The sequence below is a fragment of the Castanea sativa genome, chromosome 1 (assembly GCF_040712315.1).
Source record: "Castanea sativa cultivar Marrone di Chiusa Pesio chromosome 1, ASM4071231v1".
Lineage (NCBI taxonomy): Eukaryota > Viridiplantae > Streptophyta > Magnoliopsida > Fagales > Fagaceae > Castanea > Castanea sativa.
Window position 1 is genome coordinate 82,261,595 of NC_134013.1, and position 70,744 is coordinate 82,332,338.

At 36.8% G+C, this 70,744-nt stretch overlaps 6 protein-coding genes across 10 annotated transcripts; 3 read left to right on the forward strand and 3 right to left on the reverse strand.

Annotated features, from left to right (window-relative positions):
• Window positions 1-14,212: 14,212 nt before the first annotated feature.
• LOC142635509 (uncharacterized) lies at window positions 14,213-15,241 on the reverse strand. The gene is made up of 2 exons (XM_075809655.1): window positions 14,741-15,241; window positions 14,213-14,647 (listed from the first exon to the last, which is right to left on the reverse strand). The coding sequence occupies exons 1-2, from the start codon at window positions 15,239-15,241 to the stop codon at window positions 14,213-14,215; spliced, it is 936 nt and encodes a 311-aa protein (XP_075665770.1).
• Window positions 15,242-19,972: 4,731 nt separating this feature from the next.
• LOC142641588 (heat shock 70 kDa protein) lies at window positions 19,973-22,466 on the forward strand. The gene has a single exon (XM_075816039.1). It carries the CDS (start codon window positions 20,288-20,290, stop codon window positions 22,262-22,264), a length of 1,977 nt encoding a protein of 658 aa, XP_075672154.1. The 5' UTR covers window positions 19,973-20,287; the 3' UTR covers window positions 22,265-22,466.
• Window positions 22,467-23,233: 767 nt separating this feature from the next.
• Window positions 23,234-28,814, forward strand: LOC142620980 (translation initiation factor IF3-2, chloroplastic). Its single transcript, XM_075794302.1, has 9 exons — window positions 23,234-23,548; window positions 23,626-23,665; window positions 23,840-23,899; window positions 24,611-24,663; window positions 25,551-25,606; window positions 25,706-25,739; window positions 26,595-26,667; window positions 26,756-26,848; window positions 28,430-28,814. Exons 1-9 carry the CDS (start codon window positions 23,274-23,276, stop codon window positions 28,577-28,579), a joined length of 834 nt encoding a protein of 277 aa, XP_075650417.1. The 5' UTR covers window positions 23,234-23,273; the 3' UTR covers window positions 28,580-28,814.
• Window positions 28,815-32,290: 3,476 nt separating this feature from the next.
• Window positions 32,291-38,403, forward strand: LOC142615602 (cellulose synthase A catalytic subunit 7 [UDP-forming]). Its single transcript, XM_075788344.1, has 13 exons — window positions 32,291-32,497; window positions 32,624-32,819; window positions 33,046-33,245; window positions 33,376-33,475; window positions 33,859-33,976; window positions 34,174-34,440; window positions 35,025-35,370; window positions 35,465-35,728; window positions 35,834-36,046; window positions 36,138-36,348; window positions 36,454-36,650; window positions 36,943-37,296; window positions 37,615-38,403. The coding sequence occupies exons 1-13, from the start codon at window positions 32,423-32,425 to the stop codon at window positions 38,194-38,196; spliced, it is 3,123 nt and encodes a 1,040-aa protein (XP_075644459.1). The 5' UTR covers window positions 32,291-32,422; the 3' UTR covers window positions 38,197-38,403.
• Window positions 35,372-42,287, reverse strand: LOC142615611 (pentatricopeptide repeat-containing protein At4g30700). 3 transcript variants are annotated; one of them, XM_075788364.1, is made up of 6 exons: window positions 39,767-42,287; window positions 38,685-38,762; window positions 36,929-38,235; window positions 36,418-36,584; window positions 35,805-36,054; window positions 35,372-35,684 (listed from the first exon to the last, which is right to left on the reverse strand). In XM_075788364.1, the coding sequence occupies exon 1, from the start codon at window positions 42,160-42,162 to the stop codon at window positions 39,793-39,795; it is 2,370 nt and encodes a 789-aa protein (XP_075644479.1). In that variant the 5' UTR covers window positions 42,163-42,287; the 3' UTR covers window positions 35,372-35,684; window positions 35,805-36,054; window positions 36,418-36,584; window positions 36,929-38,235; window positions 38,685-38,762; window positions 39,767-39,792. The 3 variants fall into 3 exon arrangements, with proteins under 3 accessions (XP_075644479.1, XP_075644474.1, XP_075644467.1); XM_075788359.1 differs by having other exon boundaries at window positions 36,929-37,316; window positions 38,685-38,767; window positions 39,767-42,286; XM_075788352.1 differs by having other exon boundaries at window positions 38,685-38,767; window positions 39,767-42,286.
• Window positions 42,288-43,405: 1,118 nt separating this feature from the next.
• Window positions 43,406-52,449, reverse strand: LOC142615632 (AUGMIN subunit 8). 3 transcript variants are annotated; one of them, XM_075788380.1, is made up of 7 exons: window positions 52,261-52,449; window positions 49,126-50,560; window positions 48,470-48,589; window positions 45,983-46,099; window positions 45,809-45,898; window positions 45,200-45,307; window positions 43,406-43,892 (listed from the first exon to the last, which is right to left on the reverse strand). In XM_075788380.1, exons 2-7 carry the CDS (start codon window positions 50,422-50,424, stop codon window positions 43,827-43,829), a joined length of 1,800 nt encoding a protein of 599 aa, XP_075644495.1. In that variant the 5' UTR covers window positions 50,425-50,560; window positions 52,261-52,449; the 3' UTR covers window positions 43,406-43,826. The 3 variants fall into 3 exon arrangements, with proteins under 3 accessions (XP_075644495.1, XP_075644490.1, XP_075644503.1); XM_075788375.1 differs by having other exon boundaries at window positions 52,251-52,449; XM_075788388.1 differs by lacking the exon at window positions 52,261-52,449 and adding an exon at window positions 50,649-51,536.
• Window positions 52,450-70,744: the final 18,295 nt, after the last annotated feature.

The window sequence follows — 70,744 nt, forward strand, 5'->3', positions numbered from 1 at the left end:
TGTTGACTATTTATTGTTTAAATTTGTTAATATTAATTTTTAAAAATTTTCATTTAATTTTAGTTAATGAAAATCAAACTCACAATAGGCTACTGAAAACAATAAAGCAAGTTGAAGAAAATTATATTTTAAACACAATATGGCGATTTTAAATTGAGACTGTATTTATATAATTGATAAACTAACATTTACACACATTGATGTTTGTGCTCAAAGGCTCTTCTATTTTTTTTTTTTAAATACAAAACTCCGAATTATGATGAATAGAAGATTATATATATACCCTGAAAAAAAAATTGAAAAGCCTTTTATGCATGCAGAGGCTAATCTAAATATACTCAAGTGGTAATCTTCTCACCTCTCTATGTCTTTGACTATGGTCATATAAAAATTCAAAATCCAATTATTAAACTATTGCAAGAATATATTGCATTGATTAGAAATATATTTAGCACAAGTAGCAAGAACTTCTCAGTGCAATTCCTCAAGCAAGATAGTTGGGAAAAAAAAAAAAGAAGAAAAAAAGAAGAAGAAAAGTAGAACAAAATTACCATGGGGCATAATGGATTTGATCACTTGCAATTCCCAAACTTTAATAGCAAGCATGCCAGGGTCAATGCCGTAATTAATAGCTTCACACATTCATAGATTCACTCACGAAATTTTTGTGTTGTTTTGAGTCATGTACTGAGTACCAAGCGGAGAAAGCACGAAATCTAAGCTAGATGTCATCCAATTCCAACCGCATTAATGTAGACATTTATTTAAAAAAAGTCTAGTAATTGTTAATAGGAAAACGCTAATGGATTTAATTAGTGAGACTCACTATTTATTGTGAGAAGAAGGAGTACGCATTTATGGTACTTTGAGAGTACACAATAATTTTCCTTAGTTAACAATCTATTTAAATAAAGTTTTTATAGAAAAAGAAAAATAATAATTAATATTTTGACAGTTATTTTTTTATTTTTTTTTTCCATAAAAGTGGTGTCAAAACTTTCTTAAAATGGATTGTTAACAATTGTCCTAAGGGCACTCTTTAGCATGGCCCTTATTAATAAACCATAATAAGAAAGTTTTTATATATTTTTTTTTATACAAGATAGAAATTCTACTCTAACCTAATTTAAGCGCATATGTGTGCAAAAGCTCCCTCTTAAAGACTTGAATCTTGGCCCTTGTCCCCAACACTCCACAAACACTTATACTTATGGAGTGACTATCACACCAAGAGTGCGCGGTGGGAGGAAAGTTTTGACATTACTTTCATGGAAAATATAAAAAATTATCTATAAATTTAATTGCTTTATCATTTTTCCATAAAATGTTTTTAAAAATAGTTTTTAAACCATGGTTAACATTTCCCATTTAGGAAATAAAAAATTGATTTGTTAGTAAAAGAGAAAATGGGAAACAGAAAAATGTTTTGAAAAGGTGGAGAAGAAGAGACGCAAATATTAGAAAAGCAATTATGAAAAGAAAAATACATAACCAACAAATAATAATTTTAACAATGTTGAATGAAACATACCTCTTTGAAAAGAAACTTTGTGATAAAATAAGAAAAGAGTTGTGGAAACCAAAGCAACCGTAGAAATAAACTGAAAAAGAGACTTGAGAAAGAGATAAAGAAAAAGAGATTAACAAAAATTATGAGATTAGTAAAAAATTATGAAAACAAAAATACCCAAATTAATAAATTAATAATTTCAAAAATGTCAAAGGAAACAAACATTTCTGAAATTGGAGATAATAATGAAGTGAGCAAAAAATTGAGGAAATTAAAGAGCCTATGCAAAGAAACTAAAAAAGAGAAGTGTGATATATATATATATATATATATATATATATATATATATATATATATATATATATATATAAAGAAGAAACAATTTGAAAGAAAGAAAAAAGACGAAGTGAGATTTGGAAGCAGTGAAAGGGGGATGTGGGAAGTGTTTGAAACCATGGACGGAGACAGAACTTGGAGTTGGGGGGGCGGCTCTGCTATTGCTTAGCCACTTAAAGGTTTTTTTGTGTGTAATTAATGCGTGCATTTTCTATTGGGTAACGACAAAATTATTTTATTTAAATTATTTTAAAGGGTCGGATTGTTTGTTTTGGTAGAATTGGTTGATTGAGTTTAATTTATTTTTAGCAATACTATTAGTCATTTTTGTTGTTGGACTAACTTTTTTGAGCTTGTATATTTTGTTTTAGATCTAAGATGTAGTGAATTTTTTTTATGGTCTTTAAAAGTAGGAAAATGTTAGAGTTACAAATTGTTAATGTGGTGAGTGGTTACTGGTAAATAAAAAAGTTGTATAAGTAGTGGGTTAAATGCGGACCAATAATAATTTGCTACCTCAATAGTTTGTAGAAAATTTTGTGGCCATATATTATTATTCTTAAAAGAATTAATGATAATGTTAAGAGGCAAAGTGTAATTTTATAGAATAAAATTGCTAAAACCATTCAGTTTGAATTTGTGGAGTGGGAGAGTAGAAGCTGATCTAAAATTAAGGATTTTAAAGCTAAATACTTGAGTCCTAATTTAAAGGTGAAAAATTTTATGAGTAGAGAGATAGCTGCACTTTAATTGGATTCTAGTTAGGATGGCATGTGCAAGGCACGTGCTACCTATTGAGTGAGAAAATTAAGATAAAATTTCAAATTTGAAGAAGTATGAAACTATATACATAAAAAATGTATGTCATACAATGCTAATCTCATTCATATTAGAATTTTTATCACACACAAAGTTATAGTAGCTATTTAACATATGAATATCTATTTTACTATAATAGTTTATTAATATTTATTTGCTAAAGGCAATATCTACTTACTAAAACTTCTAAGAATGTTTACAAATATTATCCAACAATAACCAACTGATTTTTACTAAGACATGTCACAATATTTAAATTTTTTGTAATGAATGATGTCATATGTTACAATTGAATTCCTTCATCAAATACCTTCAACCATACACAGTGAAAATTTCGTTGTTCATACTTTCTTCTTTATCATTCTACATGAATCTAGCAGCAATGTTTAGTTTACTTAGTTTTTAATGACACCCATTTTAGGTAAGAAAATAAATTTAAAAAAAACAAAAAACAAAAGACACGTGTCATCAAATTTTTCATTAGATAAATTATGAGTTTCAAGTATTTAAACTTAGAAAATCAATGATCTCCGGGTAATAAATAAAACATCTTATACCACTATCTAAAACTCAAAGTATGTGAAGACAATTTTTGGGATGTTTAAATTTAATGGGGGTATTTTAGATATTACACAATAGATTATTTTAAGAATCACAAGCTTTCATTAGGGTTTAACTAAGAGAATAACAATATGACATATTTTTTATTTTCCAAAATATTAAGAGAAAATTTGTTTGATTTTAAAATTTAAGGAGGAATTATAAACTATTCTAAACATAGAGGATGAAAAATGTTTTTATCCTAAGTTTTTTTATTTTTTTTATTTTTTATTTTTACAAATTTTGTGTGTGTGTAAAACTATGTGTTTTTACTTACAATGATGCTTAAAGATAAAAATACAACAAAAAATACAAAGAGTCAACCTAAGAAAACTGTATATGAAACAATGAATTTTGGCTCAATAGAATGGAACAACATTCAAAAAAATAACTTTACAATTTTGTTTTATTTTATTTTGTCTTGTAAAAAATTGACACTTCAGTAGTTATGAATAAATTATGATGACAAGAAGATGTCTTAATATTTTCACAAGAAAAATATTATGTCTAAAATATTTTCACAACAATTCACAAATAATTGGTTGTTATAAATTGTTATTAGTGGGTAAAAAAATAATTTCATTAGTAAGTTTAAATTAGAACCAATAACAATTTACCACCTATGATTTATTATGAAAGTGTTGTGAAAAATGTTGTGGATGTAGCATTTCTTTTTCATAATACCTTTATTTTCAGTCGTGTTAGTACTAGTATGATATTTTATTTTGATTTATAAGGAATTAACACCTCAACAATTGTGACAATTTGTTGTGTTAACTAACAGATCTATATAAAAAAAAATAAAAGAGTTGACTGGGTGATATTATCGAAAAAAATAGAAGGCTAGTAAACAGTGCATATTGAACAAATCAAAAAAAAAAAAAAATGTAGCTACTGCTATAACTTTACACACTCACATGCACTTTTGTTATGAAAGTGTTGTGAAAAATGTTGTAGATGTAACACTTAATTTTTCACAATATTTTTGTTTTTAGTTGTGATTGGTTCTAGAATGATATGTTAATTTGAAATTAATGTCTAACAATTGTGAAAATATTGTGATAATTTATTGTGTTAATAAAAGAATTACCCAAAGAAAAAAAAAGCAGCGAAACAATTCAAAATGTTGAACAAACCAAATTACTATAGTTTCAACGCATTTGCACTTTTTATATATAGAGATGTGTTTAAGACATGGGTAAGAGACTAAGAGTAAGTGAGAAGTTCGAACTCAAAATAATAATTGATGATGCCAAGAAAATCAGTAGGCTGGATGCTTCGGACTTGAAAGGACTACTGGATCTCTCTACGGCCTGAAAAAGAAAGAAAAGCGTATCAAAGGCGACCGGGGCTGCCGGCCAAAAATCCTCCGATGGCAAAGTTAGTTTTTTCTTCTAAGTTATTCGAATTCCAACTTTTTTGGAGTGAAAAACTGAACATACCTTGGGTTTGTCTGAAACAGCCTTTATATAGTGTTATCATAGGCGGTTACCAAAATTGGAACTTCTCCTGGCTTCAAGGAGAGATAGAAATCAAACGTAACTTGCATAACCGTCTGGAAGTTATGCTCTTGTTTCACAACGGATACCTGGCGGTTACGCGTGGGATAAGGGATTATCATATCTCATTTGGAGATTTTTCTAAGTGTGACACCCTCGTCCTTGAGTTCCTCAGTTGGGCGTGCTTTGTTTCACGCGAGGGGGCTGCCTCGTCTAACGGGTGAATGTGCTCAAGACGAGTATGTCGACAATCTGGACGAGTGCATCACTCTGATGGTGCGTACTTCGTCTTGAGCTCTTCTTCCCTGGACGAGGCACTTGTAGGTAAGTTACTGAGGGTGTTTATGGTAGTAGGTGGGCTATGGACGACCTGTATGGACGACTTGGAGATGGGCTATATTATTCCCCTATCAATAATAATAACAATAACAACAACAACAAAAACAACAACAACAACGTGAGAAAAAACTAGTGTTTAGTGAATTTGAAATGTAAACTACTACCACCGTGCAGTGGTCACTCCATAAGTATAAGTGCTTGTGGAGTATGGGGGGAAGGGTCGGGGTTCAAGTCTTTAGGAGGGAGTTCCACACACATACATTTAAATTAAGTTAGAGTAAAAAAATCTATTTTGTATTAAAAAAAAGAAAGAAATGTAAACTACTATTTTCCTTTTTTTTTTTTTTTTAATTTTTACTTTAAGAATAGACAATATATGAGTTATTAATAAGTTTTTAAGGTATCGTGATATCTATGAGATCCTGTGTTAACATTTTGGGAATACCCTCGAGGGATTCTTCCCTGTAATAACTTGATGTGTATGGAATAGGGGCTGTATATGTCCGAGGGAATAGTTAGATACTTAAAAAGATTTGGATGTCCTTATTTATCAATATATATTACCACACATATTAACAACTTAGCATTCTTTCAAAAACCTAAACTATTTAGTGACAAAAAATAAAGTTTGGGATTCCTTTTTACTGTATTATGGTCTTTGATTGTCAAAGTCCTCAATTTTTTCTTTAAATTTTTATTTATAAGAATAATTTTTTATTCGTGATTTGCATTCCACATGTGTTTCGCATCCAACGGAAACTTCTAATGCAAAAACATAGGTCTTAACATAGTGTAAAATTGTCATACTTTAATGTAATAACAATTATTGAAAATTTTGTTTTGTTTTAAGTATTGATTTTTTCATAGAAAAAAAAATTGATAATAAAAATTAAGTAGCTTTGGTGTTTTATAAAGAAAAAGTTGATAAGAACAAATAAATTATTGAAAATAATTTTTTTTTTAATTTATCCATAGGAAAGTGCCTGAATGAGTTCATATTTTTAGGGGGGAGTTAAGCTAGAAACGTGTGTTTTGAAATTTGGTATTTGACGTTGTAGCCCCCATTTTTAAGTGTACTCATTGTGTTTATTGATAAAGATACTGTGGGGAGTAAAAAGACCCAAGTGGGCATATGGGCCTTTGGGCTGTAGCAAGGAGGGCCGACCTGCTCTTAAGCTAAGAATCTGTTAGTACTGCGAATCGGTCCACACGCCGAGGGTCCGAGGACACATCCGAGGGTAAGTTTCTCCTCGGATAGACCCAGGAGAACTCGAAGCTTCACTATGAAGGTCAAGGCAATATTCTGGAAAGACTGTTGGTTGAAGGGGGAAACCCTGAACCTTCGAGGTACACCGGTGCTAGAAAAATATCAAAAGAAAAGGCTGCCACATCCACATTAAAGACTCTGCACCTACCTCCCTGGCCGCATCAATGGGGAAGTGACCCCTAAACAGTAGAACTAAAACTTCTGGTCACTATTTAAAGGCACTAAGAAAAGAAATATCTAGGGGGAAGGGGGTTGGAGCAACACGTGGATAAAGCATCAGGAAAGAAGTATTTAAGGGGGATGAACGCCAAAGAAAGGGGGAGGGGGGTCCAAGAAACAAAAGAAAGAAAAGAAGAATTGTAACCTTTAAGAAAGAAAGAGAAATAATACAGAAGTAGTCCTCGGCTCACGTCCGAGGAGGTCTATTTGCAATTATCGTTTATTATTTACAAGTGTTTGTAACTTTTAGCCTGTTATCAAGTTCTCAGTACTTCTAATCTAGATTTTAAGCCCACACTCTACAAATTTCATTGTTTAAGGCTCATTGGGCCTGAGCCCGTGATTGTCTTTGGGTCCAGGTGCAATTGTGCACTTACAATTGGCGCCGTCTGTGGGGATCTAGTAAAAAAAAGAGCTGGGATACGATGGCAGGCCTAGGTTCTCACCATGCAGAATCACAGGGATCACAACCGGAGGATCATTTTGAGCGTCTTGAGCGTCAAAGGAATCGTGAGGGAAGTGTCCATACAGAATACCCCAGGGCTAGCCATACTCAGGGCAGGGGTAGCACCACCCACGAGGATGGTGCTAAAGCCATGCAGAAGGAGATTGGTCGTTTGAAAAGAAAGCTGCGCCACGCCAGACGTAAGTCTTCACCGTCCTCATCTAATCCTTCTTCAGAGGAAGTCCGGGGAGGTAGTTACAGCTCAAGGTCATGCTCACCCCCAGCACAATGTCCTCTTGTGAGGAGGACGACCAGCCAGCTCGCAGACGCAAGAAGCTTCCTTCTAGGGGCTTAAGGAACGATGCTATGAGTCGGGCGTTGCACCAACTCTCCAAATCTCCATTTTCACGGAGGATTGAGAAAGGGAAGCTTCCTAGAAGATTCACCCAGCCTACCTTCACCATTTACAATGGCCGAGCTGATTCGGTGGAGCACGTGAGTTACTTTAACCAGAGGATGGCGGTGCACTCTCATAACGAGACTCTGATGTGTAAAGTTTTCCCCTCTAGCTTGGGACCTGTTGCTATGAGGTGGTTTAACGGCCTTAAATCGGGGTCTATAGGTTCGTTTGGGGAGCTCACTAGAGCATTCGCTTCGCGGTTCATTACGTGTAGCAGATTACCTCGGCCATTGGACTCGCTGCTATCCATGACCATGAGGGAAGGGGAGACGTTGAAAGCATATTCCGACCGGTACTGGGAAATGTTTAATGAAATAGATGGTGACTTTGATGAGGTGGCGCTCAATACCTTTAAGGTGGGTCTTCCTATTGATCACGACTTGAGAAAGTCTTTGACCAAAAAGCCTGTCCGCAGCGTACGTTGCCTCATGGATCGTATTGACGAGTACAAAAGAATAGAGGAAGACCAGCAGCAAGGAAAGGGTAAGGAGAAGGTTATCCCGCAGGAGAGAAGAGATTTCAGGTCGGACAGATACCACAACAACAAGCCGAGGAGAGACTACATTGGTCGATCCGGCTCGGCAGCAACTCAGGCCGTGAACACTGTGTTCCGAGAACCAGTACACCAATTGCTGGAGAAAGTTCGTAAGGAGCCCTTCTTCAAGTGGCCTAGTAAGATGGCAGGAGGCCCTACGAAGAGGAATCAGAACCTCTTTTGCCAGTACCATCAGGATGTGGGCCACACCACTGAGAACTGTCGGACCCTTTAAAATCACTTGGAGCAGCTTGTCAGTGAAGGAAAACTGAAGCAGCACCTGGGTCAACCCAATCGGCAGGGCAGTCAATCCGGCTCAAACAATCAGAGGAACAATTCATTTAGGCCGGCGTTAGGAACAATTAATGTTATTTTTGCTGTACCTGGCAGGACCGACTCGGGTCCCACCAGGGTGATGGCAGTTTCACATCCTCAGGCCGAGGAGTCAGGCTGCAGGCCGAAAAGGTTGAAGCTGAATTTACCCGTCTTGGGATTTTTCGAGGAGGATAAGTTGGGGACTATCCAACCTCATGACGATGCTCTTGTAGTTACTCTTAGGATAGGGAATTATGATGTAAGGAAGGTGATGATTGATCAGGGCAGTGGTGCAGATATCATGTACCCTGATTTATTTAAGGGGCTGAGGTTGAAGTTGGAGGATTTCACTCCTTATGATTCACCACTCATAAGTTTTGAAGGAAGAGCCGTTGTGCCAAAGGGACAGATTCGCCTACCCGTTCAATCTGGTTCAGAAACGGTTGAGGTGGATTTCATTGTGGTTGACGCGTACTCCCCATATACAACTATCCTCGCCAGGCCATGGCTGCACTCCCTGGGAGCAGTCTCCTCTACCTTACATGTTAAGGTCAAGTTCCCCTCGGGGGAATACGTTGAAGAGATCCTCGGCAGTCAATCGGTGGCCAGGCAGTGCATATCGGCTGCAGTGCTGCACCAGATGGAAGCCGAGTCTTCAGCTTTGATCACCAAAGACTTATAGCAATTAACAGTTCCTTATGCACCTGTAATGGTGACAGGAGAGGAGGCTCATTGTCAGGAGGTAGAGAAGTTTTTGATAGCCGATGATCCAGAGAGGTTCTTCCAAGTCGGCATACGCTTGCCGCACTAGGAGAAGATGGAGTTGTTGGAATTTCTGAAAGACAATATCGATGTTTTTGCGTGGGATCCTTATGAGGCTCCAGGTGTAGATCCGAGCTTCATTTGTCATCGTTTAAATGTCAACCCTGCCATTGTTCCGAGAAGGCAGCCACCTCGGCGTTCTTCCAAAGAACATTCCGAGGCTGTGAAGGAAGAGGTGCTCAAACTCAAGAGGACCGGGGCTATTAAAGAAGTTTTCTACCCCGAGTGGTTGGCACATACGTTTGTGGTTAAAAAGAAGAATGGAACGTGGAGAGTATGTGTGGACTTTACGGATTTGAACAAGGCTTGCCCCAAGGATTCGTTCCCAATGCCGCGTATTGATCAACTGGTGGATGCCACTGTCGGACATCCTCGTATGAGTTTTTTGGATGCCTTCCAGGGTTACCATCAGATTCCATTAGCATTGGAGGATCAGGAGAAGAATGCTTTCATTACTCCAACAGGGAACTACCACTATAAGGTCATGTCATTCGGGTTGAAGAATGCTGGGGCTACCTACCAAAGAATGATGACCAGAATGTTTGAATAGCAGCTAGGGAAGACCATTGAGGTATATGTGGATGATATGGTGGTGAAGAGTAAACAATACCTTCACACGTGAAAGATCTGGCCGACACCTTTCAGGTGCTAAGAAAGTACAAGTTGCGCCTTAACGCCTCAAAATGCTCTTTTGGCGTAGGGTCCGGAAAGTTCTTAGGATACATGATTACTCACAGAGGCATAGAGGTGAACCCAGCACAGGTCAAGGCTATTCAGGATTTGCAGCCGCCTCGGAACCCAAAAGAGATTCAGAAATTGACCGGAATGATTGCTGCATTGAATAGGTTTATCTCTCGGTCAGCTGATCGATGCCGTCCTTTCTTCCAATTGTTGAATAAGTGGAAAGGGTTTCAATGGACCGAGGATTGCGTTTTAGCTTTCCAACAGCTTAAGCAATATCTTTCTCGGCCACCCATTTTGTCTCGCCCCGAGGCGGACAAGATCTTGTTTGATTATCTGGCAGTGGCCGTCCATGCGGTCAGCCTGGTCCTTATAAGGAATGAAAGTGGGGTGCAAAGACCGGTCTACTACGTTAGTAAGTCTTTGAATGAGGCCAAGGTGCGCTATCTGCTCTTGGAGAAAGCACTTCTGGCCATAGTTCACGCCACGCGCAAGCTTCCTCATTATTTCCAGTCTCACACTGTAGTGGTCCTGACCCAATTGCCTCTTAAGGTGGTGTTACGCAGTGCCGATTACTCTGGCAGGGTGGCAAAATGGGGAACCATTTTGGGAGCCTTTGATGTTAAATACAAGCCTCGCACCTCGGTGAAGGGCCAGGTCCTCGCTGACTTAGTGGCAGAGTTTACCGAACCATTGCTAGAAGAAACTTTGAAAGAGGCACACATGGATGAAAAATCAGTTGGTGTGATCACAGCTGCAGTACCTCCGACTTAGAAAGTGTATGTGGATGGGGCAGCTAATCAGAGAGGGTCTAGTGTTGGACTTGTCCTGATGTCCCCTGAGGGAATTGTCTTCGAAAAATCTTTGAGATTGGCGTTCTCGGCTACTAATAATGAGGCCGAGTATGAAGCAGTCTTGGTGGGCATGAAGATGGTACACAGAATGGGGGGAAAGGAAATCCATGTGTTCTCGGACTCTCAGTTAGTGGTTGGACAAGTCACGGGGACCATGGAGGCTAGGGACCCAAGAATGCAAGAATATTTGGCCCAGGTTAAGCGCCAGCAAGCTGAATTTGACTCCTTCGTTTTAGCTCACATTTCTAGGAGTGGAAACACCCATGCAGATTCTTTGGCTACGTTAGCAACGTCTTCGGCTCAAGGCTTGCCCAGGATTATCCTCGTGGAGGATTTACTAGAGCCAACTCTTACTGCTGTCAACACAGTTCGCATTCATCTGATAAGGCCTGGACCTAGTTGGATTGACCCGATTATATCTTTCCTTAAGAATGACATCCTTCCTGAGGACAGGTCTGAAGCAGATAAGATACGTCGAAAGGCGCCACGTTTCTGGTTGTCCGAGGACCAGAAACTGTATAAACGATCATTCTCAGGACCATACTTGTTGTGTGTGCACCCTGAATCAACGGAAGTACTTCTAGAAGAACTCCATGAAGGTATTTGTGGGAGCCATACTGGGGGAAGATCCTTAGCCCACAAAGCTCTGACTCAGGGTTATTGGTGGCCCAATATGCAGAGGGAGGCTCAGGATTATGCTCGAAAATGTGATCAATGCCAGAGTTTCGCCCCTAATATTCATCAACCTGGAGGGGCTCTAAACCCTCTCTCCAGTCCTTGGCCTTTTGCACAGTGGGGATTGGATATAGTGGGGCCATTTCCGAGGGCTGCAGGAAATAAAAGATGGCTTCTCGTGGGGACAGACTATTTCACTAAATGGGTTGAGGTCGGGCCTTTAGCAAATATCAGGGACGTTGATTCCAAGAAATTTGTCTGGAAAAACATCGTCACTAGATTCGGTATATCACACACACTTATCTTAGACAATGGCGTTCAATTCGACAGCAAGGCTTTTAGGAAATACTGTGGTGACATGGGCATCATAAATAGATACTCCACCCCAGCTTATCCTCAGGGAAATGGGCAAGCCGAGGCCGTTAACAAGGTCATAGTTAGTGGGCTCAAGAAAGGTTGGACGATGCGAAAGGCAGATGGGTAGAAGAACTCCCACATGTTTTGTGGACGTATCGGACTACACCGCGCAGGTCCACGGGAGAAACACCATTCTCTATGACTTATGGAGCCGAGGCGGTTATACCTCTGGAATCTGGTTTTCCCACCCTGAAGACGAGTTCTTTTAGCTCGGAGAATAATAATGGACTCCTAGAGAAAGGTCTTGATTTACTAGAGAAAGGTCTTGATTTACTTGAGGAACGACGCGAGGCAGCTATGGTCCAAATGGCTTATTATCAACAGAAGCTAAAACGGGGATATGATGCCCACGTGAAGCTAAGGCCGCTCGCACCTGGTGATCTTGTACTAAGAAAAGTTATGGGCACTTCTAAGAACCCAGCTTGGGATAAGCTAGGACCAAACTGGGAAGGCCCTTATCGCATTGTTTCAGTAGCTGGCATAGGGTCATATCGGCTAGCTGACCTAGATGAAAGAATTGTACCACGCCCATGGAATGTAAATAACCTTAGAAGGTATTATTATTAATAAAATGTGCTTTTGTTAGTTAACATTTCAAAGTTATAAGTACCTCTGGGGCTTGCAGTTACTATTCTTAAGAGTCAAACAGAAACTTGGTTAAGTGTAGTCCTCGGACCACAAACGTTGTGGAAATTGATATCTTATCATTTGTTAAACAGAACCTTAGTTATGCCGGGTCCTCGGACCTCTTACTTTGGGAAAATTAACATTTGAAATTACTATTCTTAAGAGTCAAACAGAAACTTGGTTAAGTGTAGTCCTCGGACCACAAACGTTGTGAAAATTGATATCTTATCATTTGTTAAACAGAACCTTAGTTATGCCGGGTCCTCGGACCTCCTACTTTCGGAAAATTAACATTTGAAATTACTATTCTTAAGAGTTAAACAGAAACTTGGTTAAGTGTAGTCCTCGGACCACAAACCTTGTGGAAATTGATATCTTATCATTTGTTAAACAGAACCTTAGTTATGCCGGGTCCTCGGACCTCCTACTTTGGGAAAATTAACATTTGAAGTTACTATTCTTAAGAGTCAAACAGAAACTTGGTTAAGTGTAGTCCTCAGACCACAAACCTTGTGGAAATTGATATCTTATCATTTGTTAAACAGAACCTTAGTTATGCCGGGTCATCGGACCTCCTACTTTGAAAAAATTAACATTTGAAGTTACTATTCTTAAGAGTCAAACAGAAACTTGGTTAAGTGTAGTTCTCGGACCACAAACCTTGTGGAAATTGATATCTTATCATTTGTTAAATAGAACCTTAGTTATGCCGGGTCCTCGGACCTCCTACTTTGGGAAAATTAACATCTGAAGTTACTATTCTTAAGAGTCAAACAGAAACTTGGTTAAGTGTAGTCCTCAGACCACAAACTTTGTGAAAATTGATATCTTATCATTTGTTAAACAGAACCTTAGTTATGCCGGGTCCTCGGACCTCCTACTTTGGGAAAATTAACAGTTAAAGTTACTATTCTTAATATCTTGTCACTGTTCTTATTCCCATTACACGTTTTGTGGAAATCAGTATCTTATCATTCGTTAATTCGGATATTCAGTTCTATGTCTTTAGGTGTTAAGCAAATTTTTGTAAGGAATGGTCCTCGGACCTTACATCCTACTAAAAGCAATACCACAGATTACGAGGCATTGTTTAAACTAAGGCATTGTTTAACTAAGGCATTGTTTGATATCCAAACTAAGTTACTCTCTGTCAGGTTCTTAAGTATTCTACTTTGCAAAGCAAATATGCGCATGACTATGTGGAGGTTATAATTGTGTAATCCCTGGAGTTAGATTTGTTTGTTCTGACCTTCCTTTAACTATGTATTCATGAGAAGTTTTACGACAAGTCCAAAAATAATAAAGTAAAACAAATATAACATGAAAGAAAGTTGTACAAAAATTGTCTTTCATTAATAATTCTGGCACACATTACATGCTAAGTTCTGATTACAAAGAAAGAGAAGTCCTAGGCTGGTCCCTAAACTCTTGGAGGGGGGTTTTGCTGAGAAGTGCTGGTTGCCTCGGTGTTTCTTAGCTCCAACTCAAAGGAAGACAGAACTTGCTTCCCTTTGTCTGTTGCATTTGTTGGAGGGACATTGGGCTCCACAGTCTGGCTCAAGCCTTTCTCGGCATCCCCACCCCCTTCCATCTCTTTGTTGGAACCTGAAGGTTCTGTAGGATCTGGAACGAGCTTTGGGGCCATAGGAGGAAGAGCAGGAAGAGTTGCCTCAGGGGCAGGAGTAGTAGCAGGAGTCTCTTCTATCTCCTGTATGTCCAGGGGAAGCCAAACGTTCTCGGACTTCCTCGGCTCCGAGGCTGAAGGAACCCCTGCTACATTTAGAGCTTCCCCTCAGACTTGCTGACAGTATTCCCGGCACAAGGCCGCGAAAGCCTCTGTCAGCTGCTCCTCTGTTGCAGCTACCCCTTCCTCATAACTCGCCTGCTTGGCAGCCTCCAGAGAGCGTTTGAATGCGCCGGCTTCCTCCTTCATTCGCGCAAGCTCCTTCTCCAAATCCGAGTGCTCCCTTTGGGCTTGGGCCAGCTCGTCATCTTTTTCACGGAGAAGCTTGCGCTGCCCTTCTATTTGAGTCTTCATAGTCTTCAAGCTGGCCTCGGCACTGTCTCTTTCTCTTTTGAGATCAGCCACCTGAGAGACGAGTTTCTCATTTTCTGCGAGGGCTTGGCCTAGGGACTTCTCAGTCTCCATTCGAATGTCAAGCTCCAGTCTGGCCTTCTTCCGAGAGTCCTCTATAAACTTCTCGGTTACAAAGACTTCTTGAACGGCCTACATAAAGTGTTAGAGAATTAGATATAGCAGGACACTCATTAATAATCCAGTATTATGAAGAAGGGAATATTCATAAAAAATTAAACTTACCAGGGCTAATTCCCTTTTTAAAGACAGGAATAGTTGAGGTTGGCTCATTCTCTCCAAGGTTTCCATGTCCTTGGGCAGCAGAAGAGGGCGCTCCAACGCATCGGCCAGGTGGTGAGCGTGGCCTTGTTGGATTGCCCTGATACTGGACTGGCAGGAGATTGGTGCGCCATCCAGTCTTAAGTCAGGAGACCAGGTAGCCGGTGCTCGGCGCACTTCGACTACGTCTCTGATCTCCCCACTCTCGACTGAATGAGCCCGTCCTTTGCCCTTGTCCAGCTTCTGCTGCTGAGCTGGTTGTGGTTGTTGTCGTGGCTTCTTTTTTTCTTTGCCACCAGTCTCCTCGGCCTCCCCCTTTCTTTTCTTTTTGGGCTCCTCAGTTGGAAGTTTGGGCTCGACTGGAGGAGGGGGAGGCGGCAAAGATGGAAGAGCTTGGGACCCTCCCGCCCTCTTCTGAGCGACTTTCTCGCCTCTCTTGTTTAGAAGGCCTTGAAGCTTGTCCATGTCCTCCTTGGAGTCGTCTTCTGGGTGGGCAACAACTAACCCTGCAATTCCGGAGGCCTCGGTGGGCTCTTCTTCCTCGTCAGAGAGTATGACGAACTGGTTTCCTCGGGATCTGTCGACGTCCTCGAGCTGGAAGTTATCTATTTCGTCGTCTAAGGTGTGTGAAGAGGACACCTGCTCCTCCGGGACAACAGTTGCTTGGGAGTGTATTAAGAGGGGGATCGCCGCAATAGTACGGCTGTACAGAATGGTGTTGGGGTCGTCGGGAAGGTCGTGGTCGGCTAAGAAGTGCGGCCTGGCTACGTGAATCCTTCTTCGCCTCCGGTCACCCGCAATTATTGCGTTCTCGATCTCCTGGAAATCCGAGGAGATAGGTTTATACCCTAGAATCAAATGAGCCGCCCTAAGTTGTAAGTCTTTGCTGACGAACACTTCGGAGCGTAGCACTCGATTCAAATCCGCAACGTTGCAGTGGCTTAAGCGGGGGCGCACGTGTTGCTTATCTGCAAAGAAAGACATCCAAATAAACAAACATGGTCAGATTCGTAGAACATGTAATAAATCAAAGTTAGACGCTCAAGTAAATGCAAATGCACATTCCTAAATGATAGAGGGAGTTATAGGGTGGGAAGTTAAATCCTAAGGTGTCGCACCTGGATCTCCCCACTCAACTGGGCAGTGGGGGCCGTCGTGCCAGTTGCTAGAGACGATGAGGTAGTCATCCTTCATGCCTTTATTAGACTTGGGCAAACAGGAGATTAACCTAACTACGCTGGAACGAGATTTGATGTAATAACCTACATTGGTAAGTTTATGGCACTCGTACATGAAAACAACATCTTGCCAAGTAAGGTTGAGACCCATCTGCTTGTTTAGAGCGTCGACGCTACCCAAAACTCTAAAAACGTTGGGAGCGCATTGATCGGGACACAACCGGTGGTTGCGGAGGTACTCCCTGGTTACGGGTTTCATTGGGAGGGTCATCCCACCTTCTACGAAGGCGACCATTGGGATGATGACCTTTCCGGTTTTCCTAGAACCAGCCACGGCTTCCGCTGGGCAGTATTTTAAACCTACGTCGCTGAGAATGCGATACTTGGCCCTAAAACCTTCCATCCCAGCAGTGGCATCTACTAGACACTTAAACTTTCCCATCAGAAAGAAACGAAAGACTAAGTTCTAAGAGGGGGAACAGTTAGAAGGGGAGCCGAGGACAGGATCCGAGGAGAATGGGTTAAGAAAAAGAAGTAATCACTTACAAATTTGAAGTTGTGCGAATTTCCACGGATTTGTGTAGACAAAAGGTGATTACTGATGTTTTGATGGGATTAGCCTCTGAAGAAATAAATGAAGGCGCAGGTTACCGAAGCGTCATGACGTGCGGGAAGCGGTCTCGAAATTGCATTTGTCCCGCCCAAATTTTCATGGAGTAACAAGGACCGTTGGATGCTCATCTCACCGTTGAACGTGGGGGACAAGGTGTAACTTACGGTAATAAATGCGCGTGTTTTTGAAAATAAAACCGCCAAGTGGCATCCTCTGGAACGCGAAACGGTCTTCACATGCGCGGTTATTTACAAAACGTGTGGGGAAAGTTCTCGTTGGATCAAAACCCTATTTTTCTCCTCGGATGGTGAAAAATAGAGTTTTGAGGGGCTATTGTGGGGAGTAAAAAGACCCAAGTGGGCATATGGGCCTTTGGGCTGTAGCAAGGAGGGCCGACCTGCTCTTAAGCTAAGAATCTGTTAGTACTGCGAATCGGTCCACACGCCGAGGGTCCGAGGACACATCCGAGGGTAAGTTTCTCCTCGGATAGACCCAGGAGAACTCGAAGCTTCACTATGAAGGTCAAGGCAATATTCCGGAAAGACTGTTGGTTGAAGGGGGGAAACCCTGAACCTTCGAGGTAGAAAAATACCAAAAGAAAAGGCTGCCACCTCCACATTAAAGACTCTGCACCTACCTCCCTGGCCGCATTAATGGGGAAGTGACCCCTAAACAGTAGAACTGAAACTTCTGGTCACTATTCAAAGGCACTAAGAAAAGAAATATCTAGGGGGAGGGGGTTGGAGCAACACGTGGATAAAGCATCAGGAAAGAAGTATTTAAGGGGGATGAACGCCAAAGAAAGGGGGAGGGGGGTCCAAGAAACAAAAGAAAGAAAAGAAGAATTGTAACCTTTAAGAAAGAAAGAGAAATAATACAGAAGTAGTCCTCGGCTCACATCCGAGGAGGTCTATTTGCAATTATCGTTTATTATTTACAAGTGTTTGTAACTTTTAGCCTGTTATCAAGTTCTCAGTACTTCTAATCTAGATTTCAAGCCCACACTCTACAAATTTCATTGTTTAAGGGTCATTGGGCCTGAGCCCGTGATTGTTTTTGAGTCCAGGTGCAATTGTGCACTTACAGATACTTTCGAAGTACATAAAAGTCTAATCCAAGAAAAAGAGAATTTAATGGGGAATCCTATGACATTATATATTGACCGTATCCCTAAAACATTTGTAGTAGAAGTCATTGATTACTTGATGTGGTATTTTTAACTTTTAGAAAAAGTCTAGATTAAAGAGGGGAATCCTGTGATTTTATTTACCTTAGTCCTAAAACATTTGTAGGAAAAGTCACTGGTTACTAGATGAAGTATTTTTGACCTTCAGAAAAGTTTAGATCAAAGAGAGGTATCCTGTTTATATATAGTATTAATTTGTATTTGACGTTGTTAACCATATTTTTAAGTGTACTTATTGTGTGACGTTATTGACCATACTCAAGAAAGAGAATTTTATGGGAAATCCTGTGACGTCATTGACCATATTCTTAAAACATATATATAGGAGACGTCATTGGATACTGGATAAGGTATTTTTGACCTTTAGAATAGTCCAAATCAAAGAGAGGAATCTTGTTATATATCGTATAGATAGATTAAACTTATAGTTTAGGAGGTTACAGATCAAACCTTATAATTTTGTTGTTCCTAACAAAAAAAATAAAAAAAATAAAGAGTAATACTACATGCATAAATTATTTTACAATATTTTTACAAATTATTGTTGTGGCCAACTTCTTATTGGTTTCCATTTAGATTCACCACCAATATCACTTTTACATTTACCAATAACCACTTGTCATATTAGCAGTTTGTAAATTTTTTTGTAAAAAAGTTTGTATCTCTAGCATTTTCCAAAATATAAAAAATAGAAGACTTAAAATTTTGTAAGTTATGCATTAATTTATAATTTTATAAGTTACACATTAGCCTATAAACTTTTAAATCCAGTTCAACTCAAATCTTGATCCTAATAGAGAAGACAAGATTTGAATTGAATTGGATTTAAAATGACATGATTTAATTTGTAACTTATATCCGGGCAATTTTTTTGGCTCATTTTTTTTGCATTCACTTTCATATTTTAAAATGTGAACATTTTTCCATCAATTGTGATTAATAATGTAAAATATTAATCCTTCTAAAAAAAAATATTAATGTAAAATAGTGAATACAAACAAGTGCAGGAAAATTTTCCCAATTTATTTTGTCATGTCATGTGAGAGAAGTAGAGAAAATTTAGGATTTTATCTTTTATCACGACGGTAATGTGATAGATTACGAGTGGTAGAGGAAAAAAAGTGATAAATTATTAGTGATAAAGAAAAAATGTTGGATTTATATAAAAGTGACAAATAATCTTTCACAATCTGTAATAAAAAAAAGTTATGGTTCTAGAACTAGGAGTGTGCAACCAACTCACCAATCCGCCAAAACCGACCCGAACCAACCCAACCCGTCAGATTGGGTTTGGGTCATAACAATTACAACCCGCCTAACCTTACCCGATCCACATATATATTTAAATTTTAAATTGTATATATTTAATATAAATTTACAAATATATTTTATAATTAATAATTTTATATTTAATTTTTCCGCCTATTTGGCTCTTCCTACTCCTACTCTCCTACTTCACTCCTATTTATTTATAACTGAGTTAGGATAATAGTTCATGTATATTTTGTTTATAAACTCAGTTGTATATATTTTGTTTATAACTAAATTGAAATATTAGTTTGTGTAAATTTTATTTATTAACTTAAGTGACAGGTGAGTTATATATTTTTTTCTAATCAATTTAATAATAATAGCAATTAAAAAAAAGTCCAACCTATAGGTTCTACTTGAAATCCGATCCATATGGGTTGGGCTGAACCCTGTGATAGGTTGGGTTGAGTTGGATTTTTTATAACCCACTATAGTGAGTTAAACCAAAAAATCTCTTCAACTCGACGCTACCCAACCTATGAACACTCCTATCTAGAACATGTTGAGAGAAAGGGGGTATGAAGGGAACTACCATGAACGTGAGAGATGGTAAGAAAGTATGAACTCGAGAGAGGTATGAACGTGTAAGCCAAAGAAGAACCACGTGTAATCGAACCGCTCACCAGTCTCCCACCTCTTCACTCACACGACTCACTATTCTCTCCCCACGTCTAAATCCCAATTCCTTCCAAAATTCTTTAAACTACCGCCACGAAACTAACCTCATATTCCCAAAATGCCCTCCACTACCCCACCCAACCGACCCTGAACTCACCCCTACCAAAACTCGATGGCACACAAGTAAAATTCCATCAAATTCGGCCCCACTTTTATAAATTAACCTTCCCCCTCGCTTCTGGAATTTTCAAAATCCAAAATTCTCCAGAACACTCCACACTCCACTCTCACATTCCTCTATTTCTCTCTCATCTTTTCCTTCTAGTTTTCACTCGAACTCTCTCAATTTACTTCAAATTCTCACCTTTTCATTCTAGTTTTCACTCGAGCTCTCTCACATTTTCCTTTTAGTTTCCACTTCCCACTCGAACTTTCTCTCAAACTCTCTATAAATTCATTCTCACCTCCTGCTCCAAACCCATCACAGAGTCTCATACATAAAGCAAACTAACCAATTCACAAACACTCTTACCAAACCAAAAAAAAGCCAAAGAACCCAACTTTTTTTTCTTTCTTTCTCTGTATCTGAATTCTGAGTCTTTAACATGGCAGAAACTAGCGGCAAAGCTATTGGGATCGACTTGGGCACGACCTACAGCTGCGTAGGCGTGTGGCAAAACGACCGCGTTGAGATCATCGCAAACGACCAAGGCAACCGAACCACCCCATCCTATGTGGCCTTCACTGACACAGAGAGGCTCATAGGCGATGCGGCCAAGAACCAAGTCGCTATGAACCCACAAAACACTGTGTTCGACGCGAAGCGCCTCATTGGTCGTCGATTCTCTGACCCTACGGTTCAGAGCGACATGAAGCTTTGGCCTTTTAAGGTTATTCCTGGTCCCGGCGACAAGCCAATGATTGTTGTTAGGTACAAAGGCGAAGAGAAACAATTCGCGGCTGAAGAAATATCGTCAATGGTGTTGACGAAGATGAGGGAGATCGCTGAGGCTTTTCTGGGTCAGCCCATTAAGAATGCTGTGATTACTGTTCCGGCTTATTTCAATGACTCGCAGAGACAGGCTACTAAGGATGCTGGAGCTATTGCGGCTCTCAATGTTATGAGAATTATCAATGAGCCCACTGCGGCTGCTATTGCTTATGGGCTCGACAAGAAGGCCTCGAGGAAAGGTGAGCAGAATGTGCTGATTTTCGATCTTGGTGGTGGTACTTTCGATGTGTCTTTGTTGACAATCGAGGAGGGTATTTTCGAAGTTAAGGCCACCGCGGGTGATACTCATCTTGGTGGTGAAGATTTTGATAATCGATTGGTGAATCACTTTGTGGCTGAGTTTAAGAGGAAGCATAAGAAGGATATTGGTGGCAATGCAAGGGCTTTGAGAAGGTTGAGGACTGCGTGTGAGAGAGCGAAGAGGACTCTGTCTTCAACTACTCAGACAACAATCGAGATTGATTCCTTGTATGAAGGAATTGATTTTTATGCGACGCTTACGAGGGCGAGGTTCGAGGAATTGAACATGGATTTGTTCAGGAAGTGCATGGAGCCAGTGGAGAAGTGCTTGCGTGATGCGAAGATTGACAAAAGTCAGGTTGATGAAGTGGTTTTAGTAGGTGGGTCAACGAGGATTCCAAAAGTTCAGTCTCTTTTGCAAGACTTTTTCAATGGGAAAGAGCTTTGCAAGAGTATTAACCCTGATGAAGCTGTGGCTTACGGTGCTGCGGTTCAAGCTGCGATTTTGAGTGGCGAAGGGAACCAGAAAGTGCAAGACTTGTTGTTGCTCGATGTCACGCCTCTTAGTCTTGGGCTCGAGACTGCTGGGGGTGTTATGACTGTTCTAATTCCGAGAAACACTACGATTCCAACGAAGAAAGAGCAAATTTTCTCGACCTATTCGGACAATCAACCTGGGGTTTTGATCCAAGTTTATGAAGGAGAAAGAGCTCGAACCAAGGACAACAATCTTCTCGGGAAATTCGAGCTTACTGGTATTCCTCCAGCGCCAAGAGGGGTTCCTCAAATCAACGTTTGTTTCGACATAGACGCGAATGGGATTTTGAATGTGTCAGCAGAGGATAAAACAGCTGGGGTGAAGAACAAGATTACCATTACTAACGACAAGGGAAGGTTGAGCAAGGAAGAGATTGAGAAAATGGTGAAAGAAGCAGAGAAGTACAAGTCAGAGGATGAGGAAGTGAAGAAGAAAGTGGAGGCAAAGAATGCTCTGGAGAACTATGCATATAACATGAGGAATACTGTGAGGGATGAGAAGGTTGCGGGGAAATTGGACCCAGCTGACAAGGAGAAGATTGAGAAGGCAGTGAGTGATGCTATAGATTGGTTGGAGAAAAACCAGTTGGCTGAGATTGATGAGCTTGAGGACAAGACGAAGGAGTTGGAGGGACTGTGTGGCCCTATTATTGCTAAGATGTATCAAGGTGGTGGGGCTGGAGATATGCCTATGGGGGGTGACATGCCTGGTGGTGCTGGTGGCTATGGTGGTGGGTCCACAAGGTCCACCGGAAATTCTGGACCTGGGCCTAAGATTGAAGAGGTTGATTGAGGAGGTTACTGAAGTTAGGAGTATTGGTTTACTTTGTATTGGTCACTTTTGTTTGGGTGAAGTGTGAGGCTTTTGAAGTTATGATTAGTTAATATGTTTTTCCTACTTTTTGTTTATTAATATGAATATGTAAAGCATGTAACTAGAGGTTTTCATGTTATAAATAAAAATAATTTTCAGTTTTCAGTTGTGGTATCAGAAATTTGTGACGAATGATTTATAAATTTTCCCTGTGAATCCTTTCCATTCTTATGTGATTATCTTCTGACTTGAGTTCCTAAATAAAATCGCTGGAGTTTCATCTTGAGGGCCACCAATAGCAGTATGGCCCCATAAAATGTGTGTTACACATCTAAGGGCTCATCATTATATAACTAATAGTCTAATACTCCAATAGCAGTTTGGCACCAAAAAAGTTACTCACTGTTGTGAGCTACAGTGTGTTATCTAACTAACTACCCTATCCAACCTCAAAACAAAGACACTAAACACTGACTGTTAGCATTCCTGATCCTAACCTATATATATATATATATATATAATTTTTTTTTTCTTTTTCACCAAGAAATAAAAAGGTCAAACACACACTTGATAGGATTTGATGTCTCAAATCTTTTGGATAACCTCGGTTAGAATTTTAAGTTCTTTGATTGGATATCAATGACATGACTTTCATGCTTTGAGGTGACATGATAATAACATGGGAACATCTTTAATTGCTTCACGCAAACAATTGAAAGATGGTGCTTTCTTTAGAAAACTAGCAAATGTTGGTACATTTGGTTAAAATTCTACTCAACTACTCCGATTTTTTACTGTTTTAGCTAAGCTTTCGATTAAATTTTCATCCAAAGGTTCAGCCAGCCCAAAAGCCCATTCTAGCCTGTAAACAACCAATAGGGCCCAATTAGGCCCGGCCCATAAGAGCCCATATATGGCCCACCACCCACAAAAAAGATTGTGGATAAGAAATAAGAACAACTCCATTTTGAATTCAGTACCACTCGCAATGGCTGGGATCACCAGCAGTAGCAGCAGCAGCTTCTGCTTTAAACCTTTCCTAACCAAAACGACACCGTTTTCCACACTCGAATCCAAGCTCTTCCGGCTCCGCTTTTCAAACCCTAATTCCGTAAACTCGAACGCAGTCTCTCTCTCCTCGAGTGTCGCCGCGATCACCGCCCGATACGGCGGCGGGTCCCGCCCCTCCGGTCCCGGAGGTTCGAGGCGGTTTCAGAAGAGCGACTCCGATGACGAACAAGCCCTAGACATCTCCTCCATTAGGTAACTGCTAATTCTCACATTTACATTCGTATTGATATTTGTGAAAGTTTAATTGAAGTGCTTGGTTTTGACAATAGGTCAGCTACGGTGAGGTTAATTGATGCGAAGCAGAATATGGTGAGTAGCTTTTTGTCGTTTTTTGTGTGTATATGTTAGTGTTCGTGTTTGGTGGCTGAGAAAATGGTGGGAAAGAAAATTTGATCTTTTATGAGTTGTTAAGTGCAATGTAATGATATACTGCTTGGTTGAGCTGTAGTTGGGAGATTGAGTTTGTTGTATTTGTATTTGTAGGTAGGAGTGGTTTCCACAAATGAGGCTATTCAAATGGCTGAGAGTGCTGAGCTTGATCTGGTATGCACTTTTTTTAGTCACATTTTTTGTTTTTGGAAGTAGTAATTTACTAATTTTACTAGCTCACAACTATGCTGAAGAATTTATGGGGAATGCTCAATTACAAATTCAAATAGACCTGGTGGAATTAATGCCCAAATTTGAATTTTAGGCCAAAGTACAATGTTGTTGGTCCTGTCTCCTAATATTTAGTCCATGCACGATTTTAGTCTCTGGAGTTTAAAGTGATCGCTTTTAGTTACTAAAAAAATTGAAAGTGATCTCATTTAGTTTCTAACAGTCTTAAAGTGATAGATTTTAGTATCTACGCTTTTAGTCCGTAATGTGTCTAATAAATTGATACTGTGTGTCATTTCTTAATTTGTCCATGTCATATCCTAAATTTTATTTTGTAAAATATTTAAAATTTAAAAGAAGTGGTAAAAATGTAGTGAATTTTACCAACTTTGTGGAATAGAAACTTTTAAGTTGGTCTAGGAATTATGAAGTATGTATTCATATGAAGTATATAATTTTCTGAAGCAACCCATGCTTCTGCTGATGTGTGATCAATATACTGAACATGGCAGTTGAGGAATATGGTTTCAAGTTATATTCAATGTGTTGCTATCTCTATAAATGAATAAAGGTTTTCTTTTTGAGCCTCTTGATGACACTTGGATAATTCTATTAATTTATTCATAAACTTGTTCCTACTCACTTATTTTGCAGGTTATATTATCCCCAGATGCAGATCCTCCTGTTGTCAAAATAATGGATTACAAGTATGATATTTTTCCCCCATAAGAAGAATTGCATTTTGATCTTTTACCTCATTAATTTTTTACTATTAGTAAGTAAAAACTTAATTATGCTGTTATTTATCTTTTACAAAGAATTTTCAGGCTATGATTGTATTAAATTGGAACAATGAAAATTAAGTGGCTGTAAGTTACGCGTGTTTATGATTGGCATGTCTATGGTTCAAAAAGTAATTGGCCAGTATGTACAGCGTCAACCAGTAAACGGAAAATTGGAAGCTTGCTATCTATGTGATGGGTCCCTCAAAAAACCCAAGGGAGCCTCCATTAGTGTAGATATTGAAACATTTCCCTCAGTTGTGCTCTTATCTGTTGAAACATAATATTCCAAAGGACATATAAGCTATGTTGCCTATGGGTGACCCAAAATAAGCACTTCCCTATGTTGTCTCTTAATATTATTTAGGTTGTTGAGTTTAGAATGCAAATACATTCACATATGAAAGGCTTATATGTTTGTTTAGTTTGTGGGACATTTTGTCTTCTCTATCAAGCATAATCAATGCTCTTTTTGCCCTTTCCCCTTTAAAATATAACTCTTTTAGGTGGTGTCTCTGGCTCTGCCCCATTCTTATGGGGCAGGAAATGCCATTTGAGATTTGGGAATTGCAAGGCAAAAAAAAAAAATCAATACAAGAATGGTACAAAGTTAAAAATGGAAGAGTATTGTCACTGTGCTTGATGGCATGTCTTGGTTATCACCCATGAAAAAAATGACTGTTCAAATCAATGTTCTATATGTTTCTTAATTCGACTTTTCCCTTTGTTTTTTATTTATTTTTAAAAAATGTTTGCCTTAAGTGTTATTTGACCTTAACGTCTCTTAATATGTATCTTCTCTCCCTTTTCAGTAAATATAGATATGAACAGCAAAAGAAGAAAAGAGAACAGCAGAAGAAAAGTGCTGGTGAATGTCTTCCCTAATTAGCGTTTGCTGATTTTCTCTGATTTTATGTTTCTCAGATTTCAGAAAAGTTATTGACCAACGTGTGCTCTTAAATGTTAGCCAATCGCATGGATTTGAAGGAGCTCAAAATGGGGTAACATACTTGGTCAAAATTCATTTACAATTCTTCAATTATATGGTTCTTTGATTTCTTTTGTGGTAGTTACTCACTAAGGTCTGACGTTACTCAATCATATTATTGATTTATATAGACCGTTCTGTTTCATGTAAAATTTTAAAAGCATATTTCAGCATGATTATCTGGTTCTTTAATTTTTATTGGAGAACAAAAATGTAATGTTTGAATAATGTCATGCAGCCTGGATTGGGCTTGATTATTTTTGGCAGTAGAAATATCTTTAATTTGAAGTGGTTAGGTAGCAACTTGCTCACAACACTTTCTATATTCCGCTATAACTTTGACTGAATTGGACATATCGCTTTGGGGTAGAGTTTTAGTTCCCTCCCTTATAACTTTGGGGTAGATTTTTGGTTCTCTCCCTTATAACTGTCCAATTGAAGGTGGACTTCTAATGTGCGGGACATTATAAGATTGGACCTTCTAATTGCGTATAGCCTTTTTTACGCTTTCTTAATTGCTTATTGCTTCTCTCTCTCTCTCTCTCTCTCTCTCCTGTGCGTGGACTGGCTTACAAAATGTTAAAGGCTTAAAATTGAAATTACAAGACATTGAACACTTGATTTGGAACCTTAATGTGTGGTTGGTTGGGTTTTGGCTATATGTTGTAGTGTTGACAATGTTAGTGATGAATTCATTGATGGAGGTATTGAGTTTGAGGGGTGTGTGCACTCTTTTGTACTTATATGTTTCAAATTCTATCATTTAATTCAAGGACTTGATCCAAAAGCTGAAGCTTTTGTGCTAGTAAGTATGTGTGTTGTAATTTTTTATTTTTGGGGTAAATGATCTTATTGATTCTCTTTGCAGTTACAATATTGATCAGCATGACTATTCTGTGCGTTTGAAAGCTGCTAGGAAGTTTTTGAACGATGGCGACAAGGTTGTTGAGATTTTCTTATGGTTACATCTTGTGGCTACTTAAATTAAGAGAGTTTATTGTGACCATTTTGAGATCTCAAATCATGCAGGTTAAGATTATAGTGAACCTCAAAGGTCGTGAAAATGATTTCAGGAATATCGCAATTGAGCTTATTAGACGTTTTCAGAATGATGTTGGGGAGGTACTCTTGATATGGGTCTATATTCTTCCCCCTCCCCCCCCTCCCTCCTTCGACACTCTTTTAAGTAGGCTTGTATTCTGCCATGAACAAGCATGTTGGGTACACCATGGTTGTTACCTGAGATCTAAGTCAAATGTTTACCATGTTTAGTTTGAAGATATTTAGTGTCAATCCCTGAAATATAGGCAAGAGGTCTACCCATTTTGGCTGCCTAATTCATGTGGAAACCAAGGCAAGGTTTCTTTTGACTACAGTGCCTTTTGGCTGTGAACTTCTAAATTGACTAAATTGCTGATAAAATTAAGTTCTCATCAATTAAAAGTTTTTGGTTTTGTAGACGGTGTGATGGAGTTCAACTCAAAAAACTTATCGTAAAAGAAGTTATTTAAAAAAAAAAAAAAAATCTGAAATAGAATCAATGATGTCAATTAATATTTAATACTTAACAGTTGGTGATCAGTCAGTTTTTTTGGTTTTGTTTTGTTTTGTTTTTCATTGCTTCATGCTGAAGCAATTTAGCCCTTTATGAAATATGGTTCTGCTCCTGATTCTTGAGTTATTGTAGATTGGCATTAGCTTAGATCATGAGAAAGACTTAGGCACAGTACTTAGGTACTGTTCTTTAGGTTCCTTTCTTAAGATTCTGCCATGTGGCTTTTTTCTCATTGATGGAAGTGTATTTTTTAAGTTAAGTAGCCACATGGCAGAATCTTAAAAGGGGAGCTTAAGGAACAATACTTAATGTACTGTGCATTTTGTCCTTAGATCATATATTGGAATGTTTGGGCATCCCATGGAAGTCAAATCATTCCATTAGTTCCCCCTCCCCTTTTGCTTAAAATTTAAGAATACCCATCTTTGTAATTGAACCATTGCAAAAGCTGATGTGGTGCGGTTGTCGCAAAACGTTTGAAGACTTTGTAATTATTCTTTTCAATGAAATCTTAAAATGTGATTTTTTAATAAAAATGCTTACCCACCAGGTATTATACAAATTTTAGTTGGAAGTGAACTCACTAAAGTGTTTGCAGGAAACCCTTGATGCACTTATTTTCAAATGTGTCAAACTGAATAGTCTTGTTCAGTTTCCAAAGAATGTTCAAATGGTGAAGTGATGGTTAATTAGGGTTTGCTTGGTCTGATTGGTTGGGCACTTTGTCTTGGGATATTCTCTGAAATTAAAATTTGACTATAGAAAGGTTCCAGCTAGCCTGTTTGTAAAATCCCTGTGACATTGTGCTGGAGACCTAGTATTAATGCTAGCTTACATTAGGGTTGGGGGAATTTATGGTTAGCAATAGGTTTTCACCTTTGGACCAATTAAAAATATATTCAACTAATTTTGCGAAAAGGAATGATTAAAGAATTCAATCAATGGCCTTGAGCAGTCTTATTTGGTTTGGACATTTGTGGTTCACTTCTCTTTTGTGATTCTCTTCTAGGTTCAGACATCTTTAATCCATTTTATTTATCTATTTTCCTGTTCACAGTCTATGTATTTAAATTTTTGTTATAGCTGTAAACTTGTAATTTCTTTATTCTGTGTCTTTAACCTTTCTTTAACCCCCTCTTGACATGCAGCTTGCAACTGAGGAGGCCAAAAACTTTCGTGACCGGAACATATTTATAATTTTGGTTCCAAATAAGGCTCTTCAACAAAAAGTTCAAGAACAACCACCAAAGAAAAAAGATAAGTCAGTTGTAAATGAAGTCTCAGCTAGTAGTGTCTGAGTGTGCTTGAAAATTTCATGTTGGTTTTGAAGTTAGAACAGTTACAGGGCGTCTTCATTTTTATTCTTCAGCTAGTTTTGGGAACTTGGAAGTCATGTATAGCATTTAGTGTAACATATGCATGAGAATATGTTTACTAGATTTTTAATGATATTAGAAGTTACCTTTTCGGTTATAATAAATGTAGAGTTTTGGAAGGGAACTAATTTTTAATGATACTTTTTAAGTTTTAATATTTGGATGTCTGGCTATGTGAGGTTAATGACTAATTTTGACTCAACGTTTTAATGGAGGCTAGTTATCAACCTGTTATTTTCATGTCTGTCCCAGCACTTTGTCTATTCACACGGACAACTAATCTAAAGTAGTCTTTTTTTGTGACGAGTCTTTCAAAGTCAAGAGTAGGCCAAGTACACAAGAAGTTGTACATCACCCACTGGATATGAACTGTAGAGAATGATCCAAGGGTCTAACCACAAATTAAGTATGAAAGTTAAGGCAGAATTTGGACACAAGTAAAATACCTGAAATTTTCCTATTATGGCACTCCTCTTGATTTTAAGATATAAACAATCTGCAGTGATGTTATATTTTGATAATCATTGTGGCAATGAATTCGGCTTGAATGGTATTTTTCTCCTCCAGAAGTGCAAGTGTAGATTGTTGAGGAGTGAATCGGACACACGTCTTCTAAAGTTATCCTCTACTACAAAGTATAAAGTCCATCAACGTGTTACGTTGTGTTAATAGTATTTTGGTCTTGTATTCTTCTGTCTCTACTTACTGCTTTTATAGTTCTTTGAAGGTTATAGGTTTTTCATATCAACGAGTTGCTACTGTTTTGGTTATGATCTTATTGGGTATTGAGTTGCACCTCTTCCCCGCTTCCCTCTCTCGTCCTTCCTGATTTTTTTGTTTTGTTTTCTCTCTGGGGAAAATGGAAGAAGAGAGGAAATTTGTTAACGGATATAGTCTACTCTATGTTCTTCTTTAGATGCCTTGTTTCACTCTGATAGTATTACTGCATATAAGATGCTTTGAACAGTTATCAGTTCTGCACTTGGCTACCCAGTGTTTATTGTGGGCACTAGTGGAACTATTTCATATCCTAAGCCATATGGTAGCATCAATTCACCATCAACTTGTTTTGACATGAATGGTAGAATATCAGACCTGACTTGTGTGTTAAATGGATGATCATTCTTTTGAGTAAACGCAGCAATCACTCCCCATTCTCTACAGTGCCTATGGGCTATGGCATCCTCGTTTGATTGGACTGAATTAGCTTCTTTACCTTATTCCAGGAAAGAAATTTTTTTCAACAGGTATATGCCCCTGAAATTTGTCAATTCCAACTCCATAGAAAATGCAAGGCCAACTCTGTTCGCATGTGCATGTCCTAGGTTCTAAGCTTTAAGATTATATATGAAGTAATGCACGTATACATGTACAAGTAGGAGAGGCTTGTCTTTCTAAGATAGAGAGACTTTATCTCGCATACCTAACGATGTGACTTGGCTTCATTTCTAAGTTCTTACATCCCAAGCATGGTAGTATCTCACATTCTTCTCGCGTATACACAGTAGCTAAGCTCATGAAGTTTTGAAAGCAAGGAACCTATACTATTTTTAAAGTATTTTCGCTGGCAGAGGGTAAACTGTCAACTATTAAAACATTAGGCGTCCGATTCTTCTTATTCTTTGCACTCCAATCCAATGGGTCCTATGCTAGGTGGAACAAACATTGGAATTGTAATTCCTGGAAAACGTTTTAGTTTCCAAATATTTATATACAATTACGTTATCCTAAATCAATTAAAATTTGGTTGACAGTTTAAGGTGTCACAATTAAGGTAAGAAACGACCATTGAAAACCCAATGATTCTTCTCGTCAACCATCCTATAGTGTACCATCCCAAAAATAAAAACTGAATAAATTTGTACGAGAATGCAATATTTAAATGATTGTAATAAAAATCTGTCACCTGTAGAGTGTAGAGCATAAGTTACAATGATATATCATAAGGTGTGGGATGTGACCTCAGCAGAATTAACCTCGGTCCAAGGAAGAGTAATTGCTGTTTGAGCGATTGAAATTGTGGTTACACACTGTTTTCAATTGATGTGAAACCAACAAAAATCTCGTTATCTTGAAAACAACTAGAGATAAAATTTGAAAGAAATTTAATAATTTGTCCTTTGAACCTGAAGAATTACTGTAAAAGATAATTAAACTAATCAGCTTGTGGTAACTCAGATTCATATTTGTTTGCAATTACAATTAATTACTGTGTGTGATGATAATTAAATAATTGGGAGGGAGAATTTGAATATGAGACACCTTGGTTGGAAATATATAATAGAAAGTATTAGTTGGACTATATGTTTCTTCGCATTGGAACTGGCTTGAGTCTAGTGTTCTTGTACATTGAATCTGTTAAGATTTAGACACGTATCAAATAATTGTCACGTGTCCACATCTTAACGAATCCAGTGTACATAAGTATTGAACCCAATCTTGTCTGTAGGCATTTGATGATATTCAAAATACAATAGTGTAGGATTTCATGGAATGTTTTCTTCAAAAATTTGGAAAAACAAATTTTTCATTATGTTTCTTTGGAGGTGTATTTGGGCCAAGCAACTTGAGACAATTTTGTTCCCTCTTTTTTTTTTTAAATATTTTTTTAACCTTCTTTCTTAGGTATACTCAACACAGATATAGTTTTTATTTTTGACTACAAAATACTTTATCATTGAATTGTTGACATCCTAATTAATTATATTATTTGTACAACAAATTTAGCATTCATAACAAAAATTGCAATTTTGGCCATACAAATTCTCCTCTTTTCATTTGTCATTTTTTTAAAAATTTTTTCCGTTAGATCTCTGATGACATTGAGTTACGACAAGGGTGGAGACGCCACTATTTCTATTTTTTTGATAATATATATTATACTGTTATTTTAAATAATTAAAGTTTACACTACTCCTACACCCTCGTTCAATGGAGTTATCCGGCTTTTTTCTTAATGTTTCCTTGTATCATAAACTACTTGATTAAATTTCAATCATGTGGTATTGTATTAATTAATAGGTTATATGATTGAATTTAATTATCTTTGAAAAATAACATTATTTATTTTTATTTTTATATTGATCAATACAATTATATAACTAAATTCGATTGAAAAACCTAAAATACAACACATAAGCAAGTGTACCTAAAATTTGTTCACATAAACTAGTTTTTGGTCATAAGCAAAAATAGTAGTTATTTTTAAACTTTAATGGAAGAGATGAAAGTAATTAAGGAGAGAAAAAAAATTAGAAAGATGATTAAAAAAATTATTTTCGCTTTGGATTATGAAAGTATTATATTAATAAGTAATAACATTATTCTAAAGTTCATTTATTTATTTGAAAAGATAATTGTTGATTAAGGATTGTTTTAGAAGTATTTGATAATAGAGTTGATTATTCGAAAACTATCCGAAAAAATTCTTAATTAATGAAACATTAAAAAAAATTTAACAGTAAAAAATAATAATTAAGTTTTTCTTTAATATAAACAAAATGAACAACTAAGTGGTCGTTGGAGAAAATAAAAAAAAGGAAAAAAAAGAAAAGCCTGGAGGGAAGGCTTGGATGGTAGTTGAAAAATAGAGGAAGCTTAACTTCAAGGCAATGGAGACCCTGCAACCAACAACACATTAGGTGAGAAGGAACTAAGCTCTTATGACCTACCTTCTTCATTCATAATATAGAAAGGAGCACCCTCACCATCTCACCCTCACCTCTCTCTCATTCTCACTTTTCTCACAGTACTGCACACCCCATCATGGAAGCCAGTGCCGGTCTAGTCGCCGGGTCTCACAACCGCAATGAGCTTGTTGTCATTCATGGCCATGAAGAGGTACATCACGATACAAGAATAACCAAACAAGAAACTAAAACCAAGTTATAGTTTGTGCATTTGAATTTGTGTATGTATGTTTGTGTTGGGCTAATATATATGTTTGTATTTTTGGTTTTGGTGCAGCACAAGCCTTTGAGGAACTTGGATGGTCAGTTCTGTGAGATTTGTGGCGACCAAGTGGGACTAACAGTGGATGGAGATTTGTTTGTGGCCTGTAATGAGTGTGGTTTTCCTGTTTGCCGACCTTGCTATGAGTATGAGAGAAGAGAAGGAAGCCAACTTTGCCCTCAGTGCAAAACCAGATACAAGCGCCTCAAAGGTAATCAATAAAACACAAAAAAACATGCATATCTTTGACGGGACAGATCAAGTTACGCCTAGTATAGTCTTTACGATGTTACACCATTTATAGCTTTTTATTAGGATATAGTTTTGAAAACTCTATTATTAAATTACACATTTTCTTTGTTTTTTGATTCATAAACTCATAATTTACAATGAATGGCAAAGAAGTACGCTGATTTTCTTTGGTAAATATTGCGAAGGGAGCCCAAGGGTGGAGGGAGATGAAGATGAAGAGGATGTGGATGATATTGAGCATGAATTCAACATGGATGATGAGAGGAACAAACATAAATATCAGGCAGAAGCGATGCTTCATGGTAAGATGAGCTATGGAAGAGGCCCAGAAGACGTCGAAGAAAACTCCCAATTCCCACCAGTTATCTCTGGTAGATCTCGACCGGTAAGGGAATTGAAAAAGCTCATGTTTATAGTTAATCTACTTCATACATATGAATTTTAGATTGTTGCTAGCTCTTTAGCATTCAAACAGTTCCTCAAGTAAAACAATATATTTGCATGTGTGCATGCAGGTGAGTGGTGAATTTCCAATATCATCTCATGCTCATGGAGACCAGATGCTATCTTCTTCATTGCATAAAAGGGTGCATCCCTATCCAGTTTCTGAACCAGGTTTGTATAATTATACATAATTTCAAATGAAAATACATTATTAATAATCAATATGAATTATGAAACTATCCATTTCAAATGAAGAGATAATTTTTCATGCAACTCTCTCTATTTAGTATATATTTACAAAATATAGTATAGAGATTTATGTATATACTTTCTATTAGCAAAACCAATTGGTTTGACTTGCACCACAGTTTTCTATTCAAGTTTCTGAGGTCTAGGCTTCAGAAAACTTTATACTAATAATTATCCTCCATTTCAGTTTCTGAGTTTTACTATCTAGAAACAGCAAATATTTTCAATATTTTTGATGCTAATTCATGTAACACAATTGATGAAATATGGTTCCTTATGATACCTATCGTGCTTGCACAACGCAGGAAGTGCAAGGTGGGATGAAAAGAAAGAAGAAGGTTGGAAGGAGAGGATGGATGACTGGAAATTGCAGCAAGGCAACCTGGGGCTTGAACAGGATGACCAAGACGCTGACATGGCCATGTGTGTAATAAAATCTTTCAACTTCATTTAGGACTTAATTAATTGCTCGTACAATTCAATGCCAAAGTTTGAAAGATCATTTTTCACTATGGCGTATCCCAACTTAACATTTAATAATATGTTGATCTGTTAATTAAGGGTCTATAGCCAACTTCAAAATTTGGGATTAAGACTATTGTTGTTGTTAATCTATGCAGGTTAGATGAAGCTAGGCAACCACTTTCGAGAAAAGTACCAATTGCATCTAGCAAAATCAATCCTTATCGGATGGTGATTATTGCTCGGCTTGTTATTTTGTGCTTCTTCCTCCGATATAGAATCATGAACCCGGTGCATGATGCGTTTGGCCTCTGGTTAACATCTGTTACATGTGAAATTTGGTTTGCAATTTCATGGATCCTTGATCAGTTCCCTAAATGGTTCCCAATTGATCGCGAGACCTACCTTGATCGTCTTTCACTCAGGTACATCAATATACTTGCAACTTGAGCACCGTTTTTCACATTTAAGTATTGTGTTTTGGAAATAGTAGAATTAGAAAATGAATTTGTAGTTAAACATGTTTTGAGTATTCTCTAGAGTTAAAAATTTTCACTACTGTCAAGGTAACAAGTTGTTGCGTCTGTGCATTTCTCATATCAGTGTCCAAGTATTCCCTGTTATTGAAGAAAGAGTTGGTGATAGCTTCTATGAGATTTATTAAAAAGGGTAAGGGCAGAAAAAGATTTAAAAAAAAACGCAAAAGAATATGGAATTTGACAAAGAACTATTGAAGTGTTGGAGCAATTGTTAAACACCAAAATGATTAAACTCAATATTCTTCTTAGTTTTTGATTTTTGATTTTAGGATAAGTCATAATTTACTATAATGTCAAAAACATGTACTCAAAGTTGAAAATCGTACCTAACAAAAGCATATCGTTCTTTTGGGCTTAGGAATTAAATTTTACAACTTCCAAGAGGTTCAAGACAAAAATTCGGCAGCCAAATGTCTCTGAGAATTTTTATTCCAAGATTCAATGGTGACAATTATAAATTTGTAATGCAGGTATGAGCGGGAGGGCGAACCGAATCAGCTGTGTCCAGTGGATGTCTTTGTCAGTACTGTGGATCCCATGAAGGAACCTCCTCTTGTTACAGCAAATACAATTCTTTCGATCTTGGCCATGGACTACCCAGTTGATAAGATCTCATGCTACATTTCTGATGATGGTGCTTCCATGCTCACATTTGAAGCATTGTCTGAAACTGCAGAGTTTGCAAGGAAATGGGTACCTTTCTGTAAGAAATTTGCCATAGAGCCTCGAGCCCCTGAGATGTACTTCAGTGAGAAGATTGATTATCTCAAGGACAAAGTCCAACCTACTTTTGTTAAGGAACGTCGAGCTATGAAGGTTTGTACTAAAACCATTAATGCCATTCATTCTGTAGTACTTAAAAAATATGTTTAATAAACATGTTTTATCAATGTTTTTGGTGTTTTGACAGAGAGAATATGAAGAATTCAAAGTTAGAGTAAATGCACTTGTGGCCAAAGCCTTGAAAGTTCCTCCAGAAGGGTGGATTATGCAAGATGGGACGCCATGGCCAGGAAACAATACTAAGGATCACCCTGGTATGATTCAGGTCTTCCTTGGTCACAGTGGAGGCCATGATACTGAAGGAAATGAGCTTCCTCGTCTTGTCTATGTTTCCCGTGAGAAAAGACCTGGTTTTCAACATCACAAGAAAGCTGGTGCCATGAATGCCCTGGTAAAGATTTCCAAGCACTTACTACCTTCTATTTAATCAAAACGTCACCTTTATAAACTTCATATTTTTATCATACCTTCTATTAATACTTTTGAGAATTTTCAGGTTCGCGTCTCTGCAGTGCTTACCAATGCTCCTTTCATGCTGAACTTGGATTGTGATCACTACATTAACAACAGCAAAGCTGCGAGGGAGGCCATGTGTTTCTTGATGGATCCCCAGGTAGGAAAGAAGGTTTGCTATGTCCAATTCCCTCAAAGATTCGATGGCATTGATAGGAATGATCGTTACGCCAACAGAAACACGGTCTTCTTTGATGTAAGTCACTGAAAAAAGCTCACTGTTAAAATGATATTTATTTCTTAAATAAGAGAAAAAATATAATGTTCCTTCTCCTTTGCTAATGCAGATTAACATGAAAGGTCTAGATGGACTTCAAGGTCCTGTATATGTCGGTACAGGATGTGTTTTCAGAAGGCAAGCTTTATATGGCTATAACCCTCCAAAAGGTCCTAAGCGCCCAAAGATGGTAAGCTGTGACTGCTGCCCATGTTTTGGACGCCGCAAGAAGCAAAAACTTGCAAAGCTTGGAGCAACTGAAGAGGGTGTAAACCTACAAGGTTTTAGAGATCTTTACCTTGTTAATTATACTTATCACATGAATTCTGTCCTTTAGTACATATACACACCTTTTATTCAACTAACTTCTAATCATATTCAAGCAGGAATGGATGATGACAAGGAGCTAATGATGTCCCAGATGAATTTTGAAAAGAAGTTTGGGCAGTCCGCAATTTTTGTGACTTCAACCTTGATGGAACAGGGTGGTGTGCCTCCTTCCTCAAGTCCAGCTGCCCTGCTCAAAGAAGCCATTCATGTTATTAGTTGTGGATATGAAGACAAAACTGAATGGGGTCTTGAGGTATAATGTCAGCAACTCTATTCTTTGTGCCTAAAGATATATTCAGATTTTGTCAAATATCTCAAGTATCATTTCTTAATTCACAATGGAATGCAACCCATCTTTTGAACTATTCCTGAAAAGAATTTCATTACCAAATCATATTAACATTTGCTTTCCTCAGAATACGTGATAACATGAACTTTTTATTTTCTTAAATGAAATCAATGATTATACATTCACACTGCATTTTACAAATGACCTTCCAATATGGAAATTTTCAACTGAAAATTTGTCACCTTTTCATGTGCAGCTTGGTTGGATTTACGGATCTATCACAGAGGATATCCTCACAGGTTTCAAAATGCATTGCCGTGGTTGGAGGTCCATATACTGTATGCCACGCAGACCTGCATTTAAGGGTACAGCTCCCATCAACCTGTCAGATAGGCTTAACCAGGTGCTTCGGTGGGCCCTTGGTTCCATTGAGATCTTTTTCAGTCGCCACTGTCCTTGTTGGTATGGCTACAAGGAAAAGAAGCTCAAGTGGCTAGAGAGATTTGCCTATGCCAACACAACTATCTATCCCTTCACCTCGTTACCTCTCCTCGCCTATTGTACCCTTCCTGCCATCTGCTTGCTCACCGACAAATTCATCATGCCACCGGTAATAATCTAATCAATAACCTTTATATGGAAATATAGGAGATGATTAATTAAAACATATTTGACACGACGATAAGGAAATCATTCTATTTAATGGCATTTAAGGTCACAGAACATTACATGAATTGCAAAAATCTCATATAAGAGTTGAGTTCCATACACCCTAAGCATGCAATACGTACAAAGAAACTAATTCATTCCTAACTAGATGGAAAGTTTTGAAGCATGGAAAATCTGAGTTCATGCATCACCCAGAATGCCTTCCAACTGTTTTCGTTTGTCTACTAATAGAACTATTCTCAATTTCATCATGATCCAGATAAGCACTTTTGCAAGTCTCTACTTCATTGCCCTGTTCATTTCGATCTATGCCACGGGTATTCTTGAGCTCAGATGGAGTGGAGTTAGCATTGAAGAATGGTGGAGAAATGAGCAATTCTGGGTCATTGGTGGTATATCGGCACATCTCTTTGCTGTTGTGCAAGGTCTCCTGAAGGTTTTGGCTGGAATTGACACCAACTTCACAGTCACATCCAAGTCAGCAGACGATGAAGACTTTGGAGAGTTATACGCCTTTAAATGGACAACCCTTTTAATCCCTCCAACCACAGTCTTAATCATCAACCTTGTTGGAGTTGTTGCTGGGATCTCAGATGCCATAAACAATGGATACCAATCATGGGGACCTCTATTTGGGAAGCTCTTCTTTGCCTTCTGGGTGATTGTCCATCTCTACCCATTCCTTAAAGGTCTGATGGGGAGGCAGAACCGGACACCAACAATCGTTGTCATATGGTCAATCCTTTTGGCTTCTATCTTCTCCTTGCTTTGGGTCCGAATTGATCCATTTGTGTTAAAAACCAAGGGACCTGACACTAAGAATTGTGGAATTAATTGCTAGAGTATGTGTTTTCCCTCTTGTCCTCTTTGCTCTCCGCATCTATGGAAGATACATATACATTCTTGTTATCATGAGGTGTAAGAACCAACAAAGGGGAAGTGCACAAGAATGAATAAAGAAAGAGTGAAATTTTGTGTGTAGCAAATGCAATGTAAACAGTTTTGTAATTGAATTGAAACAAATGTTGCTTATGATTCTTTTGATCTACCTGCTGAAACATTTGCACATCAATTCACAGTTTATGCACCTGAAACTTATCTCATGAAACCAAACACAAGTACAGAAACAGGAAAATTATAGTAGTTACAGTCATAAGGCTAAGAGAAAGACCAAAAAAAGAAAAGAAAAGAAAGAGCAGATAAATATGGCGAAGAGTAGAAAATAGGATAGAAAGAGTAACATGCTAAAACCTTCCCAGCTCATTTTCAAAGCAAAAGTTTTTAGAAATTCATCATGTCAAATTGAGTGAAGTTTAAAGTGACATGTACCTCCTATAATTTGCTTTCTTTGCTTCCCAAAGAACAAACTGTTCCCTCTTCATTGCCCTCAGATGCAATGCTAACCTCCTTCACTATTATCAACAAAAATGTCCAAAAAGGATATCATCATCTGCCCAATGATTTCTGATGACTCTAGTTCTAAATCTATTTATTAAAAAAAGAAAAGAAAGAAACTATCTGGTTAGAAAGGAAAAGGACGATAGAAGATTTACTAGGGAACCATCTAAGGGAAAACTGAAGAAGATTAAGGGCAACAGACAATGTTCCTATGTCCTTGAGAAAATACAACATGCAAATCTAAAGAATACTTTGCCCAATGGTTTGACATATGTTTTACTTTTGAATCTGGCCAATGCCTTTGTGCAAGATATTAAGAGGATTCAACCTATTTCAATTTGAAAGGTTAAAAAAGAGAATGTAGCTTAAGATTCATATTGAACAGTCAGAAGAATCCAAATATAAGGATTAAAAAAAAAAGCTGAAAAGACCTTGCCAAGTATGTCAAAATTTGAAAGATAATTGAACATAAAGAGAAGATGAGAAAGAAAAAATTAAAGAGATTAACAAGTTTCGGTCACTGAGACCTACGTCCACAACATCAAAAGCCAAAGGGGTGCATCTTTCATTCACTTGATTGATAATACATTACAATGGAACCTCATATTTCTAATGAGATTTATAGAATTTGAAAAATAAGTCAACTATAATTTATTACTTTGATTGATTGCTCCAATCTCGTGATTTACTCCAAGCAATCAATTCCTTGATTTCTTCTTCGAGATGTGAAAAGTGAATGATACTTTCTAACAGAGTATAATTAAGTCAAAGAGTTGGCCTGAGTAACATTGGATTTCATTATGTTTTGCTGTAAGACAATTACACAGACTTTTAACTTATATGCTTTTGAGTATCCTAGTTAACAAATGGGTGTGAAATGCCATGCGTGATGCAGCTTAGTACGGTGGGTCCAGTTTCATTTTTTGAAAGAGTATGAAACTCTTCCACACACACACACACACACAAAAGATTATGAAACTGGACAGTTAGATGCTTGTTCCACACCTACATACCTTGGCTGGTGTAGAAAACAAAAAATTCACCAATAGTCTCCACAAGAACAGACACCATCCTTAAAATGATGAAATCTATTAGCATCTCTAACCACAATAACTCTCTCTGTAATCTTGGATATAAATTTAGTTGCATTATGGCAATCTAAACAAACCCTGAGATTCTTAATGATTCGGATTTCAGTTCCAGGTTCAGTAGCAATGAGGCCAAAACAAATGGCCAACTTCTCACTGTGAACCTTGACCATTAGCTCCTTCTCTTCCTCCTCTACGTCATGCAAAGCAGTGACAGTCTCTGATTGAAATCCAGCCTCCCTCATCTTTCCAGTCAACTTCTCTAGCATTTTGTAGATTGCTGTTGCTTGAGGATGGGACCAATCACCAGATGTAAAGACATGTGGCGTCTCACCAACCTCAATTAGAGTGCACCCAGGAGTCTTTGACAGCTTTCTTTTCTTGACAACTTGTCGTACTGAAGCGGCCTTAAGAAAATTCCTATCAGCTGAGTAAATATTTGAGAGTAAGACATGGTATCCAACATTTTCTGGGTCCAGTTCAAATAGCCTTTCAGAAGCCATGCGGGCCAGGTTTGTGTCTTTGTGAATCATGCAAGCACCAAGTAATGCACCCCATACAGCAGGACCTGCCTCACCTGGCATTTTCTCTATAAATTTCAAGGCTTCATTTAGTTTTCCTGCTCGGCCAAGGATGTCAACCATGCAGGCATAATGCTCAGGTAATGGCTGAAACCCATAATCATGGACCATAGAATGGAAAATTTCATTTCCTTTCCTCACCAAACCAGCATGACTACAAGCATACAAGACAGAAAGAAAAGTAACGTTGGATGGCGGAAGCCCAGAATGCAACATCTCATTAAAAAGCTTTAGTGCTTCATTCCCATGTCCGTGGAGGCCATAAGCCGAAATCATGGCATTCCAAGTGACTACATTTTTATCTGTCATCAAGTCAAATAATTGCCGAGCCTCCACAATACTCCCACACTTTGCATACATGTCAATTAGAGCAGTTGAGACATATATATTAGACTCAAGATTCTCACTCTTAATCAAGCCATGAACCCATTTTCCAAGACTTAAAGCCCCAAGCTGAGCACAAGCCGAAAGAATACTTGTAATTGTGACAGGATTTGGACGGACTTCAAAAATCATTTCCCGGAAAAGAGAAATTGCCATCTCTGTAAACCCATTTTGAGTATAACCAGATATCATAGCATTCCAAGAAGCCAAACTTTTCTCTGGAGCTTCATCAAAAAGCAGCCGTGCTGATTCAATTTCATTTAGTCTACTATAAACTGTAGTTAATGCAGTTGAAACAGAAGCATGTGAAAAACCACCACATTTCACACAGAAACCATGAATACAGCAAGTAAGCTGCAGATGCCCGAATGGCGAAAAGACAGGAATCAACCCTACCAATGTGCTTGAATTGGCTTCCTGCCCAGAAGCAAGCAGTTCACCGAATAGCCTCACGGAAGACTCGGTCTCACCATTGCAAGTATACCCAGAAATCATTGCATTACAAGCTATCAAATCCGGCTGATCAATCTGCCTAAATAACCATCTTGCCGTGTCAATCTCCCCACATTTTGAATACAACGAAACCAAACCCGTTGTCACATACTCATCACAATCATATCCCAGTTTCAAAGCCAAGCACTGAATCCCCATTCCCACTCCCAAATCCTGCAACTCTGCTGCAGCCGGAAGCACAGTTGCCAAAGTTGTAGAATCAAACTTCACCCCACCTTTTACCATATCCTGAAAGACCTCTATAGAATCACCAAAACAACAGTTCCTCACCAACCCAGAAACCATAGTATTCCACAAAACCGTGTCTCTCTCAGGCATTAAATCAAACACCTTCCTCGCCATCTCAATACGTGAAAACTTGAAGTACAAATCCACCACCGCAGACCCAACAAACAAACTGAATCCAAACCCATCAACAACCGCATTAGCGTGCAACAAAAGACCAAACTTTTCCGACTCAAAACCCGAGGCTGCCGATATAGCAAACGCGTAAGTAAAGTTATCAGGCTTAAGATTAGTCCTTGTTCTCAAATGGGTGTAGAGTGAAACAGCAGATGAAGGTGAGTGATTGGTGGAGAACCCTTTGATGAGGACATTGAAGAGGAAAAGGTCAGGTTTTTGGGTAGAGAGGAAGAGTAGACGTGCATGGTGAATGGCTTTGAAGTCAGATAGTTTGTGAGTGAGTTTTGTGAGGGTGGAGAGGTCGTGGTGAAGGCCATGGAGGATGATTTGGGCGTGGGTTTGGTAGAGTTGGGAGAGAGTTGTGGCCTTGTTCAAGAGGTCTAGGAAGAAGTTGCGGCCTCGTGGTGTGTAACAAGCTGTGCCTATGTTTGTACAAATCATTATCTACTTGTGGGCTCTGCTTAGTGTTTGATAGTTTTTGAGTTGTGATGGTTTTGGTCTATTTTGTTTCTTCACATATTAATGGAAGTGTGTCATACAAAATTGGGCGGGAAACTCACCCTTTCTCTTGTTTTTGTTTGTTCTTTTTCTTTTCTTCAAAGAAAGAAACTTACATTTATTAAACCCAGGATAAGATTACAATAAACACGAGGTTACAAGGCATTATTCATTTCACCTGCTCTGTTAGTATGTTTTGTTTTGTTTTGTTTTTGTGTTTTTTTGTTTGTTTTTTTTTTTTTTTTTCTGGTGATAGTTAAACATAGTGTATACAAGACACACTGCTAAAATTGTGCTTTGAAAACTTGATTTCAGACTTTAATTATAATCGTGAAATCTGTTTCACAAATGGAGTGTGTATGATAGTGTATAATTCAGCGTGTACAACAATAATTAGTAATTTGGTTATAATAAAGGTGACAAAAAAAAAAAAAAAAAAATTGAATATATCCATTTATTTATACCAGAGGCTAATTTTGCTGTCCAAAATATTGCAAGATGGACCATTTTGTGCAATGGTGTGGGAACGAGTCCCTTCTAAAGACAACTGGAAAATAAAGAAATAGGGCATGACCATCTAAAGATACATAGAAAGTAGAAGAAAGAGGCCATGATTCATTTCTGACTTCAATATCATATGGCTTGGCTAGGATAGTGATATCCTCGCATGAGGAAATTTTTATTTTATATTACACAGACATACACCATCCCACTCAAGTAGGGGTAAATCTTATAAATGTGAGATCCACCTCTAAGTGAGTTGGGTGTTATATATATATATATATCCATATCCATATGATAGTTCCAATCTCTTCTCCCTATTTGTAATAATTGAATTATATATATATAATTTCCTCTATTTTTCACGGGGAGATCCTAAGAATTACCACTTCTTAGCTTAAAAAGATTAGGCAATTAGCAAGGGTGAATTTGAAATTTCCAGTTGTAGCCCATGGAGGTCTGAGATGATACTTGAGCTCGGATTATGAAAATCATACAAGGTTAGGACTGATTCAACTATTATATACTTCATTATTCTTAAGAGACACCTGGAAAACCCCCAATTACAAAAGCTTAAGAACTAGAAACCACATTTCTTTTTTATTCCATCATGATACCCGTTTTGCAGTTCATGAATGCTGAGATAGTGAGATATGCAACTATCTGTCGATAATGTTGTACATGGTGGTAGAGAACACTAATCTATATCTGAAATATGTAAACCGGTATAAATGAATACACAAGAAAATATGTGCTTCTACAACAAATTCTTTTCTACTTTTCCCCCTTATAACTTCTAACAGTGAATTTCCCTCTCTTTTGCTTCCTTTGCATTCTCTTTCATTTTCATGATACAAAAATTACAAGTGGAAGGATGGAACCAATAGCTCTTTTGTCGAGGAAAGAAGAAGGAAAAAAAGAGATAAAACATGATAAAATTCTCACCAAAGATTAATATAAGAGAAAAAAAAAAACCTAAAAAATCAATTTACATTCACAATAAACCGAGCAGACATAATTTGTATCTGCTGAAGTGACAATGCGGTGAGTTGTGTTAGCTTAGCAGCTGGTCAGGGTCATGGAGGTGTCCTGATTGCCAAGATTGGCTATTCACCCTTCTCCAAAGATTGTTTCCTTTGTATGAGATGTGTCCTAAGGCTGTGTTCCTCTACCTGCTTCAAGCTAAAAGTATTCAGAAATTGTCCAATACAAGCATTATTGGGAAACGAGTACATGTATTTAAACAAACAGTAATATTTCAAGCTACAAATTATATTACTATCCAGAGGGCACGCAGAAAGATATTTTCAGAGAGTTACGCCAAGAAATCAAAGGAGACTATCTATGCCAGTCAACTTAAAATAATACACTCAAACTTGTTTATGAGACTTCAACTGAGACATGACAAAATTTTACTGGGCACATCATAAGGCGACGATAATGAGTCTACCTTATCAGCTACCATAATACATAACAGATTCGCAGGAATTTCTTATACCATTTTTTTATTGGTAATTACACAGGCATCCAATAAGTCTGGGACCCACAACCTTAACCTCCATCCATTTTTATTGAAGGAAATGCAATTTGACCTAAAGCTCTGCAGGGATAAAACTCTCTTCTATGCCTGTGCTTGCCTATTGTTAGTCTCTTTCCCTTTATTTATTAAAAACAAAAATTGAATAGGGAGAGGAATTTTCCCAGGGGGTTTACATATCTATCAAGTAACTTAATGACTTTTTTTTTGTAAGTAGAAAAAAAGTTGCATGTTACTTAGAACATGAATTCATTACATCCAGATTACTTTCAAATGCGTGCAGTCCAGCACCACGATGCAATTAGTTGACAATTTGACATACAATCCTTGGCCTAGGTTGAGGTGGTACAGAGGTCAGGTGGAATTGATTTTGGTCTTCAGATTAGAATATTGTTCTTCTTTGAAGTGGAGGAAAAGGCTGTACATCCCTCCCCTCCCCCCGACCACCCCAAAGATGTAAATTTTTTTTGACTTTCACAAGTGAAAGCAACCAAAAGCAAAAACGGAGGTAAAATGAAATGAGGGATTAATGAGAACAAAACTCTACTCACTTGCGAGTAGGAAAAATACGTCATAAGCAAGATATCATTCCCATAATCCCCAAAGAAATTAAAAGTCTGGTTTTTAAATAATTTTTTTAATGTAAAACTGACTCGGGTGTGACTTCAAAATGAGATATTACAATACCACATATTTATTTATTTATTTTATTGAAATTTTAATGTGATATGAGGTTTCAAATATATATATTTTTTGATAATTCAATATGAGGTTTCAATTTTAAACAACCTTGACGCACAAAATTACTAATGCAACTAAACAGTAGTTGCAATGATTTCCTACTTACATTTGGTTCACTAACAAGATACTATGTCCTTAAAGAAGAAAGCTTGCATTTTTGTTAGTAAATTCAAGTTCTGCAATCGTGTACTACTGTCTCACCTGCATAGCTGTTGTGGAAGCCAAGAGTGCTTCACATTCGTCAAGCATAGCTTTCTCCTGTGCTGCTACGACTGCAAGTTCGGAAACCAGACTATTCATACCCTCCACCTGAGGCACAAGAATATACAAGTAGTGTTCAGCATCAAGAATTAAGCAATAGATGAGCAAATGGTTATCAGCAAACACGTCTCAATGTTATAGACTTATAGTCAGGACTTTGTGTGAACACTGGAGCATCATAAGCCTTGCCAATTAGATTTGGCTCAAGTGGTCAAAGGATGGGGTGCTGTTGGCATAAGTCTCATGTTTAAATCTTACTTAAAAAAGGGAGGGAAAAAAAGAATCTGGAATAGCACAGTCCCAAAACACAGACTGGTAATAAAAAAGCTTAAATGGAAGTAGATGAATGTGCTTTCATAGTGATAATTTACAAAAAAAAAACTTGAAAGTGCTGAATTATGGAGTGAGAACTGCATGTCCCACACCATATAGGACAAACAAGTACTTGATTGAAAAGATATTGAGTGATGAATACAAGCAGAGAAAAGTTGAATTTATATCATGCTTTACAATATATGTGAAATAAAGCCTCATCAAGACAAATCTCACCCCTGAGAGCAAAGACCATATAGAGGATCCCATAGCCTGCATCACATCAACAGCCGAGCAAATAGCAGCCTTTAAAGATTCAATATCTGCCTGCAAAAGTTAAAATTCAAGAATGAGGCAAAAAAATTCTCTTTCCAGAAATCAAATCCAATGACCATTTACAACCTAACATACCCGCGCTCCTGCAGTTACCGGAAGACGGATAGTGCTTGCCTCTAAATCTTCTACAGCCCCAGATAAAGACTCAATATGATCTCTTTCAAGTAAAGCCCAATCATCAAAATAGACCATCTGAATCAATCATTGTACACATAAGCGCATATAAAGGGCATCACTTAATAACTGAAACTAACAAAATAGTAAGCAAAAAACTGCATTCAGACATATATAGGATATGAACATAAAGCCACAAGTTCAAAGAACTAAAAAGCTTCCAAACTAAGAAATGTATGCCGGAAATCATGTATGTTTTACATGAAAAACTTTCTTAGGAAAATGGTGAGATATCTGTAGCTGGGTTAAACACAACTAAGATACAGTACCGAAAAAATTGTGTTGGTGATGCAGAAGCACAAGAAACAGTTTAATTTAATTTAGTTTTATTTCTTTTTGAACAAAAAATTTATTCTTATTTTAGGTCCTAGTATTTAATTGGGTTAATTAGTATTTTTTAAATATTTATAGTATAGGGTATTTTTGTTAGTATTCCTATATAAGCTAAGTGTTGTACTCCAAACAGAGGGACAAAATTTTGATGAATAAAAATTACAATTGGTTTTATGATCTAATGCTGATACCAGCCAACCCTAGGTGCCAACTCCAAGTGGGTTTTTCATCAATTAATGCTAACTCCAAGCAAGTCTAGGTGCTGACTCATAGGTTCTATCTTTTATTTTCCTGTTGTTTAATTCTTGTTGTAAAGTTCTGGTTTATCCTATGTCAGTTGGGATTTGGCATCATCCCAACTTCCTCCGCTTCTTGAACATCTGGGTTGCTGTACTAGTTCAGTGTTTCTGGATAAGAAAGATCGGCTTGAGACTCTCTAAATCTTTCACATTTGCAAGGAAAAACCTAGTTTCATCAAAGGCATCCCACATGCATTGTGTACTGACTAGATGATAATTTAAGAAAAATTTTTAGGAAAAAGATTTTTTGTTAACCAAAAAGAAAAAAAAACATATTTCTCCAAGAGTGCACAATGCACTTTAAAAACGTCATATTCAAAGCTGTATTTTGACACAGATGTAAGTTTCCAACACAATTTGGTATTCCATATCAACCCAGAGAAAACATTCCATATCCTAATAGTTACTACTAAACTCTTTTATTTATTCAAGAACTCTCATAGGCATAGTCCTAATTCAAGGACTGATGAATTAAAAGAAACATTAACTTCCATATACTTAATAAGAATAGATCCTAACTCCTCAGTACTATTGGGCCTGTTCTGATACCAGCATAAAATAAAATCTTTTTGGGCGGCATAAAATAGATTTGATACATTAAACACAGTATCATTATGGTATCTGGTTTAATCTTACATCCTGAATTCTTTATGAGAGAAATTAGCATCATTTGGTGAAAAAGGTTCTTTTAGAATCAATTTCAAACCATCTACTAGAGGTTGTAACAATCTGAACAATCCCACTACATTAGGGCCCTTTCAATGTTGCCCAAAAGCCATTACTTTACGTTCAGCTAGCACTAAAAAGGCTACTCCTGGTAGGGGTGGTAGAATTATTCCAGTTAATTCAGCTGTCCTTATAGAATCTTTATTAAAAAAAAAGGGTTTAAAAAACTAGTGTCCTTTGACAATAGCCACTCATCCACTTACACTTGATGCGACTGAAATGTCCTGAATGTAGTAAAAGGCCTTCAAGCATAATAGCAAGGTAGATTGTAAGCAGCATCCCTTAACAAACTGCCACTTGTCCAATCTTAATCTTCCTAAGTGTTTTAAATGTAGTAAGGCTTTCCACACGATGGTGGTAGATAACGGTGTCCCTAGAAAAACTGCCACTTAGTCCAGTCTTAATCTTCCTGAATGTCTTGAATGTGGTAAGTGTTTCCATGTTCATTGATATGTCACAATAGCCTGGGCCTAAAGCTGATTTGGAATCAGACCCCAAGCAGATCAGGTATTTAATCTTGTATGTTCAAACAAGTGGCAAGCAAGATTTAATCCAACCCAACCAGAATTAAATAGAACTTGGAAAAGGTTGACTGTGTGGTCAGCAGAAGGTTAAGCCTTCTTTTCTTCTGATGGAACCAAATTTTGGTCTAGCTGCAATTCCATAAGATCTGTACTAAAAGGATGAATCTTAGGACTTTTTATTTGCTTTTTATTTGATATGATCTGAGTCTTGACACATAAATTCATTTAGATAGTCTATTGGATAATTAGGATCTGACTCTCCTTTTTTCACCATGATCATGACATCTGCGTAGCATCTTAATATTTCCAATCTCAAAAAGATGGCTGGAATTTGGGCTTGAGCTCAGGTCTCCTTATATAAAGGAAAGCAGGCTATGCCACTAAGAAACAAGGCTCTAGGCAACATTAGTTTTAACTTTGAACTAAAACGTATAAAATACTTACCAAAAAACAAATTGAAAACAAAATAATAAAATTGTACAGAGCAAGAGGCAGTGAGGCATTACTTGATTATTCAAAATTGAGTTCAGCTTAAGCTCTAGCTTCAGCTGTTGAAGATTGATCCTCTTACTGATTACTGAATCCCACAGATCCAGTGTAGCATTCCAAACGTTAAATAAAGTTCTCTGCACCAGCAAAAAGATTTTAGATAAAATTTAAAATACAATGTAAAAGAAAATTTCTAGTCTAACACTAACATCACTGCTTAACAAGTAAAGACAAGTATGGTAATACACACTGAATATTTAAACCACAGATCACGAAATATTAACTTCACTTCCTGATAAGTAGAACATATTTGATAAAACAACCCAAAAGCATTTTAGTCTTCCTTACAAGACTCATCCACTTAACTTATAACAATAATTCAGTTTGTCTTTTATTTTCCAAACTTCAATACCACTACCATGCACAACATACAACCATGCTCAAGAAAATTAATGGTTATGGACTGCAAGTCAATGACTAGACAATCTCAAGTAAATGGGCATGTGCATTTGCGATTATGCACAAGTGCACCTGTGTTAAATTAGCTTCACTGAACATAAATATGATACTATAAAACTGGATAAGAAATTAATATAGGGATAAAACATATGGCAAAATTAGAATGCCAACATTATCAGAAAGTTTTCTAATTCCACTGAGATCAAAGTTGTACCTCTGCTGTTACTTTCTGAATGTAAAGTACAGCCTCTGCCCGGGCATTTGCAAAGCGCCATTGCAAAAATCTATTGTATAGCAGCCGCAGATGATGAGCATCTTCTATGTAGCTTGCACCCTTTTTTCCTTTCTTAACATCTGCAATGAAACTAAGTACAGAAGTTGTACTGTTGGATTGAGCGGAGGACTGGGATGGCCGAACCCGAGATGGACTAACCCCTCGAGGAGGAGGAGTTGAAGGTCTCATCCGAGAAGGACTGACACCTCTACTAGCAGCGGATGACAATGCTGAGGTCTTACTAGGTGATGATAGCCGTGACCCAGGGGAAGGTAAAGACATAGATCTAGATGGAGGTATTATTAACGGTGTTCTGCTTGTAGAAACAGACTTGCGAGTACCAAGTACCTGTACCGGATTATCGTCAATTGAATTAGCCACATTTCCTACTCTAGCACTTACATCAAGTGATAATTGCCTTTCAGCATCACTAGAAGACTTCTGTAATGGTTTACCCATTGCATCAGATACAGGCATTCTCCTCAAGGAAGGAACTGGACTACTAAAAGCCCTGACCATCCTGTCACTGAGATCAATACTTTTAGTCAATGCATTCCCAGCCGGTCTACTTGGCCATCGATGCTGATCTATCAGTCGGGTATTTAAACCATCAACTGGTCTAGAGTTCTCTGACTGATCAGGTGCATTCTTTCCTTTAAGAGGACTCCTCTTCCTCTCCGGTGTAGGCTTTCGTGGAAGGGTAGGTGTTTCAACTTGCTTATGTGCCACATTTGATGATGGCCGCAAAGTGCGGTCTGAAGGAGCATTAGGAACCGGTTTTTCCTTCTTACTGATAGGAATTGATATGGAATCAGATTGAAATGAAACACTCAAACTACGCATTGTGGAAGGCCATAAACTCTCCAGAGATCGGCCATTTCCTATCTTTCTGGATGACAAATGAATATCTACAGCTGAATCATGGACTGGTGTGGACGGCCTTGATGTAGATGGTGGGGAAGGGGGTGTTGAGGGCCGCTTCCTCTCTACAGATTGGGATCTCTTTGGTACCAATTTGGGGGTTGTAGGGGATGCAGACAATGATCTTGTGAGGTTTGGAGAAGGGCAACGCCGGGGACTCGCTGCCGGAGAAGGTGACTTGTACCTAGAACTAACTTCCCTTGTCCGAGGACGGCGGCTGGTGACTGCATTATTCTTTTCAGCCGGAACCAACGGTGGTCTTGGGGTCTCCACTGACTTATGCTTCCGCAATACTTGCTCTGATTCATATACATCCATCCAAACTATCCAAATTAGACCACATTGACACAATTTTTCACATAACTAAACCACATTTGACAGCCTTGGTGCATTCATGTACCCTAGGAATAACGGCAACTGCTCAAAAAGAAAGATCCTTTTCTCTGTAATAAATCTGCCACAAATGTACAACCAAAAGTAAGCCAGACACTAAAGCAAAGAATAACAACCCATCAAAAGATAAAGAAGCTTGAAAAGAATACATCTTTACAGCGACCCAGATCTGACTGAGAATGAATTATAGAATCAATACTAGTAGACGCAACTGGGTCTTGTTTTTTCATCAACATAAGCCCAAATCCAAGCAGATCAGGGCATGACAAAGCGGTTGGAGAGTAAGAAAACAACATCAGGCACAAATGGGGGGGTCACAGAAATTTGCGGACAGTGCTACAACGTGAACTAAACAGTTATCATTAGCAATGGGGGAGGGGTCCCCCTTGGAAATTGAGGAGACTAGGAGAGTGGGACTGGGGAGGTGAAGGAGGGTGTAGGATAAGAGAAGAGAGTGGTGCGCAGGATAAGGAAGTGGGTGAATGTACTGTGTATTTGTGTGTGTGAAAGACTCAAAATTTATTATAGTTTTTCCCTTTTGTCTCTCTCACGAGAGTGCCATGGTCGGCTGGGCTGGAAATTGAGTATTTTTACTCACAAACAACACAGCACAACCCAACCCCACTCTACTGTAACTGGCCTATTCCTTTGCTCTCTCACAACCCAACTCCTTTTCATGAAAATGAATTCAAGGAAAATGATTTCCACCCAAAAAAAAATTAATATAAAACTTTTGAAAAGAAACATCAAACACAACAACAATCTGGAATCAACTGTAACTCTCATAGATGAATTACTACACAATTACTTTACTATAGAACTGTTAATGGGTCCTTAAAAAACACTACCTTTTTTCACAAGTAATAAAATAATGAAAGAAAAATCCGTGAATAATGTATTTTGTTTGTATATGAAATGAATATTAAAGTTTCTTTGATTAATATTACAAATTAAAAGAACATGCAGGTGCTAATATTCTTTAAGTAAATGGAGGCCCACGTGGGATGGGAGATCATTGTCTAATCCCCATGAAAATTTAGTAATTTACTTACATTGGAAACAATAAATAAAGACACAGAATTGCTTTGCAAATTAAGGAAAAAAAATAAAAAAAACCCACAAAAGACTAACAACATTAAAAAAATATACTACTATTACTAAGAGACATCATTAAAAACAAAAGTTAGCATTTTGACCATATGAGATTAATTAGGAACAGAAATCGATGAAAGCCAAGTAAAAGGTTTTTTCAGCAGCAGTGTCTGTTTTTGTTGACAGACTCTTTTGTCTCTGCTATTGAAGACATGCTCATTGAATCTCTTTGATAAGTTTCAGATATATATTCCTAAAATAGGCAAACAGAATTAATTTAATATATTTATTTTAATAAATCGAATCCAAAAATTTTTCAAATTTATCAATGAAAATAGCAGTTTTTCTTAATTTAATACAAAACAAGTTCCCAAAAAAAAAAAAAAAAAGTGAAATTTTGAAACAACACCGACAAATTCAAATCTTTGATTTTAGATTCATTGATCATCGTTTAAATTCACAATCTTCATCGAAAGCATAGCAAACTCCATTAAAGAAAAAAAAAAAAACTATTACTCATCTTTAACAAATTTTCTTCCAATCAGAAAAAGAAAAAAGAACCTCGGAAACTGAAACTTTACTCATCCAAAAATAGAAACAAAAACCTTAAAAACCCTAATACAAAAAATAAAAAAAAATTTCAATTTAATTTAAATTACCGAGAATTACTTCGATCTCTTGGCAATTTCGGATCGAAACGACTTGCTGAGAAATCAAAGGGATCACCGGAGGTGGCGGCGTCGGCGGCGAAAGAATCGGCTGGGCGGCGATGGGAGAGTCAAATTTCAGGCGGAGAAATATGTATTTATAAATTTGTTTGGGAAGCAGAGAGAGAGAGAGAGAGAGAGGGGAAGGGTTTTTAGGCAATGGAATTTAGAAAGAGAAATATATAAATATAAATATAAATATAAATATAAAAGTAAAAGTAGTTAATAAGAAATAAATATTATTAAAAAAAAAAAAAACGGTTTGATTCAGTTGGGACTTTGGGAGGGAAGTGAGTCAAAAGGGACCATGCCTGTTATTTTCGCGCCACCTACTTTTGTTAACGCAAACTTATGCACTCATTTTAATTAAAAACAAAAAAACAAAATACAAAAACAAAAAAAGCACTCTTTATTATTTACTATATATATATAAACCTCAGACTTTTTTCACGCATTCATTTTTAGAAATGTTAGCGTTACAAAATAATTCATAATTTTTATCACAATTTATCAGGTAGAGTTTTTCGTATAACACTAGCATTTCTCATTCATTTTTGTGAATTATTTTGTGACACTAACATTTTTCATCTATGTTTTATGTAGAGTTTTTTTTTCCCACATTTATATTCATGTTTTAAACTAGGACATTACAATTTTCCCTCTTTTATATTCTATACATGATAAATCAAGGCATCAACTAATATTGTGTAAAAATAGTTGGTGTAAAGTGAGTATAAGAGAATATTTTCTTTATTTCTTTTCCTCTCTTTGATTCCAACTTCTTACTAGTGTTATAGTTTTATTATTATTATTATTATTATTATTAACTAATCAAGGTTTTTGTTATTGTTGTTATTGATGTTGATAATTTGATAGTTATACTAGGGAATAGTGGATCTGAACTTTGAAGGTCTTTATTAAAAATATAATGAGGTGTCAATTAAGTTATAAACCTCTTATCAACTAATTAAGGTTTAATTCTTGGAAAATATTGTATGTTTGTTTAGCATGTAGATTGTAGACGGTATTGGATGACTTTTCACTTTCCACTCTTAAATCTTCCTAAATTCTCAAAAAAAAAAAAAAGGCTCTTTAATCTTCATAACAAGGTAATATTTGAGATTTAATGACAAGTGTTGTGAAGCTCCACAATACAACAATAACCGTCAATAACTATCAAGACTCATTACTTCTCAAAGCAAGGCACACATTCGAGACACAATCTATTCGTAATTTTATTTGTCAAGCTTTAGTTTAGGATTTAAAGTAAGGTGTTAAATTTAAGTAAGTGGTTTAATTAATCATAGTTGACTAGTTGTTACTCTTTTATATATATTGTACTGTTAGTAATTTGGATCGATTTATAAATTTTTTATTTCCTTAGTTATCTTGTAGCAGTTAGCTGCCTGCCATTGATTTAGTAATTACTCTTTTCCTTTTTTTGATCTACGATCCAATCAAACGTAACTCAAATATAGGTGTAGTTTCTACTTGTTTATGTTTTAAGGTTTGGGGTTTGGTCTAATAATTAATTTTGGATGTAGATTGTAGAAAAAAGTGACGTCTACACTACTACTAATAAATAATACACTCTGGATCAAATTGCCTGATTGGATCTTGTAAGACCGTTGTAGGTTTAGGTCATAAGTTATTATGTTACTAAGATGGGGATTGATTTGCAGTTTGAACTCGATCTTGTCTTCTTTGTTCAAAAAGACCAAAAGAAAGTGAAATGAATAGGTTAACCTTACCTAAATCATAGATTTACAAATAGCCAAAAAGAAAAGAAAAGAAAAGAAAAACTCATTCCAAATACAACTCAATTTTAAAATCTTCTTTGGCACTTCCAATTCCAAAATTATCTTTATTAAATTTTGTTAATCTTCGTTTTCTTGGTCTTTGGCATGTAATTAAGCAAAAAAAAAAAAAAAAAGGAATAATTTTAGATTATTGCCGGCAAGGAGACAAAACAGCTTATATGTCATTAATAAGCAGTTCATTTTCAGGTGATAGTTAATAATTAAGGAGGTGAGAGTAAAGTTAGTTGATAGTACATGAATTGAGTGGAAGTCAAGATTAAAATTTGGAAACCTTAAGGGGGATTAGATGTCACTATTTTATGAACTTATCACCACCACCATTATTTATAATTTCTAATATAATTATAATTATGATGATGGTGGTGTTTAATTATAAAGGGTCCTCAAAACTATGACAATTTGGTGGGAGTTCAATGAAACTACAATTAAGACTAATTACTTTAGAATTCTGAAGGATCATATGTATAGGTAGGATGTGCAGTTGCATTAATTGACATGTGAGGAATTCGTACATGGAGATAGTTAGCCCATGAAAGTTTAACTGTTTAAGTGTCTCAATAAGTGTTTATTTATTTAGCTAATCCATATGGTATGAAAGGGACAAACAAATTTTCTACAAGAATTAGCTTAATCCAAAAAGCTACCTAACCCTAAGTCCATAACCCTATTTCTTTGCTAAAAAATTTATTAGGTTAAATTGGCCCTGGCCATGTCAAAAGCTCCTAACCTTACTTTTGCCAATAAAATTACACCCCCCCCCCCCAACATCTTATACCCATCTTAAAATTGTGTTTACATATTTACTTATTTATTTATTATTTTTTTATGTAGTTCAACTAGCACAATGTGTTTGTTGTGTCTTCAATTGAAACGTTTAGGATATGTTTGGTTGAAGGTGGAATAGGGAGGATGCAAAATAAATGAGAGAAAATAAGAGTGGGTTTAAACCTCTTTCCTCTCATTGTTACTATCAAATTTCATTTAAGGTTGTTGAAACACCAAATATGGTGTATGGCATACTTGCTTGTAAATTTGATTATGATAAAAGCAATCATTTTTGCTTATAACAAGTAGTGGAATGTTCATTAAAAAGAGAGAGAGTAGGAATGGAGATTTGAACCCATAACAAGTAGGAATATGGGAATTTGAATGCCACATAGTTACAAGGCACCAAAAGAGAATGGACAATTGCACCGAATCATAATAAGTCTCTTGGATTGTATACAACAATATCAAATCAATGTATTTACTTTTTATTATATTTAATTAAAGTTTTAGCTTTAGAAAACATGTAGATATTGATTTGATTCTTATATAACATTTTTGAAAATGAATCCATGTCTTTGCTCACGGTGGCATGAATCCTGTGAAGGTGGTGAATATTGTTTGAGATAGGTATGTTAGAATTATCTTTGTAGTGTCTTATTTATAGACACATATCTACCCTTTCATGAAAGGCCACACCCTAGTAATAGTCACAACATTTTTCAAAGTTTGTAACCTTTCAATTCTTTGGAAGGTTGTATCTTTGTTTTCAAGGTTTGCAAGTTGGAACACCCTCCTAATTAATGGGCGTACTACCCCCGATTTGTAGATTTTCATTGTCATTGGCGGTTGTAGGAAACCAATGGATACAACTCTTGGTCATGGATATAAGATTAGGCATAGTCTTTGTGGGCATACTCATTGGGTTGGTCTAAAGTAAAGTCTAACATTTGTAACAACTAGAGAAAATCTAAGCCTAACCACTAGGGTTTAAGGAATATCTTTCTACTCATCATTTGGTGATTCAAATGATCATCCTCCACATGCATTTTTTTTTAGATGATTAATTTAATTAATTTAAACAATCCACATCCAATAGCCTTATAATATAGTGATATTGTTTGCTTTCCTTTATGAGAAGGGCCATAATTTAAATTCCCCAACATCCCTTATTGTTGCAACTATCAAAATATAAATAAAATGAGTCATATGATAATTAAATAATTAATGTAACTATATGTACATTTAAATATTTATATGACTTGCCAATACAACCGGGTTAAAAAAATATATTGCTAAACAATTCTTTTTTTTAGATAAGTAGATAGTGAGAGAAGGGGAATTAGAGTTTGAATCATATACACATGAAACACAAAAAAAGAAAAAAAAAATGTCATTATAGATATAGCATTCTTGAAATTGACCTGGTTGTATTGCCAATTCAATCCAACTTGAAATTGACGGATTTATTTGATCCGTTATGAGATAGGGGATCCGGGGTAGGTTTTGCCCCAAACCGAAGTTACTTGGATTGGGAACAAGTAATACTCGAGCCCAACCTATATAATAAACTAAAAAAAAAAAGGAAAAAATTGAAATCTCAAACCTCTCTCTCACCTGCCATTTGTCGATTTGTGGGAAGGAAAATTCCAAATAAAAAAAAAAATTCTTTTGAGGTAAACTCGAACACTCAAGTTGTTTATGCCATATCTATTTGTTAGAAGAAAATACTCACCGAAGCTATGGTCGATTTGTTGTCCACCGAAGCTTCTCATTGCCATAACCGTCCACCAAACCTTCTCAAGCTTTCCATCACCATCATCTCTGTTTCTCAGCTGCACTATCAATCCAGCATAGCCATGATAGTGCCATTTTGGCACTATGGCTATGGTGGTTTGACAGTGCAAAAGGCAATATTATGGCCTTGGTTTTGTCATTCTTGAATCTTGACCCATTGAAGAAACCCAGTAAATTTTGCATTTACCATCTGTCAATTTCATCAGATGAAAATTCTCTTACATGCTGGAAGCAATTCCTTTTGCCTTGTCTAGTCTCTCTTTTACACTCTGAAAGACTTTAACCATCTAGACTTTCAATCATTTCAATGACGTATAGCTATAATTAATGGTAAAGAAAATCATAAAAACAAATCATATAATACAAGGTAAAGAAAGGAGTTGGGGTATGTCATGAGTGAAGATCATTACCTTGTTCCCACAAAAAAAAAAAAAAGAAAAAAAAAAAAAAGTAAACAGACCAATTGCCCTTGTTGCGTTCACTATTAGTACTACTTTGACCTTTTTTTTTTTGGTAAAATTCGAAAACCATTGACATTGAGTATTATCTATATAATATATTATAATGAAATTTCAATAAATCATCCAAATTATCTAAAATCTTAATATAAATCTCAACCTGTTTGATTGATATGATAGAAAAGGTGGAAAATATTAGGACAGAAAAATTAGAGGACCAAGAAGATATGAGTTTGACGTCATATGGGCTTGATTGAAGGTATGGAAAAGTGTAATGATAGAAAAAGTACAAATTGCTTTTATTTAATTAAGAAGAAGAGTGGAAAGAAAGAAATTGTAATTTGTATCAATTTCTTGTTTTGCACTTGTCATATTATTTGTATCAATAAATAAATATTAGTATATTAATTTAAGGCTAAAATGCACTTGTCATTTTAGAATTCATTTCAGTTCTTTAACTTTGTTTTTATTCATTTCAATCCTCGAAGTTTTACATTTAATTAATTAAGGAATTTTTGTTAAAAAGTTTTGAAAAAAAAAATTCTGAAAAATATTTTTCAATCATTAAATTTTTTTAATTAAAAAATTTTGAAGAAAAATTTAAAAAATTGGAAAATTAACTACAACATATATTAAAAGTTGATGAAAATTCCTTAATTGAATATAAATTTAAAAGTTAGAAAACTGAATTGAACGAAAATAAAATTAAAGGATTGAAATGAATTATTGTGAAACATAAATGCTGGGTTTCACATTTTAGCCTTAATTTAATTAAGTAGAATTGAGGATATGATTTAAAGTCGACCGTAATGAAATCATAATTAATTATAATTTAATTAATTTGATTAAAAAAAATCTAGCGAGTAGTGTAATTGTCTAAATATTTAAACCAAATTAAAGCAAACCCAACTCCATACGGTGTGCTTGCAAAGGTTCCTACTTCATATTCACATATGACCATTTTTCCATAAAATAAACTAAAAAACGCATGAACAGAACACAATTAAAAAGAAAAAAAGAAAAAAAGAAAAAAAGGAAAAACAAAAAAAAGAACAAAGAAAAAACAGATTTTGGACTTGACTGAGAGTTTTTGTTGGATGTAGCCATATATGTAGGTGACCCAATAATTATTGACCACATTAAGGAAGTCAATAGAATTAATAGTGTGAACAATATGAAGTTCACCATAGTGAAGTGTAGCAAAGTACAAAAATGTATGTATCTATCCAATTATTACACGTTCAACAAGGTGTTCAACTAGCTAGGTAGGTAGCTACAGATATTGGAACATTCTGAACAATTCACAGAAAGAAAAAGTCAAGGTTGGACGTTTTTCTGGATTTGACATTTGGGTTTTCTTCACGGTTTGCGTACTCAAGGTTTTCTGGGTTGACCAAAGACAGGTAATAGTGCAAGCTAGTAATATTTAGGGTATTTAAGAGGGTTGTCACTTGTCATCCCTGTAGTGCTCATTAAATTGTCAAATGGCTGCTGGTTAATTAAGACTCAGTTTTGTGGAAATCTGTGCAGACATGCATGCAAGCAAATCCAGCAAGCATTAACTGCTAGTTCATTTTATACATGTAAGTATATATATTTTTTCATTTTTCATCGACTAAAATATTGCTGCTATATAGACTTTCAATCAAATGATGGATTAATTATAACATATTTTAATAATTTTTAGGATAACTATACTATATAAATTTCTCAAATGATAAGGATAAATTAACACATTATATTCTTTGTTGTTTAGGTCAATTTTGACATGTTAACTTATCTACTTTATTTAATATTTTTTAATTAACCTCAAATTATAAAAACTAAGAATACTAAACATTTTGAATATATTAAATTTATTACGGTTGAATTTTAAGTGAATAAAGTATAATTTTATAATTTACATATTAACAAGCCGAATTCAGCCCAAGCCACAAGGCTCAAGTTGATAAAATATCATTTTCTCAGTCGATAGAGTTGAATTTCAAGTGAATAAAGAATAATTTTGTAAATTACATATTAATAAAAGTCATATTCAACCCAAGTCACAAGTTGATAAATAAAATTCTCTCAATTCAATGGTTGGGCTGGTGTGACTACCTCCATTCTGATTATAAAAGTGAATATTTGTTATTAGGTTAAGCTTTTTGAGTAAACTTTTGGTTATTATAGTAATCAAAAGAGGCAATACAATAGGCTCTTATTAATCTTTGTAAAACTAGTAAACTTTTCTCAACAAATACAGTTGAATTTCAAGTGATAAAGTATAATATTGTAAATTACATATTAACAAGTCATATTCAACCAAAGTCACAAGTTGATAAAATATAATTCTCTCAATTCAATGGTTGAGCTGGTGTGACTACCTCCATTCTGATTATAAAAGTGAATATTTGTTATTAGGTTAAGCTTTTTGAGTAAACTTTTGGTTATTATAGTATCAAAAGAGGCAATACAATAGGCTCTTATTAATCTTTGTACAACTAGTAAACTTTTCTCAACAAATACAGTTGAATTTCAAGTGATAAAGTATAATATTGTAAATTACATATTAAGTTATTAACAAGTCATATTCAACCCAAGTCACAAGTTGATAAAATATAATTCTCTCAATTCAATGGTTGAGCTGGTGTGACTACCTCCTTTCTGATTATAAAAGTGAATATTTGTTATTAGGATAAACTTTTTGAGTAAACTTTTGGTTATTATAGTAATCAAAAGAGGCAATTCAATAAGCTCTTTATTAATCTTTGTACAACTAGTAATTCAAAAGGAGAAGCGAGGTTTGAGGTTTGAAAATGAAAAGAAAGTTTTGAGTAGTTGTCATGAGCCACACCACTTTAGCCGAAAGGTGTAAGTACCATTTTTATTTTACAGCTACTGTGTGCACATTCTCAGTGAACTTTGGGTCCACAAAAAATGATTATAAATTAAAGTTTCTAATCCTATGATGAACAGTAAGTAGGCCAGTTTTCTGTGATTTCAATTTCACAAAGTTAATTGGTTCAAACCCAGCCCATAAACACATCAGGATCTTTGGTTCTAGAACTTGTCAGTTGGCATTAAGCAGGGTCCCAATGTCTAAGCAAAGTTTTTTTGTCCTTTTTATTTACAACAAACACAAGAATTCAAAGTCAGGTTTTCTTGATGGAAAATCCCGGACAAGTTGTTGAACTAAAATTTTTTTTGGTAAGATTCGACTTTAGTGTTGTAAAAATGTTGTGAATATAGCAATTTTCTAAAAATAAAAAATAAAAAAATATGAGTTTAGGAAACTTTCCTAATTTAGTATATTTATTTTTTTTAGAGTTTCAACGTATGTCGTCCGTTCTTGATAATAGCTCTTTGTCATCAGACCAAGACACTCCAGATCTCTTATTCAACCATCAGAGATTTTACCAATTGAGCTAACTGGAACCCACAATATATTTCTTAAGGAGCTCAATGTGAGATTTTTTTTTTTTGGTTTCTCATTCTAAATTGGGGTCTTACCCTATTTTAGGAGCCCAATGTAATTACTAATTAGCGTCTATTAAGGATTTAGGAGTCATCCAAAAGTGAAATTATGATCCAAAAATAATTTAGACATTTTTTTTTCTTTGGAAAATACAATAATTTAGTCATTTAGACTATGTCATTGCACAAAAATTTCACGGGATAAGTATAATATAAAAGGATTAGTTACAACTTACAAATTACTCGATTATGTGAAATTATAGTTCTTTATTTTATTTTATTTTATACTTTTTTCTAGATATGTTTTTTCAAACAACATATTTTCATAAAACTGAAAAACAAACTGTACAATAGTTCGATAAATATAAATGTCTTCCACGTGATATGCACATGTTGCATGAAACACAGAATTTAGTTCCCCAATTGACCGTGAAATGGACAAGAGCTATTCTATCTCAAAATCCAAGAATAAATTTGTTATGTTGCCTTCTCCATAAAGCTCTAATGGTAAGTTTCATTTTACTGCAAACCATTGGGAGATTCAGTGATAGCTTTAAGAAAATAGGGAAGTAATTTGTAATTTAAATGAATGCTGTGTCACAATGAGGACCAGAGAAAGGTACTATAATGACAATTCTTTTTAGAATTTTTGTGCTCTTGCTGTAAAGCTGGCATGAACATCAGCTAGTCAATTTTTTTTATGGACTACAACTTTTGTCTTCTTGATTTGTAACTATACAGGAACCTGAATTGGCTAATTTCCAATCGGTATGCCCTTTGTCTGTGCCCCCACAACCATTTTTCCCTTCCAACACGAAAAAGTACAGAACCAATCAAACAAGTTAGTCTCTCCCTTGGTGTAAAACCTGTAATGTCATAATTTTTTGTTGTGATCTACGTAAAAGTATAACATGTTTCATAATTACTGATACTTTGATATAACTTATTATGATTGAAGCGATATCATTTTTACTTTAATCCATCGCTCATATCACTTTCTTATGCACCATTCACAGCAAATTATGTCATCAATATTTGTAAATAAAAAAATATAAAAAAAGGTTGTGTGCTTAGACTTGTTAAAGGGACAATATCTCAAGGGAAAGGACATGTTTCCATATTTTGACCAAAATAATTGTCAAGTTTGAAGGAGTTGTTTGATGAATTTCTCTTGATTGCTGCCACATGCGATGATTCCGACGTATGGTATATCATGTAGCTCTCAGCACAAACATTGTGGCCCTTTGTCCCATCTCATTATCACTATGTTCTCAATTTTTTTCTTTCCATTCTCTTACGAAAGGAACCTTAAGATGCAATGGACATGGAATAGCTCATTCATGGAAATATAAATTATTGAGGATAAGGTTAGGAAAACTCCACTGGAATTGCCGTAAAAGTCTAAAAGCTAATGTGTAAAACTTTTTCCTAGATTTCAATATGACATCGTTCTATGTTTGATGTATGAAAAATGTTTTACCACATTGTAATTAGCTAAAAAATATTCAAAAGAATTCAAGTTAGCACGGTTATCCTAAAGCAACCAAATTATAGTTATCCTTGCCTTGTAATAATACCAAATTATTTGCTTTTGAAATTGAACTTTACGTGCTAATAAATGGTATGATCAGCTTGGAATTATGTATAAACATTTGAAAAAGATGTCATGCCACTAATAGATTTTGATACTTATCAGAGGAAATCTTCTGCGTTAATTAAATATTTAAACTATTCTAGGCCAAATGATGGGCACTCATGTGCTGGAAGGTGAAAAGCAACACAATCATGGTGATCAAAGCCCATGAATATGCCATACCCTGTGCATGCCCCATTGCTGCTCCAACAAGTTCTTTTAATTAGTTTTTTTCAGGATTTCTCAAAAAAAAAAAAAAAAAAAATCTCCAATGGGTCCCAACTAGTCAGCTATATCTCGGCTCTCAACACATGTCAAGTTGTGTAAGTTTGCAAATTTCATGTGGGTATTATTAATTCTGTGGAATAGTTTATTGAGACAAGAAATATTTGGTACAGAATGGTTCAGAATGATGTTTTTGTCCCTGTATGATTCTCACCGATTGTAGTTTTGTTTGTTCTGTAGGATTATTGTACTAGTTGACATTGGATATTTGGAAATCCTCATTAAGAAATGAACCAATCAAGTATGGGAGAAGAGCAAGGCTCTTAAGTCTCAAAATCGTTTACTAAACATATTTTGCTGTCATATGGCCAGGGGATAATGCCATAATGATATTACTCAATTCTTTTTATGTAAATAACTTGGGTTCAAATCTTTCCTCCACTCATTGTAAGCAAGAGAGAGAGAGAGAAACACAAAAAACAGCTATCTTGCTGCACTAACACCCTTCAAAAAAGTATGCATTAAAGCCTCTGATAGTTAGGGAATTCGTATAATTTCCTTGTAGAGATACTTCTGCCGTTCATTTTGTCTTTCTTTTGTCTTGTGTTAGTTATGTTGCGAGGGAAACATCCAAGAAAACGAGAAGTAAATATAAATATATAAACTGCCAACTGTTGCTAGGCAAAGTATTAAGTATACCTTAAAAAAAGAAGTGATGCTACCAAGTATTGGACAAAAATAAAAATACTTTGTCCTAAACTTAGTGTTCTTTTCATACTTCACCAATTGCAATTTAGTACAATTTTTAAAAATAACTAAAGTTTAAAAAGGGGAAGAAAAAAGAATCAGATATATGGTATCCTTATTTGGAGTATAAAATCCATATACAAGATTTAAAAGTTAAAATGTAGCATTTATTGTTACTACACTCTTATTGAGTCACTTCAGTGAGACATTTCGGTCTATTTGGGTCTATTTCAGTATACTTTAATATAGTTTAATCCATTCAATCCTTCAGTCCACTTTGGTTCACTCTGGTCCACTTCGGTGATGTTTTAAAAGGAGAGGACTGTGTAGAGAGATTCTTTAACAATTATGTCACAATCAATATATATATATATATATATATATATATATATATATATATATATTTATATAAAAGCAGAGACCTTATGTGAGAGTGCATGAGGTCCTACCACGTGGCACTCTAATATTATATTTAACATTTTTTTACCTTTTTTCGTTAAGTTTTTTTAACCGTTACCCAATATATTATAGTAACTCATTTTTACTATTATATAAATTTAGCATTTTTTACCTCTTTTTATTATGTTTTTTTTACTGTTACCCAATAGATCATAATAACTTCTTTTTACTATCCTGCCACGTGGCATTCTAATATTGCATTTAACATTTTTACCTTTTTTCATTAAGTTTTTTTAACTGTTACCCAATACATCATAGTAACTTATTTTTACTATTATATAAATTTAGCATTTTTTACCTCTTTTTATTAAGTTTTTTTACTGTTATCCAATAGATCATAGTAACTTCTTTTTACTATTATATAAAATATAGGTTGTTCTTGACAATTAGACCCATTAGACCAAAATTACTTCACTATAAAATAAACTACCTTTTAAAAGTAGACCAAACCTTATGAAAAACTCAAGCCAGTTCTTACATTACATATTATGATCCAAGTTTGACCCTTCCCACGTGTAAATCAAAGCAAAAACTCTTACCCTCTTACAAACTCTCTTCTTCCTCCCCCACGTATAGGTGATACTTCTAGAAAATCTCATCTTCATGAAATCATGTCTTCATTTTTCCCCAATTTCAATTCAATATGCGTTTGTCTATTAATAATGTTCTATGCAATTTATGCAGACAAATTCTCTATCATCGACCAGTGTAACAAAAATATATATAAATCTTAAGATCCTTATGGTTGCTGAAATAATTGACAAGTGCATATTTCTAAAATTTATAATAACAAAAAAGTCTAATAAATATCCTATACTATCTCACAAAATGCTATTAACTTAATATTTTCTTTAAAAAAATCAATGATAGGAATGGTAAAAAACATGATCCTATACAAGAAATACAAAAAATACATGCAAAAAAAATTTCATAGGAGGATTTATCTTTAAATATTATGAAGACAATAGTAAAGATAAAATGCATTGAATAAGATTTTACGAAACAGGTTTGTTAATCATTTCAATTTATACTCATCATTTACGGGAAAAAAAATCATACATCATATTATTTACATTAAAAAAATAATACATATTAATTTCAAAGTTCATTGCAAGATGTAAACTGCTAGGGTATTGCAATAATAAGTAATATTGATACAACAATAGGTTGGTATTACATTTTATGTGTACTTGGTGAAAGTAATGTCAAACCACAAGCAAAATCATTTTGGTATGCAAAATATGAAACAAAAATAAATCTTTCTATTCCAAAGTTAGAGGTACTCACATTAACTACATACCCTCCAAATATTTATAATATATTTATCTCACTATAACTACTATATATATACAATTGCAAACTACTTCAGATACATGATTCAAATTGAAGTTTTTGATGCAATTATCAAAACAAATTTTGTGATATTTAACTGAGATGCCGAGAAAATCCTAATTGAATCTACAAGATATTTTGTTGAAAAATAAACTGAGGTACAACTTATTTAAATTATTGTAAAAATATTAATATTGGAGAACGAATTCCACGTGATTTGAAAAAAAAAATTAGGAAAAAAATGGATTTCTCTACTTCATTTGAATGAATTCAATCTAAAGGGTGGTTTTGAAAATTACATAGTTGCTAAGATTTTTGATGCACCTTCAAATGATAAAAAGAAATGGAAGAAAAAAAAAATACACAATTCAATATGCTATATTAATTCTTTTTGCTGCACTATTCCAAAATTAACAAAAAGAAAAAATAAAAATATTTACAAAAAACTATAGCATCATTGAAATTTAATATAAATGCAAATACTATGAAAAATCTTAGCGACAAGGTCCAAACTTTGTAAGATCCAATTAAGAATCTCTCGATGCTAATTCATTAGTGATTAACACAAATGATGCAACAAAAGGAAAAAAAAATGATGAAAGCTAAAAAATTGAACAAATATGGACAAACTAAACTTCAAACGTTGAAGATAGAGAAATTAACGATGGTAACAAGCATCACCATACCTTAATAACAAAGATTGAAGAAAAAAAAAATCGTAATAAAGCTTTTTATTACATCATATAATAAAAATCAATAATATAGAATGAATTAATATGCCTTTATCAATTTTTATTATACAATATTACTCCAAGTGGTTTTAATTATTGCTCATTACTTGAACAAAATAATTATAATAGATATATGTGAGCAATTTATAATTGTTACTTTTTATATTGAACTCATTACTAACAAAGTTTTATAATAAATATGCTATAATATATGTCTAATATTTTCCAAAAATAAATTTACATAAAACATTATTGTGGGAAGTAAAAGGACCCAAGTGGGCATGTGGGCCTTTGGGCTTTAGCAAGGAGGGCCGATCTGTTCATAAGCTAGGAATTTGTTAGTACTATGAATCGGCTCATATGCCAAGGGTCTGAGGATACAGCCGAGGGTGAGTTCCTCCTCGGACCGTTCCAAAGAGAACTCAGAGATTCACTACAAAGGTCAAGGCAGAATTCTGGAAAGACTGTTGGTTAAAAGGGGGAGGCCCTGAACCTTCTAGATGCACCAGTGTTAAAGAAAATATCAAGAGCAAAGGCTGCCACATCCGCATTAAAGACTCTGCACCTACCTCCCTGGCTGCATTAATGGGGAAGTGACCCCTGAATAGTAGGACTGAAACTTCTAGTCACTGTCCAAAAAGCATCAGGGAATGAAGTATTTAAGGGGGGTGAAGGCCAAAGAGATGGGGGTGGTCTGGAACTAAAAAAAAGAAATTAAGAATTGTAACTTTTAAGAAAGAAAGAGAAATAATACAGAAGTAGTCCTCGGCTTATGTCCGAGGAGGCCTATTTGCAATTATCGTTTATTATTTACAAGTGTTTGTAACTTTTAGCCTGTTATCAAGTTCTCAGTACTTCTAACTTAGGTTTCAAACCCACACTCTACAAATTTCAATGTTTAAGGCTCATTGGGCCTGAGCCATAACCTTCTTTGGGTTCAGGTACAATTGTGCACTTACAATTGGCGTCGTTTGTGGGAAATCCAGTCTAGAAGGAGCTGGGACACTATGGCGGGCCTAGGCTCACACCATGCAGAGTCTCAAGGATCACAACCTGAGGATCTTTTCGAGCGTCTTGAACGTCGAAGGGATCGTGAGGGAAGTGTCCATACAGAATACCCCAGGGCTAGCCATACTCATGGCGGGGGTAGCGCCACCCACGAGGATGGTGCTAAAGCCATGCAGGAGGAGATTAATCATTTGAAGAGAAAGCTACGCCGCGCCAGACGTAGGTCTTCACCGTCCTCATCTAATCCTTCCTCAGAGGAGGACTGGGGAGGTAGTTACGGCTCAAGGTCATGCTCACCCCCCAGCGCAATGTCCTCCTGTGAGGAAGACGACCAGGCGGCTCGCAGACGCAAAAAGCTTCCTTCTAGGGGCTTAGGGAACGATGCTATGAGTCGGGCGTTGCACCAACTCTCCAAATCTCCATTTTCACGGAGGATTGAGAAAGGGAAGCTTCCCAGGAGATTCACCCAGCCCACCTTTACCATCTACAATGGCCGGACTGACCCGGTGGAGCATGTGAGTCACTTTAACCAGAGGATGGCGGTGCACTCTCATAACGAGACCCTGATGTGTAAAGTTTTCCCCTCAAGCTTGGGACCTGTTGCTATGAGGTGGTTCAACGGCCTTAAATCGGGGTCTGTAGGTTCGTTTGGGGAGCTTACTAGAGCATTCGCTTCGCGGTTCATTACGTGTAGCAGAGTACCTCGGCCATTGGACTCGCTGTTATCCATGACCATGAGGGAAGGGGAGACGTTGAAAGCATACTCCGACCGTTACTGGGAGATGTTTAATGAAATAGATGGTGACTTTGATGAGGTGGCGCTCAATACCTTTAAGGTAGGCCTTCCTACTGATCACGACTTGAGAAAGTCTTTGACTAAGAAGCCTGTCCGCAGTGTACGTCGCCTCATGGATCGTATTGATGAATACAAAAGGGTAGAGGAAGACCAGTAGCAAGGAAAGGGAAAGGAGAAGGTTATCCCGCAAGAGAGAAGAGATTTCAGGTCGGACAGATACCACAATAACAAGCCGAGAAGAGATTATATCGAGAAGTCCGGTTCGGTAGCACCTCAGGCCGTGAATACTGTGTTCCGAGAACCAGTGCACCAGCTATTGGAGAAGGTTCGTAAGGAGCCATTCTTCAGGTGGCCTAGCAAGATGGTAGGAGACCCCGCGAAGAGGAATCAGAACCTCTTTTGTTAGTACCATCAGGATGTGGGCCACACTACCGAGAATTGTCGGACCCTTTGGAACCACTTGGAGCAGCTTGTCAGTGAAGGAAAACTAAAGCAGCACTTGTGTCAACCTAGCGGGCAGGGCAGTCAATCCGGCTCAAACAATCAGAGGAATAATTCATCTCGGCCGGCGTTAGGAACAATTAATGTTATTTTTGCTGCACCTGGCAGGACCGGCTCGGGTCCCACCAGGGTGATGGCAGTTTCACATCCTCAGGCCGAGGAGTCAGGCTGCAGGCCGAAGAAGTTGAAGTTGAATTTGCCCGTCTTGGGATTTTTCGAGGAGGATAAGGTGGGGACTATCCAACCCCATGACGATTCTCTTGTAGTTACTCTTAGGATAGGGAATTATGATGTGAGGAGGGTGATGATAGATCAGGGCAGCGGTGCAGATATCATGTACCCTGATTTATTTAAGGGGCTAACGTTGAAGCTGGAAGATCTTACTCCTTATGACTCGCCACTCATAAGCTTCAAAGGAAGAGCTGTTGTGCTGAAGGGACAAGTCCGTTTGCCCGTTCAAACCGGCTCAGAAACGGTTGAGGTGGATTTCATTGTGGTCGACGCGTACTCCCCATATACAGCCATCCTCGCCAGGCCATGGCTGCACGCTCTGGGAGCTGTCTCCTCTACCTTGCATGTTAAGGTTAAGTTCCCCTCTGGGGAATATGTTGAAGAGGTCCTCGGCAGCCAATCAGTGGCCAGACAATGCATATCGGCTGCAGTGCTGTACCAGACGGAAGCCGAGTCTTCGGCTTTGATCACCAAAGACTTATAGTAGTTAACAGCTCCTGATGCACCTGGAATGATGACAGGAGAAGAGGCTCATTGTGAGGAGTTAGAGAAGTTTTTGATAGCCGATGATCCAGAGAGGTTCTTCCAAGTCGGCATACGCTTGCCGCACCAGGAGAAGATGGAGTTGTTGGAATTTCTAAAAGACAATATCGATGTTTTTGCGTGGGATCCTTATGAGGCTCTAGGTGTAGATCCGAGGTTCATTTGTCATCGTTTAAACGTCAACCCTGCCATTGTTCCGAGAAGGCAGCCACCTCGGCGTTCTTCCAAAGAACATTCCGAGGATATGAAGGAAGAGGTGCTCAAACTCATGAGGGCCGGGGCTATTAAAGAAGTTTTCTACCCCGAGTGGTTGGCGTATACGGTTGTGGTTAAAAAGAAGAATGGAACGTGGAGAGTATGTGTGGACTTTACGGATTTGAACAAGGCCTGCCCCAAGGATTCATTCCCAATGCCGCGTATTGACCAGCTTGTGGACGCCACTGTCGGGCATCCTCGTATGAGTTTTTTGGATGCCTTCCAGGGTTACCATCAGATTCCATTAGCATTGGAGGATTAAGAGAAGACTGCTTTCATTACTCCAACAGGGAACTACCACTATAAGGTCATGCCATTTGGGTTGAAGAATGCTGGGGCTACCTACCAAAGAATGATGACCAGAATGTTTGAACAGCAACTAGGGAAGACCATTGAGGTATATGTGGATGATATGGTGGTGAAGAGTAAAACAATACCTTCACACGTGAAAGATCTGGCCGACACCTTTCAGGTGCTAAGAAAGTACAAGCTGCGTCTTAACGCCTCAAAGTGCTCTTCTGGCGTGGGGTTCGGAAAGTTCTTGGGATACATGATTACTCACAGAGGCATAGAGGTGAACCTAGCGCAGGTCAAGGCTATTCAGGATTTGCAGCCGCCTCGGAACCCAAAAGAGATCTAGAAATTGACCGGAATGATTGCTGCATTGAATAGGTTTATCTCTCGGTCAGCTGACCGATGCCGTCCTTTCTTCCAATTGTTGAATAAGTGGAAAGGGTTTCAATGGACCGAAGACTGCGTGTTAGCTTTCCAACAGCTCAAGCAATATCTTTCTCGGCCACCCATTTTGTCTCGCCCCGAGGCGAACGAGGTCTTGTTCGCTTATCTGGCAGTGGCCGTCCACGCGGTCAGCCTGGTCCTTATAAGGAATGAAAGCGGGGTGCAAAGACCGGTCTACTACGTTAGTAAGTCTTTGAATGAGGCCGAGGTGCGCTATCTGCTCTTGGAGAAAGCGCTTCTGGCCATAGTTCACGCCACGCGCAAGCTTCCTCATTATTTCTAGTCTCACACTGTGGTGGTCCTGACCCAATTACCTCTTAAGGCGGTGTTACGCAGTGCCGATTACTCTGGCAGGGTGGAAAAATGGGGAACCATTTTGGGAGCCTTTGATGTTAAATACAAGCCTCGCACCTCGGTGAAGGGCCAGGTCCTCGCTGACTTGGTGGCAGAGTTTACCGAATCATTGCTAGAAGAAACCCTGAAAGAGGCACACATGGATGAAAAATAAGTTGGTGTGATCACAGCTGCAGTACCTCCGACTTGGAAAGTGTATGTGGATGGGGCAGCTAATCAGAGAGGGTCTGGTGTTGGACTTGTCCTGATGTCCCCTGAGGGAATTGTCTTCGAAAAATCTTTGAGATTGGCGTTCTCGGCTACTAATAATGAGGCCGAGTATGAAGCAGTCTTGGTGGGCATGAAGATGGTACACAGAATGGGTGGAAAGAAAATCCATGTGTTCTCGGACTCTTAGTTAGTGGTTGGACAAGTCACGGGGACCATGGAGGCTAGGGACCCAAGAATGCAGGAATATTTGGCCCAGGTCAAGCGCCAGTAAACTGAATTTGACTCCTTCGTCTTAGCTCACATCTCTAGGAGTGGAAACACCTATGCAGACTCTTTGGCCACATTGGCAACGTCTTCGGCTCAAGATTTGCCCAGGATTATCCTCGT

Bases quoted from the DNA above. Each gene is read 5' to 3' on its own strand.
- LOC142641588 (XM_075816039.1), top strand. From the start codon at position 20,288: ATGGCAGAAACTAGCGGCAAAGCTATTGGGATCGACTTGGGCACGACC.
- LOC142615611 (XM_075788364.1), bottom strand. From the start codon at position 42,162: ATGATTTGTACAAACATAGGCACAGCTTGTTACACACCACGAGGCCGC.
- LOC142615602 (XM_075788344.1), top strand. From the start codon at position 32,423: ATGGAAGCCAGTGCCGGTCTAGTCGCCGGGTCTCACAACCGCAATGAG. The intron at 33,246-33,375 runs GTAAGGGAATTG...GTGTGCATGCAG, and splicing joins TCTCTGGTAGATCTCGACCG to GTGAGTGGTGAATTTCCAAT. The intron at 36,349-36,453 runs GTTTTAGAGATC...ATATTCAAGCAG, and splicing joins AGAGGGTGTAAACCTACAAG to GAATGGATGATGACAAGGAG.
- LOC142615632 (XM_075788380.1), bottom strand. From the start codon at position 50,424: ATGGATGTATATGAATCAGAGCAAGTATTGCGGAAGCATAAGTCAGTG. The intron at 48,590-49,125 runs GTACAACTTTGA...TTGCTGGTGCAG, and splicing joins TTCAGAAAGTAACAGCAGAG to AGAACTTTATTTAACGTTTG. The intron at 46,100-48,469 runs GTAATGCCTCAC...TGATTGATTCAG, and splicing joins ACTCAATTTTGAATAATCAA to ATGGTCTATTTTGATGATTG.
- LOC142620980 (XM_075794302.1), top strand. From the start codon at position 23,274: ATGGCTGGGATCACCAGCAGTAGCAGCAGCAGCTTCTGCTTTAAACCT. The intron at 23,666-23,839 runs GTGAGTAGCTTT...TTGTATTTGTAG, and splicing joins TTGATGCGAAGCAGAATATG to GTAGGAGTGGTTTCCACAAA. The intron at 25,740-26,594 runs GTAACATACTTG...TTCTCTTTGCAG, and splicing joins TTGAAGGAGCTCAAAATGGG to TTACAATATTGATCAGCATG.
- LOC142635509 (XM_075809655.1), bottom strand. From the start codon at position 15,241: ATGGACAAGCTTCAAGGCCTTCTAAACAAGAGAGGCGAGAAAGTCGCT. The intron at 14,648-14,740 runs GTAAGTTTAATT...CACTTTATGTAG, and splicing joins TAAAAAGGGAATTAGCCCTG to GCCGTTCAAGAAGTCTTTGT.